This window comes from Leptidea sinapis, chromosome 3, assembly GCF_905404315.1.
Source record: "Leptidea sinapis chromosome 3, ilLepSina1.1, whole genome shotgun sequence".
In the NCBI taxonomy this organism is placed as follows: Eukaryota; Metazoa; Arthropoda; class Insecta; order Lepidoptera; family Pieridae; genus Leptidea; species Leptidea sinapis.
The window spans coordinates 15,842,232-15,913,413 of NC_066267.1; the positions used below are offsets into that span (position 1 = coordinate 15,842,232).

At 37.8% G+C, this 71,182-nt stretch overlaps 3 protein-coding genes across 10 annotated transcripts in view; 1 reads left to right on the plus strand and 2 right to left on the minus strand.

The window, feature by feature from the left end:
- The window catches only part of LOC126978871 (cell growth-regulating nucleolar protein), a 5,364-nt gene extending 1,313 nt beyond the window's left edge, over nt 1-4,051 (minus strand). Inside the window, exons 1-2 of the mRNA XM_050827990.1 lie at nt 3,907-4,051; nt 3,557-3,718 (exon numbers count right to left, since the gene is read on the minus strand). Coding sequence (XP_050683947.1) covers nt 3,557-3,684 — 128 coding nt within the window. The 5' untranslated portion in view covers nt 3,685-3,718; nt 3,907-4,051. The remainder of the gene's footprint in view (nt 1-3,556; nt 3,719-3,906) is intronic.
- Nucleotides 4,052-5,323: 1,272 nt separating this feature from the next.
- Nucleotides 5,324-41,574, plus strand: LOC126978564 (melanotransferrin). Of its 3 annotated transcripts, none has more exons than XM_050827524.1 (16): nt 5,324-5,483; nt 5,565-5,764; nt 7,335-7,457; nt 13,665-13,826; nt 14,859-14,992; nt 16,202-16,363; nt 16,589-16,738; nt 17,804-17,992; nt 19,823-19,928; nt 20,538-20,720; nt 28,653-28,823; nt 29,688-29,857; nt 32,096-32,239; nt 32,700-32,887; nt 37,850-38,009; nt 39,287-41,574. In XM_050827524.1, the coding sequence occupies exons 1-16, from the start codon at nt 5,444-5,446 to the stop codon at nt 39,558-39,560; spliced, it is 2,556 nt and encodes an 851-aa protein (XP_050683481.1). In that variant the 5' UTR covers nt 5,324-5,443; the 3' UTR covers nt 39,561-41,574. The 3 variants fall into 3 exon arrangements, with proteins under 3 accessions (XP_050683481.1, XP_050683474.1, XP_050683488.1); XM_050827517.1 differs by having other exon boundaries at nt 16,202-16,368; nt 16,594-16,738; nt 39,287-41,573; XM_050827531.1 differs by lacking the exons at nt 16,589-16,738; nt 19,823-19,928; nt 20,538-20,720; ... (4 more) ...; nt 37,850-38,009; nt 39,287-41,574 and having other exon boundaries at nt 16,202-16,368; nt 17,804-17,969.
- A 9-nt stretch (nt 41,575-41,583) lies between these two features.
- On the minus strand, nt 41,584-44,503 carry LOC126978615 (uncharacterized). 6 transcript variants are annotated; one of them, XM_050827623.1, is made up of 3 exons: nt 44,332-44,497; nt 43,619-43,764; nt 41,584-43,547 (listed from the first exon to the last, which is right to left on the minus strand). In XM_050827623.1, exon 3 carries the CDS (start codon nt 43,358-43,360, stop codon nt 41,648-41,650), a length of 1,713 nt encoding a protein of 570 aa, XP_050683580.1. In that variant the 5' UTR covers nt 43,361-43,547; nt 43,619-43,764; nt 44,332-44,497; the 3' UTR covers nt 41,584-41,647. The 6 variants fall into 6 exon arrangements, with proteins under 6 accessions (XP_050683580.1, XP_050683562.1, XP_050683588.1 ...); XM_050827605.1 differs by having other exon boundaries at nt 41,584-43,764; nt 44,407-44,503; XM_050827631.1 differs by lacking the exon at nt 43,619-43,764 and having other exon boundaries at nt 41,584-43,179.
- Between the last annotated feature and the right edge of the window lie 26,679 nt (nt 44,504-71,182).

The following is a 71,182-nucleotide window of genomic DNA, read 5'->3' on the forward strand; positions in this document are numbered from 1 at the left end:
ATTATGATAGGATTAGGAGATTAACCTAATGTGAAGAAGCAATCTGATGTTTTTTTTTATTTATATAAGAGGGGGCAAACAGGCAAGAGGCTCACAAGATGGAAAGTGGTGACACAACTGCACATGGAAATCTATAACACCAGTGGTCAAGAGATATGGACCTTTAAATAAATTTGGGAGTGTACACATATCTTGATGATTGGATAAGTAGTTTGTAGTATTGTTTTGCGAAAACAGTAGCCAGAGATTGATTCCAATAATGGCTATGCGAGGCAAGAAATTTTGAATGCCAGACAACAATATGATGCAGGTGGAATTGGACAACAATGGAGGCAGGTGCATTCAGACATAATGTGAGGTGTTGCAATTTAACTGCTGGTATCAACAGACAAGTCCCTATGATGAATGTGGTAGAAGATGTATAGACAACCCACCACTCTTTGCAACACCAGATTAAAGTTAATTGGAGATGACTTGATTGTTAATGATTTGAGCCACTCTTCATTGTATGTGGTCAAATAGAATAAGCCGGTATTGGTGAGCACCCACCCCAGAGATGAGAACAGTACTCCATGTGAGCCCAAATTGGCTCTGCACATAGTTGCAGGCTGTGGCATGTAGTTAACTACTGTCTCCCCTTACTGAGTATGCACACATGAGTTTTAAATTGAAGCATGCACATAACAACCTTGATGCTCCAATCCGATTTTTACCTGACACAATCCTAGGATGGTCACCATATGATAGCGTGTAGTGTGCAAACACCTTTAATATAAAAAATGATGCATGCTTAAAATATGTGCATATAACAGAAGTAATCCTACATTAAGGGAGGTTAGTAATACCAAATACAATTATTGTTTATGTTCTATAGAATGAAATAATAACATTTACAATATACTGAGTGGCTGAGAACTTGACATGCAAAGCTAAAATTTGAATTTGGCTCATTTTATTGGCCAATGTTCTGGGAAGTTTTTAAAAATAGTTAGAAGCCATAGGCTCCCCATTTTATTTATTTTTTTTGATACTTTTAACAATTTCCATGAATTTAGCTGGAGCAGTTATCTTGAACTTACTACTCAATTCTAAACTAGTTCTGCATTGTCTAAACTATTCATAGTTTCTTATGTGGTTATTGCAACTGTAGTTAATAATTATCAACAATAAAATTTAGTAAAAGTATTCAAAAAATTAGAAAAAAGTCCTAAACCACAATGAGGTTAAAAAAAAGGATAAAAGGGGAAAAAAATTATTATCTCCTAGACTACGCAAAATCATAGAACATACATAGGGATGATTCCGATACTTATCACCATAAGGCTTTCAAATTTTAGCTTTGGACATCAACTTCTCGGCCACCCTGTATATAATAATAATAATAATAATTATTTATTTCGGACACCATACATCCATAAGTATTAGTTATTAAGTTAGTAACAATTATTCTTAGACTAAGTTAGTAATGTTAGTGGTAGTGTTAGTAATTGTATGTTAGTTACAATTTTTCTTAAAAATTATGTTAGTAAGGTTAGTTATTTTCACAATAAGTTGCACCTAGCTAGAGGCGCATGCAAGCAGTGGGGAGTCCCACCTGCATGCCAACGCTCTTAGGATAGTGTTGGGGCTAGCCTGGAGCCCGTTCATTAATGATGCGCATCTTTTTCTAATGATCGCGTAAAAATCATCAACGCGCGCCTCTGCAAACATGCCGGATGCACTACAAAACCTAGGCAGCCCCATCACTACCCTAAACGCGTCATTATATTGCAGATGATATCAAAGGCTGCACGTGTAAAATGATTGGCAATAAGCCTTAAACAGAGTTATTTTTACTTGTTCACTGCAACGCGCAAACCTTCGGGCCAGCATATTACAGCGGACAGCCAACGCCCTATGTTCCCTCTCTAAGTCTAGGATATCACTTAGGTTGTCGGAGACCCAGTGGCCAAGATATTTAAACTTCGTTACCATATTTAGTGGTGCGTTACACAGCGATAGAGGTTCTTTATGTTTGTAAATTTTATTACCCGACTTAAATATCATAAATTCGCTTTTACTTGTATTGTATCGAAGACCATGGGCCTCCGCATAACGTTCACATATTCTCAGCAGCTTTCTTAAACCCTTAATTGAGGGGCTCAGCAGAACCATGTCATCTGCGTAGCTGATGTTGTTGACACATACACCAGCCACGTGACACCCAAACCTGGTACGGCTGAGCTCCTCAATGAGGGAGTTTATGTACAAATTAAAAATACTAGGCGAGCTGATCCCCCCCTGTCTCACCCCGCACTCCAGACCAAAGGCATCCGAATAGGCATTAATCCACTTAAACACGTTTTCTTGATTACCATACCAGAATTTTAGGAGCGAAATAATGTCATCTGTTACACTAGTATCACGACGTAATTTTTCCCACAAGATATTATACAACACCATATCGAACGCCTTCGATAGGTCTAGATAGCAGGCGTAGACTGGTGTTTTTCATATATATGTGTGTGTGTGAGTTTAAATTGTGTAAAAATCACACTGTTCTCGGCTGAGATCTATAGAGCAAGTAAGTTTTTTTTATTGTTTCTGCAATCAGTCACCAAGATGATAAGAGGAATTGTTGGAGCAACTGTGATAGTAGAGTGGAGCGGCCAATGCCGCTTCTCTCCCGATAATATGTGGTCACATTTCAGTCGCTTAACCACTGGCATTTGTAGCATCTCTGTAATTAATACATTAGAGTGTTGTTCAAGACGGTCATTGAGTTTCGCCCTGTACCGCTCAATCTCTGATTTATCAGTCAGTACTTTAAGATATTTGTGTATTTCTGTTTATTTAAATTGAGTATTGACTATTGCCCACAGTATGCCTTTTAGCAAGTAAGTTGAAGTCAGTATTTATAAATATTGCTTTGAGTAAAGCTTGCTTACCTTGCACTTAGTCCACTATAACAACTTTTTTTTTTATGGAACAGGAGGACAAACGAGTGTACGGGTCACCTGGTGTTAAGTGATCACCGCCACCCACATTCTCTTGCAACACCAGAGGAATCACAAGAGTGTTGCCGGCCTTTACAACTACTTATGTTAGAAGCAGTAAGCAGTACTAAGCAACAGAAGTGGAAAGCAAGAGAGGGGCCTTTGTGTTACAGTTACATCCAGAGACTGAATCTTTTAAAACTCAAGTCAATCAATAAAAGGCTTTTAAACTTAAAATTGAGTATTCACATAATACCTATATTTATTTACACATAGAAGCTCATCCTCATATAATTATTTCTATTAAATTTAACCCTTATTTGTATTTTCTTTATGAGATATGAAAATAATATTTAACATATCTGACATTCTGTACCACAGAACTTGCCCAATTGGGCCTGAAACCACTTACACTTGACAAGGTGTACAATTTTCATATCATACTCTCACTTCTATTTATTAAATAAATGTTTATTGTAGGCAATTAATTTGGATGACACATAACTTTGAAGAGGTTATAGAATAGAAAAGGGACCTTTATTTTAGATGGCAGTGTGATTGCCTTTTATGTAGATACTTACAGAAAGTCTTTGAAACAATCCATGCAGGATAAATTCGGATTTTTGTTCCGGCATTTTGTTAGATAATGTTTTTCAACTTTAGGCTTCTGTACTGATTCTCCGCAATGGCCGCAAGTGAAAACAACCATATTATTCAGTAAATTATTCAGTTGCTGATATGGCCTGAAAGTGTGATAAGTAGTATAAATATATCATAAAAATATAGCACATATATTGTCGACAATAGCGTATAGTCTTAGGTAGCTATCACAGTTTATACTATATCTTCTCAATCACAATCAGACTCATAGAACACTAGTAATCAGAATTATTTAATTTTCAAGCTGATTACAGATACTAAATGAACCAACCGTATTTAAAAATCTTATAAAACACGTGGTGGGTTGACCGAAATTACACTTTGTAGTTTCTGTTTGTACCGTGTTCTATTTTGCCAAACATTTGTTTTTCTAGATTTTACAATTTACATTTTACAATTTTCTGTTGACTTTGAGCTTGACGTAAGAATGAAGTTGACAGTTTTGAAATGACACAATATAATTGTTTTCTGGTGTTGAGTTCAAACATAAATAGTAGAGCTCGTGAGAAGAACCTAACGGCCACTCTTTGTAACATCGGCAACTTATAAATTCTAAATTACTATCGTTGTATGAATCAACCTATGAGCTTGAAGTCATTGTTTGTGTAAGGATGCTTTGTGAACATGATGATCGTAGTTATTGTCTTTATTAGTAATCTCATCAAACAAATGCAATGATTTAATAATTATAACAGGTCGACTAGGCACCACAAAAAGGACTCGCAAAAGTCTACGCATGAACCAGCCATCGTTTCAATCGCACATATTTGAGTGACATCACGTCGTGGGACGGGTCGGTACCTTGCCTAAAATATAGTGGAGTGAAGCGATGACTGATACCTGCATCATGCTCGAGAACGGGGCTACTTGTGGTGACTGGATAAACCTGTCTAGGAGAAATCAATTTTGTTGTTAAATTTATGTCTTATTTGCAGCTTAAAATACTGACAGTGACTTTCTTGTTACTTCTTCTCAATAGAGCCTAACTTTTCCGAAGTCATGGTAAGTGGTTAGAATGTGTAGCTTTGACACTTTTGAGTTCCGGGCTCTGTAAACATTGAATGTCGCTTGTTTACTGCGCTATTTTAAGCGCGTATCAACGCGTATAATTTTACGTCTAGCTAAAGAATGCTTATCGTTACGATGATTTTAGTGAATTTATCTGAAAACTAGTGAAACCACTAAAAATAATAAGCGATCGAAAATACGGCTGTTTATGTGATTACGAAAGACCGCTTGCGACGAACGCGCTGAACTGATTACGAAATTAGGGTACACACATTAATCCCCATAAGTCTCCCAATAAGTAATTTAGTCTGTTTTTTTTTATTCCAAACCATAATAATAACCTTAATACAGTATTTCTAATATTACATTTTATTCAACAGATTTATATATTACATTTATCAACAGAAACATAGGTGAGCAGTTCCGGAATAGAAAATCGGTGTTTTTACTGAATGTGCAAGGTGTCTGTAATACCAATTTACTTTTTATGAATCTTGTGGCTAGATGGCCAGAGTCAACGCATGATGCCACAATATTAAACATCGTAAATATTTATGTAAAATAATTACGATTATAAACATTCAAGGTCTACAATGACACAACACTTCATTACGCTTCATACGAAAATAATTTAAATTTATAACCGGATTTTTATTTTAATGCTTGTTGGCAACCCTCATTACTAGGCGGTGCCGAGCGAATGTTCGATTAAAACATTGTTTGAAGTTATAAGTTATAGTTTATTTTTGAAACAAATCATGTATTAATTAAACATATAATAATCAAGAAACCAGTAAACAATGCCTTCTGTGATAATAAATATTTTAATAACTTTGTTTGGTAACTTACTTAATATTAATTGTTTACAATACTCGGTAAGTAATAAAAGTTTTGAAAAACAAATTTTCTGCTAAATTTCAGTGTCTGTGAGTGGCAGTTACTATGGAAGTCAAGGTGTTAGTAATGGTATAATTCAAGAACCAAAAATAGAAGGGCAGGACTTAGTAACATGGTGCACCACCTCAATACCTGAACAAGAGAAGTGTGAGAAACTTGCTAAGGCAGTTCTGCAGGACAAAGGGTTATTTGGAAAGAATTTTATCGAAATAAAGTGTAAAAGAGTAAGTGTTACAAGATCTTCTTTAATTTATTTACTTTAAATCTGAATGTAGTTAACCGGTAATAATAATTAAGAAACCATGTTACACTATGCAAGTGCCAATATACCATTACTTGTTTAATCCAAAAATACCATAACTTTAGCTATGTATGCTTTTCGTTTTTTTTATAATACAACTAGCTGCTGCCCATGACATTGCCCTCATGGACGCTATAAAGGACCGAAAATAGTTTACACAATAATAATATACTTTATATTTAAGGATATAAATTAAAATAATATTATATAAGTAAAAACATAAAGTAGTATTTGTAAATATACCAAATGTACAACAGTTTATTCAATCCATGACATTTTTCTTACTTAGAGAGTTTTTACATCCAACGTAACTTCTAAATGAAAAGTGTGATCTGAATAATTTCATATAAACCTTCCTCTTGAATCATTCTATCGATTGCTGAAAACTGCATTAAAATGTGTTAAATAAATTAAAAGAATTAAATGAACAGACAGTGAAAGGGACTTTATTTTATACTATCATAAAGATATCAACACACTTTAGCTTTTTACTGTAGGCAACAATATATTATGTATGTTTAAGTAAGTAAATAAGAAGTAATAAGAAAAAAACAATATTTAAAATTTTTGGGGAAATGAGAAATAGATGTCGACTTAAGATTATAACTTAAGATTTATCCATCTACATAAAAATAATCTATAAGATAGTTAACAACTATAATTAATCTACCAACTATAGTTAGCTAAAATTAAGTTTATTTCTTACCTCCTGAGAAGGTTAGAAAGATATAAAGATTCTAATTAGTTCTTCATTTTAAACAATTCTTTCAATTTGATTTCTGAACGACGGGGACACATTAAAGGAAAAATATTATTGTTGTTTTTATTTGATTCCGAGCATTTTCATATTTATTCGCCTTTTAAACCTTCTCTGGTCTTCCACAAATAATTCAAGACCATAATTAGCCAAAAAGGTGCAGCCGTTCTCGAGTTTTAGCGAGACTAACGAACAGCAATTCATTTATATATATATATAGATATAGCTGTCTTGTACCCATAGTACAGGCTATGCCTAGTTTGGGGCAAGATATTTGTGTAAAAGTGTGTTAATATTATTAAATGTACTCAATTAATTTATCAAGGTGTATGGTGAATACTATTTCTTAACAGAAACCAGTTTTTACATTACAGTTAAGATCATTTGACTTTCCTTTATGATTCAGATTCATGATTTGACTTTCTTTTTTAATCTCTGATCACTAAATTTGACCTTGTGTCCGCATATACAGACCAATTCTATTCCGCTGCTGCCAATAAAAAAAATATCTCTTTGATGAACTATTGAACAATGCCTGTCCTTATTTTTTGAAAATTAAAAACTTTTTCAATTTAGAATAATGTTATTATTACGTAATATTATGTTCTTCTCATGTGAGCCACTTCAACATACAGCAAACAAAAATGAGATGATGAAAAGTGATAAGGTCTCATTGTATTAGTTTGTAATAAAGAAACTAAAGACTTCATTGAAATTTTGTTTCCCTAATTTTCAGGCTTTTGATGTTGAAGAATGCATGTCATGGGTTGATCAAGGCGAGGCATCACTACTGGCTCTAGATGCCGGTGAAGTCTATGTTGGTGGCAGATATCATTCCCTTGTCCCGTTGCTACAAGAGGTATGACTTTATTTTATGACAATAAGGGATGAGACGAACAGGACATTCAGCTGATGGTAATTGATACACCCTGCCCATTACAATGCAGTGCAGCTCAGGATTCTTGAAGAATCCAAAAATTCTGAGTGGCACTTAAATTTCGCTTGTCACCTTGAGACATAAGATGTTAAATCTCATTTTCCCAGTAATTTCACTAGTTATGGTGCCCTTCAGACCGAAACACACGAATGTTGACACATTACTGCTTCGCAGCAGATAAAGGTGTCAGCCATTATTTTACACATAATCTAGCCTCAATGGAGCCTCCCACTGGATTCCACTTACCTCGTGTCCAGAAACATTTATAAAATCTAGTCAAGTATATAGTTGGCTTGAAGCATAAAAATGAAACAAAAATCTATTGTCTTAATGACAACGATGATTATGTTATTATAAATAGTCTGGCTATAAAATTGGTCTAACTAAGTATTTTTTTTTTAAATTCAAATTTGGAACATAAGGAAAATTATTTCGAAATATGAAGATTTCGCTAATATTAGTCTTTTGCGTATCAATAAAGTTGACTTGAGGTTTGGTGACCGTGTCTTAAAAGTACAGAAATATCCTTGACTGACGAAAAAAAATTCAAAATTGGAGAGCACTATAACAATCAGAATGACAAAGTTCGCTAGAATAAAGACACTCATTACTCCAAAGTAGCTTCATAAGTGGTCATAAAAGTGAAATAGGTCATCTCCTGTATCAGTCTTGGTTAGGTTGGAGGTGTTATATCATTGAGCCACAACACTTCTTTTTGGAGAAGAAGTGAAGACTTCGGGCATAGTGATAGCAATACATTTTTTTTAAATGTTCCTGGCACTTTCTAGGAAAGACTCCTCGTCACAAGGCACAAACTACCCATGCTTGGCTTGATGTCCTCGTTCCGGACTTATAGGAGCTGAATTACGAAATATTATCCCGTGTGTATCGTGCTCTAAACAGCACGCTGACAGAGAGTCGCTTAAGAAATCTCTAGATTGTTCTAAATTTCCCATGGTAACAGGTCGTAAATCTTTAAATTCGTGCCCAGAAGCAAGTGGAGTTTCGATAGTTTTGTCGCAGTGTACGAGCGTGACGGGCGCATACTGTAGTCGAAAATAATCAATGGTAGTCAGCACTTTACTATATTTGATACGAGTATGCAGTAAGATGCAGGACACCACTTAAAATAAAAAATAAATAGGAGATTAAAAGCTACGGTAAAAAGAACAATCCACATTAAACGTTGTCAAAAACCTTTGGAACTTTTCTACCAGTAAACGAAGGTCATCGCCCTGAATCCGGTCAAATTGCGGATAGCTACTATCAGCTGTGCGGTGAGTCAAACAAAAAGAGCGCGGCGAGAGCACAGCGCTGTTCTTTGACTAAAAACTGCAAACTTTAAACTCACTAAGTCACCCGTCAACTCGCTTACGGATCAAATGTGCAAATTTTGCCCTTGCGCCAATTTCGCGATTTTTGGTGTTGGTGTGATTGATCGTGGTAGTGTGTCAAGTACTCGAATGAAGAGCATTTCAACATTCTAATGTGTCTATCTATCTATTATCTCATTCTAATGTAAGTACACCGCAGCTCGCAGGGAATACGAAGAACGTTTTTCGAACGTACGTCGTACGAACGTACTTCACTCTGAAGATGTCGGTGTGTAAGGCTTTGAGTAGAAAGTTCTGGAATTGTTCGCCGATAATACGATGAATAGGACATATATCAACATAAAAAGTACGGCACTCTTCAGATCGGGTTAGGTCTTGAGTCCTGTCTTCTTAAGGCGCTCGACTTTTACCTTTGAGTACACACCAAAGTGGACACCGAGGAAATGAAAACCCGGATAGTTATAGTTTCCGATATTATTAAGTCTTACACCACGGTGCTGCAACGGTTCCGTGCCAATCTGTAAAACTTTGCACAAAATATATCAACGTGGCGGCGATATCGAACACAACCTGGAGGTCTATTCGCAAAATCGACAACGATATATTCGGAACGATACGATAATACTCCGAATATATCGCACCTACACTACTCTAACAAATGTTCGTATTTCATATTTCATACTTGCCGCCCGTCCCTCAACTCCTCCCCTCTCGGAGATGTCGCCTGCTGTCGTTACGTCAACACCTCAACGTGACTATGCGGCTGCCATCTGCCAACAACCCAGAAAGCGGTCAGTGCTGAGGACAGAAAGTGGAAGCGGGCACGCCCGCAACGAACCCGCTTGTAGAACTGTGTCAAACCGACAAGGATGGCTTCATTAAGGTGGAGCGGAAGAAGAGGAGGCCTCCTAGTCATAACCAATGTGGCACAGCACCGATATGACATAACCAGCTCCTACGTCCCGTAATCCCAGCGACGTATATCTACGTCTCTCGCTTTCACCACACCACCATGGCCTCCGACATTGTACAGTACTTGGTGGAGAAGACAAGGTTCCGGTTGGGGGTCGAAAATTTAGTGACGCGTCACGCAGTAGACTTTAACTCTTTTGTTGTTTGCCGAAGGGGGTCGTGTTCCGCAAGTATCGCGGACGTCGCCGACCGCCGGAAGCTACCGAACCCGCGCCTCACATCGCCGCGAAAATGTGACGTAGATTTAAGTTATATATAATATTTTATGGGCCTTATAGCCTGAAATAAAAATATTTATTATTATTATATTGTTTATCGTAACAACATCGTAACCATAGACTAATATTTTGATTTTTTTAAGATGTTAGAGTGAATGAATTATAAGCAAACCTTGAAAAGCTAAATATTATCTGTGCTATGTCGCTGTTAAGTGTAAAAAGTCAAAACATTTTTTAGACGCTAAGGACCTTCCAGACTCTGCACCAACAATTTGATATCATTTACACAAAATATAATATTAAAAATTATGTAATGAATATAATATGACCATTTAAAATTGAATAAATAATACAAAACTTGCGGATAATAAATTAATGTAAAAAAAAGTAACTCAACCCTTCTCGTCGACTTCCTATTTCTCAGGCGGCCATTTGTTTTATTTCTACGCATAACCGATCAACAAAATGACTTAAATTACTTGTTAGTAAAAAAATCCTGTTGAATAGTAGTTTTGATTTTTTGATTTATTTATTAAGTATGTATATTGTATGGCAAATATATCTATACAACTTGAAACGATAATAGCAGTGACAGCCTAGAAGGTGTCGTTGAGATTATCGTAAAAGTGACGTTTGATTATTTGTCAAATTCTAATATTCGTCTCTGACATTTTCAACTAAGAGTAGGGTTAGGACCGATAATATCGAAAAATGTTTCGTTCGTTCACCGTTTCGACATTGAATACGATGTAACTAAGAGTAGGATTCGACGCTCAACAAGTGAGAGAGCAAGTGGACATAAATTTTTGTAGTTTAACAAACGTGAAACAAATTTAGTTATTGAGTGCAAACTATGCGCGGTCGCCGCCCACCCGCAATCCGGGGAAAAATCAAAATGGCCGCAGGCAATGGTGTCCAAAACTTTTAAATTACTTTAGTTTGTTTGTCAAAATTATAATGTGTTTATTACCTGAAAATTAATATGTATATAAATATACCAATATACGCCTTAAGATAAAGTACGGGATTATTGCTTTCTCAGCGATGGTGGGACAAGTGCTTTAATTTCTGTTCTTCCTACTTCGGCTTCTGTGGAACTTGGAAGACACCACAAATTTGCCAATGTCACGTTAAAGTAGACTACCAAGTTTTGAGTATGTGTTTCCTAAGTTCATCAGTAACGATTGGTGCTAAGATTAAACAGTTAGTTACAATTAAATTATTTTCTGACCTGAGTATCGCTTTGACTGTGACAAAATGACCTGAAAATTGTAACGATGCTGTGGGTACTATAGCGTCTTCTTTTTCTGCCGTCCAGCAGTAAGCATTAATTTGTTTCGATTAGAATGGCGCCCTAGTTAGTGAAATTACTGGCCTAATGAGACTTAACATCTCAATTCTCAAAACAGTCGAGCGCAATTAAGATGCCGCCTAGAGTTTTGGATTCAGTCGGGAATCATGAGCGGTCCTGCATTGTAATGGGCAGGGCTTGTTTTTTTTTCTCATAAAAAAATTACAATTCATACAACTGATGTTTCTATGGCATTGGTTCAGTTACACAATGCAAGCGCATAACTCACTGTATTTTCGGTCGCCCTTTGGCCCAGATACCTGGATAGTTTCTAGATCTAGGTCAGTAACATCACTCGTTGCACAAAGTTGCGCGCGCACTAGTGACATCCCCAGCTGCAACTTTTGAATTCAGTTCAGTTAAAGTACGTGACCGCTACGCGCATTACTGAGTTGTGACGTTACAAATATTATGTGAGTTGCTTTAATCTTTATGATTTTAGATATTTGAATCTTAGATAATTTACACATCTAAAGACTGACAGCTAACGTCGAAAACAATTACGGCGAATTGTTAAACTCTTTTCTGCAACGCACGCACACTAAAATAAAGTGTGTGTGTCAGACGTTGCTATCATGCACACTAAAGTAATAAACCTGGGCTGTTGTCATGCGTTGCTTGAAAAGAAGAAGCTCTCTCTATACGTATAAATTATCTAATATTTGAATAATCATAGTAATAAAATTTTGGGTCAGGAATCCTCAGCGGCACTGCATTGTACTCACCATTAGGTGAACGTCATGCTGGTGTCGTCACTTTATCTCATTAAAAAAGTTTTATAAATATATTAGCTGACCCGGTAAGCTTTGTTTTGCCAAAAAAAATATTTCTAGTGAATATTTTGATATCGAAATGAAAAATAACTTACTTATTGTAAGGACGTGGTCTTTGATTGAAAGAGGAATGGAGCGCTGTGGACGTGACGGCCTATAAAAAACTATAGGGGTGTCTCTTATCACCTATGGGTATAAAATATAGCTAATGGAATATACACAAAAAAAATCATAAATCGGTCAAAGCCGTTTTGGAGAAGTTTGGTGACAAATACTATATTACTAGAATTTTGTGTATTAGATTTACTGGTTCTATGCATAGTAGCATTTTGCTTTTGAAAAATCAATATATCTGGGAGTAAGGTCACATTGCATTATAACGACGCACGCAGCTGACATTGAGCTAGTGACCCCCTGACCCAGATAGTCTGTCTGACAGATCTAAAATAGAGTTTCCCTCTTGTATTATGACATTCACTGTACAAGAAGCTTCATCCAAATTATAGAATTATTAACTTAAACAAAACTATGCTTATTAGATTAGACGAGAAAGTGTGCCAAGACTGATAACATAGAGACACATTCTGGCAGCCGAAATAGCTGTCAGCCCTTGGGTTTGCAGTTGTCCTATTGAGGCGCGTAGAGTAGTAGTACTTTGGCTATTCTCTGTGCCTCTGGGCCCCACGGGCCAAGTGTCTCGACACCAAACGAAGAGTTCTGATAAAACCGATGTTGAAAGTTATCGACCCATAGTAATTAACAGACTAATTCATTTACAAGTACAATAATAGGTTATAGATGCAGAATGTCGGTTAGTTCAAATTTATTAACATTAACAGAATTTATATCAAAACAATTAGATATGCGCTTACATGTAGATGTGCTTTACTTTGATTTCCGTAAGGCTTTCGACAGGGTAAATAACGACATCCTGCTTGTTAAACTTTGTGCTATAGGCTTCTGTCGAAAGTTTTTTTAATCTCTTGTCTGACTATCTCCGTGATCGGCAGCAGTTCATTAGGCTTAGAATTTATGAATCAAGCACTTACTATACCCACTCTTGGGTGAATCAAGGTTCAATCCTAGGACCTTTATTATTTTTATTAATGGGTAATGACTTACCTGAGATTCCTAAATATGAGTAGCGTCTCCTCTAGGCGGATGACATAAAATTGTATGCGAGCATCCAATTCGTATTAAGAACTGCGCGCGATCCACAGCCTCAATATAATAAAACTACAGTACCCTTGTGCGTAGTAAGCTTAAAGCTCGTGTATATTGAATCCCTACGAAGTAACACTTATGCTGGAGAAAGTGCAAGAAGCATTTTTGCGTTTCCTATATAAGCGAAAACTGGGTTACTACCCGTACTTGTTCCCGACGGCGTATCTTATCGGAAACCAGACGGTAGACAGCAATGTAATTGGTATTGTAACCGTTTTAATCAAAAAAATCACACAAATGATTAAATTTTTAAATAGGTATATGGAGGTGGCGAACCATACCAATATGCAGTGGCGGTGATCAAGAAGGGCGCACTTCCTCAGGTTCAACGCGGCACTGGCTTGTCTGCACTGCGGGGGGCGAAGGCCTGTTTCCCAGGAGTTGGAGCACTGGCGGGATGGGTCATGCCTATACATACTGTGAGTAGCTTGTGTATTTTTTCTTTTATTGAGCTTGACTCGAAGCCATTACGTAGGGGCCGCTCTTAAGGCTTTAAAAGAGGGGTGCTCTTACGGATCTCATGTCGCCATTATTCTTTTGAATTTTTTTTTGTGTTCACCTTTGACACCTCCGTATCTCTTTAATAATAGGAATATAAAAGATAATATCTAATGTTGTGATGAGATGATTTTTTTAGGTTCGAACCTCCTACATCAGGTGCTCTGCGATGTAGTGATTGTTTTTGGTCTCTTTAAGGTATTGTAAGTTGCAATAAAATGAGAACTTTTCCCTCCTATCTTCATAGCCGAGTCATTTAACGGAGCAAAGTTTAAATTTTTGTGATATTTAATTATTATCCACTTCATGAGACAAGAGTACGGTCTACCGTTTAGTAGGGATACTCGTCTCATTTGGATTCTTTTCGTCCAGTCGATACCACGACAAAATGAAATATCCAGCTGGAAGGACCAAAACAATGAGTGTGTGGGCGAGGAAACTGGGACGGAGGAAACTGACATGGTAAATGGAAGTGCTCCTCTTCCGCCGAGGGACACAATTGGCCTTTTTATAAATCCATCCTGCTTCGTTTTAGTTCGTGTTTGGTTAGGTGGCGCGGCCGCCTTTTAAATTACGAGACCCCGTGGAGCGCTGTGCATTCGTGTGGGGGCGTGATCTACCGACGTGAGACTGTCTAGAGCATAGGTTCTCAACGTGGGCGATAACGCCTCCTTGTGGGCGTTCGAGACTTTCGGGGGGCATTGAGATAGTGCAGATGGGGCGTGGGTAGATTAAAAAATATAACCTAAAAGGCAAAAAAATACACGAAAATACTCTAGAAAAAAATATATTCTCAAAGTGGGCGGTGAGCAAAATAAGGTTGAGAAACTATGGTCTAGAGCGAGGTAGGGGTAGAGGGAACGGGGTGCGAAAAGAGGGGATCCGATCCTTTATTAAGAACTTCAAATTGGTAATTAAGAGCTTCATTGAGTAAAACTCGTTTTTTTTCGCAGCTGATTCGAGAAGGTGGCTTGAAAATAAAAGACTGCAATAACCATGTGAAATCTGCTGTTGAATTCTTTGGTGAATCGTGTGCGCCCAATTCCCTGAGGGATATGTACAACCCGATTGGAGATAATTCTGATAAGTATGTTTTTGATTATATGACCTGGGTGATTAAGCTATGCCCGGTTTGAAAACCTAGAACGTATTATGGGAAATAAATAAAACCACTATTTAAAAAAAATAAAACGCCGTAAACACTGAAAATATAACCTTAATAACTATGTTCTTAAACATATATCAGTATACCTAAGTAATTTTGCACACAAACTAATTTTAATTACGTATAGCGTTTTTTTGTGGCGATTATCTACCTACTAATTACTACATACTATTTTTTTTTATTACTTTTAAAATACCTACCATAGTGGCACTGAGTACAGTAAAACACTTGAGAGTATTGCCTTATCTCATCAAGAGTCAATCAAGTTATTACACAAACTTCACGATGAGCTTTAGCAGAAATGCAAAGACTGAGAAAGTCTAGGTGAAACTCATTCGTCGTGAGGTTTTTATTTCTAATACATTATATTAAAATCTGTGAGTGAACAATAACTCACCCTAAGAGGTAGGATTATTTTTTTCAAATTCATATGGGACTAACTTCGAGATATTATAATACCCTATACAATAATAAAGTATTATACAAAACGAACTACTCTGTAGAAAGTAATATGTGATCATACATATGAAAACTACGTGTTGACTTGAGAAGCTCCGTTCTTTTACGTCTGGTAAAAACTAAAAGTGGGTCAATCAATCTCTCTGATTGTATAAAAAGAACTTTGTCGGCTACTAAATAATTTTACGCTGTCCCGACACGTACATATTGTTGAAAATTTGTAGCCATGTGTTTTTTTATAATTTTAATACAAAATTAAGTTTTATATTTACTACTAGCTGACCCAGCAAATGTTGTATTACCGATATTAAAATCGCGATACAAAAGTAACTGTTGATCGTAGATAGTTGAAAATTTGAAGTTCTATGTATTTTTTAATGCTGACTCATAATCAAACAAATTTAAAAAAAATTAAAAAAAAAATTGGCGTGGACCAACCCTAACATTTAGGGGGATGAAAAATAGATGTTGTCCGATTCTCAGACCTACCCAATATGCACCCAAAATTTCATGGGAATCTTAGATTTACGATAAACTATGTTTGCCAGTTAAAAAAAGGCCGCAAGCAGTTGTTGCCATTGTTTTCGATTAAACGATTCTTGCTCTCTAGGTAACGGTTTTTTTTTAAAGAAAAGGAGGAGTTTTGACTTTTCTACTTCATAAATATTGCAGACTATGCAAGCTATGCAGTGGCGGGGCGGGTGTTCGATGCACGTTAGCAGACCCTTACGCCGGCTACGAAGGTGCCATCAAATGTCTGGTCAACAACGGCACTGGTGACATCGCATTCGTTCGTGACACTACCATACAGCACACGATACTATCACACAAGATCTTAGGTATAATATTATTTTAGATTTTAATAAAATAAAACTTAAAAGGAAACCACTTAACTTAAAAAACCCCCTCAGACCGAAGCACAATAATGCTTACACATTACTGCTTCACGAGCAAACACAGGCGCCGTTGTGGTACCTAATAAATAATCTAGCCGGCATCCTGTGCAAAGAAGCCTCCTACTGGGACTAATAAATAATTTGATATTTTTTGCTATTTTACTGTAGGTGGCGTGACGGAAGCAGATTTCGAGTTGATATGTCGAGACGGGGGTCGAATGCCAGTGACCCAATGGGAGCGTTGCAACTGGGGCAGAGTACCAGCAGACGCGGTCGTTACCAGCAGTGTTGCAACGCCCAAGCAGAGAACAAAGTGAGTAAACAGATGCATCATTACATATTATACTGAGAGTAGACTGTAGAGTACGCCCACACACACACACACACACACACATTTTATTACTAGTAATTTATAAATTTAAAGTCATCTATTGTTATGATCTATTGTTGCTCTTCTAGCTACCAGTACGGATGTGCACTATTTTAATCATTGTGATCCTAATATCTGGGGGTGAGGTCCTGGTGATCTGTAATACAGGGTCAACCTACTTCAAACACCAGCTCCTCACAAAATACTATCTGTTAAAAAATATGTAACACTACTGTACTGTTTTAGCTTTAAGATCTTTGTGAGGAGAAAATAAATAAATATATTATTAAATATTATAATGCAGAGTCCTCCGCCGCGTCTGTCTGTGTGTCTGTTCGCGATATTCATATTGTTGTTTTTACCAATGGATAGCGTTACTAAGCCCGACTAAGGTTTAAGTATATAATTTGATGTGTTTGTATTCATATTTGTATACCTAAACGATATTTGTTTAAGGTATCGGAATTACAACCTGAGAGTTGAACAAAGCATACAAGATTTTATGAAGATACGTCACTCGAACGGTTAGCTCAGTTGGCAGACCACTCGTACGGAACGCGAGAGGTCGTGGGTTCGAGCCCCGCATCGTTCATAAAATTCTGTTTTCAAATTTTGTTTGTGTATCGGAAAAGAATAAGCTGTCTGTGAGCTTTTAACAAAAACACCGTCTAAACCTTTGAGATATGACAAAATAATGTATATTGGAATTGTCTTGTTCTACAGAAAAGTCCGCGATCCCTGTCATTTCTCTTAACTTTCGGGGATTATACTTACGCACGATTATACAAATGATATAAGTTTTCTATATTGTTCCGCCAATATTTCTGCCAGCGAGACAACACCTCCTGAGGATGCGTCGTGTAGAGGCGAAACACGTGTCGAGTTGTTTAAAAACAAATATTGGCGGAATTAACACTAAAGAAAACTTAAATCATTTGTATAATTATGGATTTCCGCAAAGTAACGCCTACTTCAATAAATTTTCTTACGCACGATTGTTTTTTTTAGATATCAAAACCTAATAATGACCATAGTCGAGTTGTACGGTGAGCCGAATACAATGAACAAGATGTCAAACCGCAGCGATGAGTATCAGAAGGACGCGTACGGGAACTGGCTCTCGTCCACCGAACCATCGAGATATTACGATCAGTTTAGAAGAACACAACAAAATGATCGCATAATCGATGATAAGAGGTATAAACTAGTTCATTAGTACTACTAACAGTTACTATGATTTAAGATGAAATTTTTTTCTATAATTTTAAGTAATCTTTGAAGTTTAAGTCTTTTGGCGCAATAGGGAAAAATTATCAGAGAAAATTTATACGACAGTTGTATTTAAAACCTTATTTTCTACAAAAGTAAAACAGCACAAGCACAATATTTTTTGTGCCGCCAAAGAAATATAACTTCTAGATCAGATTGAGCGCTGACGCTCGTCTATGTTTTAAAAAAAATGAAAATAAGGGATCAGACGAACATGACGTTCAGCTGATAGTAATTGAGTGACGCGCTACGTCTTACACTTGCGATTTGTATGACACTTTGTATTAGTGCATTGCTCAAAATAGAGAACTTTAAACTCAATTTTTTTCTACGTTTTCACAACACTCTTATAAATAATCTAAGGTTTAAACATTGAAAACATCTTCACTGCTAAAGTTATGGATTGTTTTATTAACTCCAAATTATCAAGTGTTTATTGCCAAGCGCGTCGTCATAATTATATAAATATCATTCGTTTTGTTTGATAAGAACTACTTTAAAGTATTCCACAATGTTCAGTGTGTTTTTATTTTATAGTTATATTATATAAAAGTCGATATTAGTCCCAATCCACAAGTCTGGACATAGAAACTCTGTCAATAACTATCGACCAATATCGTTGCTACCATCAATTCAAGATTCTAGAAAAAATCATCAATAATAGTTTAAAATCATACTTAGAAACAAACAAACTGCTATCAAATAACATATCAAGATGCACATATACTTAGCGTTAGACAACTGTTTATCCTTAAAGCAATTTTAGATAAATTTTAAAAAATATAAGGAAATAGAGATCAAACTAAGACGATACCGGCGATATGGCATTAAATTTAATTAATAAAACATATTATTCTTGCAAGAAATAATTAATAACATGGCTTCTTAAACACGATTATGATGACACAGAAAATCTTTTAGCCCCAATGTTACTATAATACAAATAAATAGAGATACATATAGGCTCATATAATATTTATCATCTTTACTCACACTGAACACACAGACAAACTGAAAAGAGAATGACACTCTCTTGGAAGCATTCATAATCATGCACAAATGTATATGTTACGGGCAATTTGATATGTCCGGGCACTATTAATAATGGCCGGTCTGTATTCATAATGCCCGACTCAATTGGAGAATGTGATTAAAACAGCATGATTAATCACTTTTCCCGGCCATCATGAATAATGCCCACCCTATCTTGGGCAAAGTAATAAAACTATGTAATAATATGGTGAATTGTAGTGTTTTTTAAATGTTTATTAAATGAAATTAAAATTACAAAATTATCATGTAAAGTTAACAGAAGCGGTCTTGATACACCATGATGAACTTAAAATCATTGTCATTGCCTGGTCCAAGTGATAAATTCAAGCTATTTCAAACACTGACTTATAACATGGACCACAGGCATCGGACTCTTGGGCATTATTAATAATGGCCGGTTCTAATTAATAATGCCCAGTTAATCACGTTTCCCGTAACATATACACACACAAACATATTTTATATTTAGTCTCAATAATACAGACAATAAAAAGCAATGATATTATTAGTTAGGGGGGGGGGGGGGGGCAGGAGACTCATAGCACAGGTTCTACCTAGTTTGAGCTCCTGTCTCCCAACTGTAGTTTTAACATTTTAAGAATAAGTTTTGCTGTACTATTGTAACTATACTACATATTGGGAGATATATACGCATTTGATTTCATTTGAGAAAAAAAAATATATGTGTAATTTATATTATTATAGTTCTACAATGTCTCCCTTCAAACCGAGGACAGATGGTTATGGACAGCCAATCGAACTGCCGTTCAAATTGTTCCGGTCTGATGGCACCACAGACCTATTGTTACAGGTAAACATTTATACACTAATAGTAACCGAGTGGATGCCCGAGGTTTATTTAATTAACGCGAAGCAAAGTTATTCAAACTTTAAAACCATTTGTCTTTATCTAACCTACAGAATTACATGACAGCAGTTTTTTTTATGATAATAAGGGACGAGACAAGCAGGACGTTTAGCCGATGGTAATTGAAACGCCCTGCCCATTTCAAAGCATTGCTGCTCAGGGTACTTCATTCATTCATCACATTTACGGTCGATGCGTCACTTGGACGATTGACTCAGTTTATAAGAGATTTCGGACGGAATCCAAGGAGCGCGGGTTCAATTCTCGCATTGTCCATAAATTTTGGTACAAATAAAATTTGTATAATTTATAATAACATATTCATCCAAACGTGAAAACTATAGAATGTGGCGGATAAATATAAATTTAAGAACCGAATTGAAAAAGGATATTTAATTGTATTAAAGGATAGCTGCAGTTAGAAGAAGTGATTTATTCTTCCTTTTTTTTAGAAATAAGTTCTCCGCGAAAAGTTAGAATTTAGCCGTTTTATGTAGTCGGCGCTGCTGAATAAATGCAACATAAGCTTATAAAACGGTGTATTTTTGACAGGATGCGACGATAAGTTTCCGCGTGCTGAAGGAAGAGGAACAAGCAGCGCACCACATACTAAACAATAAATACGTCGGCGACCAAGCAGAGCGAGCCGTGATGGGCATCAGAGACTGTCCGGTGAAACGAGCCACGCTGTGCGTCACCAGCGACCCGGAGATGGACAAGTGTGTCAAAATGAGGGTAGGTCCAATTATCATACGATGCATACTGTCAAACCTGCAGTCAACATCTCGTGCGTCGTGACTTTCTTACTCGATCATTACAACCTATCGAGACTCTGTAAGAAAAAAGAGATTCACTCGATTCTATGAAACGTGCAGTCATTGATAGGTTGACGGATGAAAACGGTGCTTTCAAGCTGGCCAATCCTAAAGACGAATCCCTACCTCTTGAATATACGCTTCCACATCGGCTGATAGGTTAGCGAGAGCGTTATCGTCCATAAAAATCAAATTTTCTGCGGGTTACTGCGGGTTTTACGTAAAAGCAATTAAGATTAGATGTTCCGGTGTGCATTCAATGTTCTATGAAGACTAACTCCGTATGGTCCAATACATTAATCGCCTCCCAAAACATAACTGATGGCTCAGTAAAGGGTTATTTCTTCAAAGCGAACTTCTGCGAAACGTTTCCCTTGCCTTCGCAGTACTCGCGGACGTCGGTCCTCTATAGTGATATTCTGGCCTCGTCCGAAATTAATACTCTACCCCAGTCCTCTTTAGTCCACGTCGCACAATTTCGAGCGAAGCTAAGTCTAACAACTCTGTGCTCGCGAGGTAATTTAAGGCCACTGGCTGGACGGCGACTTCATATAATGGCAGCGAGAAGCCTCCCCCTGACTGTACATACGCTGGTATGCACACCTCTCTCTTCCTCTAGGGTCTTTTTGAGGTCGACATAAGAAGATTTGCGATTTCTCAACGCCTGGTTCACCAGGCAGCCGTCATCTCGAGCTTCTGTGCATGGTTTTCTTCGAGACCCAGACCAGACGAAACCAGTCTCTCGATATCATCCTTGTCTGGACAATCATAACTTAAAATATCAAGAAAAAAGGACAATCCGACAATAATTATTTAAAAATGATTTAGAGTTAATACGAACTATCAAGGATTCCCGACACGATACGCAATTAACTGCAATTTTTGTTTAAGTCCGACTATGTCTTAAATTTGAATTTGGAATAGACTTCTTATGCATCACATCACTTCATAAATGTGCCAGTAATATTCTCAAATGATTAAAACCTCATTTGGTATTGCATCTTCTGAAGGGACGGAAAACCGCCCGTTTCTTTTTTTTGCAAATGAGTTTATATCTATTTTATATTTCGTACCTAAAGCGCTGTAACACACGCCTGATCGAGATCCTAAACTGACATTTAGACAACTTAAACAAGTTGAAACAAAACAACACCGGCCATGGAAAAGTTCGGCCAAATCAGTGCGTAAAGGCAAAAATTTTACAACTTACTGTGGCAAAAGCTTTAGTATTTGACATTTAAGAGCTAGGTTAAGAATAGTATTGTTTGATCACCTTGTAAGCACTAACACATTTCACGCGTTTTCGCTCGGAAGCATATATTATTTATATGTTGCAACCTTAGATAATTTATATGTCGAGATAGAGATCTATACGTATTAATTCTTTCTGCTAGACAACCGATGAAAACGGTTTGTGACTTTAGTGTGCGCGACATGCTTCGTCTTACACTTTCGGTCTGAAGGGCTACGGCGAGCTAGTGAAAGTACTGGGCAAATGAGACTAATCATCTTATGTCTGAAGGTGAGGAGCGCAATTGTATTGCCGCTCAAAATTTTTGTGTTTTTCAAGAATCACGGCAAACGCGGAGCAAAGAATCTGAGCGGCACTGCATTGTAATGGGCAGGGCGTATCAATTACCATCAACTGATCGTCCTGCTCGTGTCGTCCCTTATATAAAAAAACACTCGCGATTTGTATTTCACTTTTTGTTAGTCTGTGTGCATTGCTCAAAATAAGGGTTAACTGTCAACCTCAACTTTTTTCGACGTTTCCACAGCTGTTACAGTCTATCTAGATAATCTAAGGTTTCAACAGTACAGAGCGCTTCGCAATAATTTTTGTGTATTTCGCATTTCCATTTAGTAATTAAGTAAATATTAGACAGGAAAATCAAAGAGTTTGTTTAACTTAATCTATACATATAATAAAATGGTATGCTTAGCGTGTCTGTACACTTAAGATTTTTGTTAAAAACACATTTTATTGTATTCACATTGTTCTGTAGGGGAGACAAAAAATAATTGTTTCGGAATTTGTCTGTTTGTTCGTACGCACTAATATTAACCAAACGGATAAACTGATGATAAATTTATTTATTTATATGATTCGTACTTAGTTCTTATAATTGTTTTTTTTAGCACAATTCGCCAATACATTGGCATACAAATACTTGATTGTCAATTTTAATTTTAATATATTTTGCGCCATTAACACAGATTATAAAACGAATAGTTCAATTATATCATAAAAAATCATTAGTTTGTAAGAACCACTCTCAACTAATTACTTTAAAAGATTAGCATTTATGGCTATAGAATTCTTTTAAATTGTGTAAGCATTTATTTTAAGCCATTATTTTAATTATTCATTATTTAAAGTTTTGGGCAAATCTCAATATAATGTAATAATAATAACATAATACTGACACACTTTTACTCAAATTATATTGCCCCAAAATAAGCATAGCCTGCTATTGGTATAAAACAACGATAATTTAATACAATATACTTACTTAAACACACATAAATACATATATCCTTGCTCGAAAACAAACATTCATATTCATCATATAAATGTTTGCACCTACCGCGACTCTAAGGCGGGATCTCTAACAAAAAAAAATGAGTTTCAGTTCTAAGTATGGGAAACCCCCAAAATTTATATCCTATTTTTGTGTAAAAATCTTAATGCAGTTTGGAGAATACATCTAGTTACCAAGTTTTATTTTTTATGGAATAATGATCACCGCCGCCCACAATCACTTACCGCCCACTTACCAAGTTTCAACAGTATAGTTAGTATATAGTATAGTATAGCATACTGACGGACAGTCAGACACACAGACATGACGAGTCTATAAGGGTTCCGTTTTTTGACACTTGGCTATGGAATCCTAAAAAACCCGATTCTCTGGATTGTGTGAAACGTGCAGTCATTGAAATATTGATAGATGACGGATATAATCTTTTAAAAAACGGAGAATCCGCTTCGGACATAGTCGGATTATACTTCGTCGCCAATCGCCATATTATAATTACTACTATTTCAAACTTATGTCGAATCACTGCATGTTTCATACTAAACTAAATTTAAATTTTTACAAATGCAGTTCCGCCTCTTATTACGTAGTATTTACATCCTCTTTGGTACACTATACCAAAATTACTTATAACATTACAATAGTTTTAAATATAAATCAAATACCAGAAAGTCTCAAACGCCCACAAGGGGGGGGGGGGGGGGGGGGGGGTTATCGCCCACGTTAAGAACCTATGATCTAGACGGATAAATTATTTAAGGCTGCAATATAGACGATTCACCGTGGATATTTCGAGAAAGGAGCTCACATAGGAGAATTTTAATACTATTTTGTTACTAAACAACATTTATAACATAGACAATTATCAAGGTGTCTCCAATACAGAGGTGAAATATACTTGTCAATACTTCACTTCTATATTGTAGGGATTTCGGTAATTGTTGCAACGGCTGCTAGAAGATGGACTGGTGATGCAAGTTTTATAGAAGTAATCTTGACTAAATTAAATAGAAATATACCTACACAGCATGTATCTATCATAATTTAATATACATTATTGCAAAGGCCGGGAGATAGGCAATTGCAGGTCGAGTATAAGTTTGAAGACCGTGCCGTAGGCGAGGACTTCACTAAATACGAGACAGGCATATACACAGGTATATGCATTCCATATATGCCAATAGGCATAGCCTACCCACCATATTTAGATTCTAAATAATATACCTACACTAAATTCCAAGTTAATTCAGATAAATTTAGTTCTTTTATTCTATAATCAAACTTCTATTGAACACCCAACCAGTAAGTTTTTCGCTACACGATATAATAAATACGTTCCGATAAGATAGTAGGCAGTTCCGATAATGCCTACTCAAGCCTAGTAGAATACGTTCAATTTCTCTATTAAAATTTATTTGTCAAGGTTATAAGACCACAGCAAAAGTAACAATAATCGTAACTAGAATTTAATTAATTAATTAGATTGTGTAAAAATACGCAATTATTTTTTAGTGCGTATTATATATATATTGTTTTGGAATATTGTTTTTTTGTAATTTTTTTATTGTAAAAGTTTGTTTAATAATAATTGAAGCTAGATAGCTCAGAATAATCTCAGCTGTTAAATTATTGTAAATACCAAATCAGCTGAGTTTTACGTAAGTAAATTCCAAGTACGATCTATAGATCTTAGTCTAAGACTTACCCCCTTATTCATAATGGTCCGCTAACTTTCAACAGCCGCTTAGGAGTGTTTTTTCTCATTATGACTTAGGTCAAAAGAAGAAGACAGAGTGAGAATTAGCAATGCTTTACGTTAGCAGACTATTATGAATAAGGGGGTAAGATGAAAAATAAAATCAAGATGATTTATAAAACTGTGTTATCTGTACAACTCCAATAAAGATGGGAAATACTTATTTTTTTATGACAATAAGGGGCGAGCAGGAACTTCAACTGATGGAGATTGATACGCCCTGCACATTACAATGCAGCACCGCTCAAGATTCTTGAAAAACCCGAAAATTCTGAGCGGCACTACAATTGCTCGTCACCTTGAGACATAAGATATTAAGTCTCATTTGGCCAGTAATTTCACTAGCTATGGTGCCCTTTAGACCGAAACATAATAATGCTTACACGTTACTGCTTCACGGTAGAAATATGCGCCGTTGTGGTACCCATAATCTAGCCGGAATCCTGTGCAAAGGACCCTCCCCCTTCACATCTGTATTGGAGAAGTTTCGGTGACAAAATGGAGGATTATATCTATCATCTGTCTATGAAATAATAATAATATAATAAATAAAGCTGTAACTATTTAGCGAATTAATATTTTAGGCTCAACTTTTCCGTAGTGGTAAATTATGTAACATTGACTATAACAATCGCTATTATCGAACAGTTACATATAACATATTATAAACAACTACTGTTATATCGGCCACCAAACCTAATTTTGTTATGTATTGACAGTGTCATTTTCTATATTTGGCATAAGCCTTTGAGTATATTATGTTGTCCTGGTATAGGCGTAATACGCGATTTTATTTGACTTTATGAAAAAAATTACTTTTACTATAAATTTAGAATAAGAAAAGTATAGAGTGTTAACCTGATTCCTGCCATCGAATTCCAACTTCGCACGACATGCCACAAATTAGGATATTATCCCCACCATCTGGATGTATGGCATTCCTCCACAGTGCGATTTTCAAGGAAATTTCTCCCACGTACAACGAAGCTGTGGGATGAGCTTCCTTGTGCAGTGTTTCCGGGACGATACGGCATGGGTACCTTCAAAAAAAGCGCGGACACCTTCCTCAAAGGCCGGCAAAGCTCCTGTGATTCATCTGATGTTTCAAGAGAATGTGGGCTCGGTGATCACTTAACATCATGTGACCCTTACGCTCCTTTGTTCTCCTCTTCTATTCAAAAATATGTTATAGTACGCTCTCTAACCTTGTACGCTATTAAAAAAAAGTTTTGCCACATTTTTTTCCATTTTCAATGAAACTCTGGTGCATCACGACACTCTCGGTTCCCTTATCACCCACTGTTCATAATGTTCTATGTACTTTTTAGCTTAGAAAAGCTTAAAATTTGGTATGTTGAAAATAAAAATTGTATCATTATTTGTATTAATTGACATTCCCATAAAAAATAATGCTATAAAAGTCGTGTTTTTTTTTTGTGTTATATTATATACCTACGTGTAAAACATAAAGGAATTAAAAAAGTAACCTTTACTTTTGTAAAAAATGTTTCATTAAAAGGCATAAAAGGCATTTATTTTCTCAAAATTGATTCCTTTAGAATTCTTTTTGATGTCATTTCTTATACTACTAGATACTACTACCGCTTCGGAAACAAATGGCGCTCTGAGAGAGAAGAAGCGGCGCAAGAAACTCTCCCAGCATTCTTTTTTTTTTTGCGCTCTTTTCAATAAAAATATACAATATTGTACAGTTGCTATAAAATAATCACAATCTAGTCCCAGGCTGTCCGATCATTTAGATATTCAGCAGTGGAGTAATAGGATTTACGACAAAGCCATTTTTTTATAAAACATTTAAATTTATTTATAGACAATGCCTGAACAGTGGCTGGGACTTTATTGTAGAAGTGTATACATTTACCCTTAAAGCTATTATGTATCTTATGAAGCCTACTAGAATTAGTTACAAGCAATCCCTTATTTCTAGTGTTATAATAATGAAAATCACTATTAAGAGCAAAAAGGTGACGATTTTTGTGAACATATATTAAATTTTCATAAATGTACTGACAATAAACAGTCATAATATTTATTTCTTTAAATTTTTCTTTGAGAGACTGTCTATAATAAAATATTGCACGAACAGCTCTCTTTTGCAGAGCAAACACTATATCAATGTCAGCAGCATGACCCCATAGTAATATACCGTACGTCATGATGCTGTGAAAATAACTAAAGTACACTAATCTAGCGGTCGCAACATTCGTGTACTCTCTAATCTTTCTAACTGCATATGCCGCAGAGCTGAGTCTATCTGCTAGATGGGTAATATGTGGACCCCACTGAAGCTTTTTATCTAACGTGATACCCAGGAAGACCGTAGTGTCCACAAGTTCCAATCTCTGGTCATTTATAAGTACGTTGGTTTGTACCTCCGCTGTGTTTAGTGTAATGAACCGTAAACACTTTGTTTTTTTACTGTTTAAGTGCAGATTATTCGTCTCAAACCAACGCACTATCTTTGAGAGTGCATTGCTTACCTCGTCATCAATATCCGCACGTCGCTTCACTTTAAAAATAAGTGAAGTATCATCAGCAAACAATACAATCTCATGGCTATCATCTACCACAAACGGTAGATCGTTAATATATATAAGAAACAAGAAAGGACCGAGAATAGAACCCTGTGGAACACCTATTCGCACAGGTTTACCCGAAGACCGTTTGCCATTTACATCGACTATCTGAACTCTTTCGCTTAAATATGATTTTAACAGATTTAGGGCTTACTTTATTTTATTTATTACAAGTTGAACTTGTAATTTTTTATTTTAAACATAGCTATTTTACTTAATATACTTGGCTGTACAATGCGACATTAAATAAACACGCGGGTAACACATAAAAACATCTTTAAATTGTAGTAAATATGTAATTGCAATTTTCAAACAAATTATAATATATTTATCAAAATTTTAATCACCTTATGTGGACGCTACTCACCTACGAGTTCTGAACGGCTACGGCGCGGCGTGGAAGTAGGTGTCAGTGTCAGTGCTAGCGCGCGGCTACTACGTTACTTACAGGTTCTTAGGAAATTATCTTATACGAAATTGATGTGTTTAGGTGAATTGTGTGTTTTCTTAACAATTACGGTTTAGCTCCGATTTCACCAATGACACTTCAAACTGAGTTTAATAAAACTCAGTTTTACGTACACGAGTTAAACAAAAAGGGATTTTACCAATACCTTTTGAGCGTGTTGATGTAAACTGAGTTTACAGGTCATAAACAGTAAAATTTATCAAATACCTGTCAATACTGTCGTTTATAAGTATGAACAAAATCATCATTTTGTTGTTTTATGTCAATGTTTCTGTTATCTACCATAACGAAAGTTTCTGTTCTTGAACGCGATCAAATATGTTGAACGTCCAAAATTCGGCGGTCAGCATTTAAACGCGTTTAGTGTGTGTTAGTGAAATCCGAATTGAATCTATAAACTCGGTTTACAGGCGTAAGCTTATTTCAAAGTTTTCTAATCACGTTCTACTTCAATCTTGAAAGTTCATTATTAATTTGTTTTTGTTTGTAGGTAGCGCTCAAGGCAGCTTTTTTGTCGCCGACGCTGGTTTGTTGGCGGGGGCACAGCGCTCGACATTGCGAGCGGGCGATCGCGGAGGGAACTGCTGACTTTGCCCTCTTCGATGCTGCTGACATGTTGCACGCGGCATATAAATACCGACTTGTTCCGTTCATGCAAGAGGTGAGGATATTAAATACTAATTATATTAGATATTGCTACGAAACTATACTTGTTAAAAGAAACGTCACTAGCCTTAAGTCCGTTCAAGTGTGAATGTTTTAATTTTTTAATTGAAGCTCGGTTGATATTTTTTTTATTGAATGGTATTCTAACATTTCATAAAATTTACCAGTGGAAGGTTCTTCTTCTTTGCACCGAAACATCCGGTCTCGATACTTCTTACGACTACACGTTTAAATACCTAGTCAGTCTTAGAAAATATTTTTGGCAGCTTTTTTCAATCGAAATGCATAAGTACTTTTAGTATTTAAAATCAATACAGTCATAAAAGTAAAAAAAATGTTATTTCCTTAGGGCCGACTAGTAAAAAAAAGAAGTTTTTTCACTCCATAGATCATTGATAACAATAAAAAGCTATTTTTGACATACGAGGTATTCATATACGGCTATAATATTAAATCCTGTTAATAACACGAAATCTAAATGAACAACTATGGCGATTCAACGCGGTGTAACTAACTAATAACAAGCATGCTGTCGGTATCAGTGCCTACGATTGATTACTTGATTACTGAGGGCGTTCCGAAATGATCATAATATGGAAAATTCATGTATGTAGGTGACTTGTGCATTTTTATTTTTGAAGTTCTAAGGACGTTACTCTCGCTTGACTTGGGGAGTAAACTGTGCGAGTGTGTGAGTGACGAGAGCGTTACAAACGAACGGTAGCGTTACGCGAACGGTGATATCTTGATTATTTCGTAATTTAATTTGGTTCTTGAACAGTTTTTTTTTAATTAATATTTTTGTTTTGGTTTGAGTCGTGGGGTCTAAAGCACACTCGTTTTTTTATGATAACGGCAGGTATACTCTAGCGGTGAAAACTTCTACTATGCGGTAGCTGTGGGCAAAGAACAAGACCCGGACACAGATCTGACATACTTGCGAGGCAAGAACACCTGTCACACCGGCATCGGAATGGCTGCTGGTTGGATCTATCCGCTGGCTTACCTGCTCTCTAATGGTTGGATGAGGTCAGATTTTGGTTTATGTAAATTAATTGTAACATTTTATTTTATACGAGATATCGTCTGCATGCAATCCGGTTAATGAAGATTCGATCTATAGTAAGGCTAATGAGAAGAGATAAAGAATGTAAACAAAGTTTCAGGGGTTCAAAACATTTTTATCGATATCTCTGAATATTTGAAATCAACAACTACTTACAATAACAGCAAAAATCCACATGAAAACTAATAGTAACGGATTAATAATAACAAAAACACTAAGATAATACGGAAACGAAAAAATATGTATCACTGCGAATGCAATCCAAATACTTAGGTTTTAACTTGTTCAAAAAATGGCGCACCAAATGTTGACAAATGCAGTACTGAGTGCTTTCTTGTATCACGATCACGCAAAACAGCTATCGTTGATTGACTTCGTTACTGCGTACGAGTAGGATAGTAGGTTAAAGAGATTAAAAATACAGTTATTTTTCTTCGCAATTGTACACGCGCAATCAAGTTTGCTGTCTATTGAGCACTAAACACACCATGGTTAGCAAGTACGGATACGCGCTACGCTCGATCGACGTCAGCACTGACCGTCGGTTTGTTTCCGTTATTCTATAACCACGAATTATATAAACTAAAATAGGTATTAGGCTGACTAAATGGTCCCGAAATTATATACAAAACACGATAAACTTTAATACTTAGACCTGAAAACCTAGCGGTGTCGTATTAAAGCGCAACTGCGACTAGTTAGATCTACAGTGCGAGTGCCTACCTTGCTAGAAAACCAATGCATGCCCCTGCTTTGGTGGTAAGGAATGTGAAACAGAGGCGGACAGCTGACCTCTACTTGTTGAAAAGAATATGCCTACCAAATTTCAAGTCTTTAGCTCTAGTGGTTCCAAAGATATCGTGATGAGTGACTATATACGTGGAAATCTCTTATTATAGAACTATTGAACATGGGAAATGGATTGTCTGGATTAAGACCACAAACTTTCAAGGATTGGCATTAAGATTTGAATGGTCAGGGCGAATGCGAGACGGATCGGAAATTTAAGATTTGCGGGCTAACTCGACATGCAAAATGTTCATTAAATAGTTGCTGCAGATCTGAAGAATTGCTATTATCATTGCTGCATTGATCTCTTGACATCGATCAAGTTATTTGTCCATGTTGCCCATGAAGTATAATTGTAAAAATTTAAGCTGTGCATCTTCGAGAGGTTGCAGTGATCCAATACGATGGTGAATCCGTTCCATATCTACAATATCAAAAGCAAAATCCGTATTACTGATTTATAAACACTTTTTTTAGAATTAGCATATACAATACATAGGAATAAGTAGGTATGTTATTCTTCTACTGTATTGTGTGTAAGTATATAAATAAATAAATACCTTGAATGTCGGATTAAATCCTCGTTCTTAGATGTCTGCCCCAAATGAGGTAATTTGGAAACAAACATTGTATTTTTGAGAGTTTTCTAGAAAATGGCAGCACAATTCTTGCGTTTCTCCGCAGAATACTCGCAAATAACATCCATCGGCCCAATGCGAAAGCTAGTATGCAAGCAGTACTACAGTACAGTATAAGTACTGCAATCGTATCGAAACGCTGCTCGATTCAAATCAGTACTTCATAAATTTCTTCTTGTGCGTCGAAAATTATCTATCTCTGAGGTTTTACTGGACGATTTCGTATTGCCAGCCGATGCGTTTTACGGGCTGCTACGCTTTGCTTTTGTGATTCATAGCACGAAGTTGATCCATACTGACGCGGTTCTTTTCTTCAGTTCTTTCATTTGCAATGTTCGAATCCTAGTTGCATTATGTCTTTGTCAGGAATAATTTGATCGTCTTAGTCGTGACATTGGTAATGATAATATCGGCACAATAAGTTAATAGTCATTCGCACACTCGAAACAAACACATCAACCAGTCAACTTGAATAACATAACGTGTACTGTCAGTTGTATTTTATTACTCATGTAGCGTGAAACTAACAAAAAACTTCATTGAATTCTTTCTATTCTCGAGGTGTCATGAAAATGTTAATTCATACAAAATGTATCAGAAAATAATTCTTTCTTATAATAATATTTTTTTCGATATTTTATTACTTATTATCCTATTACTCCAAAAAAACAAACAACAGAAAAATTGGTTCAGCCGTTCTTGAGTTATAAATGGTGTAACTAACACGACTTTGTTTTATATATATATAGATTTGGCAAAGTGTTGTTTGTGCAGACCGTACGGGAGCGACGGTGCGCACGCCGCGTCGCAGTACTTCTCCAAGTCGTGTGCGCCCGGCGCGCTCAGCTCCGAGTACGTGGACTCTGGCACCGTGCCTCACGACAACCTGTGCCATCTGTGTCATGGAGCTTCGTTCCGGTAACCATATTGTGAATGAATTAGAAAAACACACCACCATAAATACTACTTTATAGAGAGGCTTCACAATTAATTACATTACTTATTAGTTCAATATATAAATCACAACTCAGTAGTAAGTAGGTCCGCGTGTTTTGTGCCAGTGTCATGGCGAATCGAATTATAATGACAAGCCCTTCTCGGCTCATTTTTTGTTTGTAATTAGACCCGTATTGGACCCTTACAAGCCATGGATGGGCTTGATTTTATTACTTTTATTAAACAAAGACAATTACATTACATTACTTAATAGCTATATAAATCACAACTTAATGGTAAGTAGGTATGTGTGCTTTGTGCCAGTGTTGTAGCGAATCGAATTGTTATGCCATATCTATCCCAGGTAATTCTTTGTTTGTAATTGGAACAGTAATGAAGCCATCTTATAAGCCACGGTTGGGTTATTTTTTTTGTTAAACAGCCGCTGCCGTAGAGACGCGAGCGAGGACTACTACGGGCACGTGGGGGCTCTGCGCTGCATGGTGGAGGGCGGCGGAGACGTGGCCTTCGTGAGGCACACGGCGCCGGCTGAGGTGTCGGGCGGCCGGCGGCGGGAGTGGTGGGCCAGGGACCTGCTGCCGGCAGACCTGCAGCTGCTGTGTGTCTCTGGTGAGTCAGGCGGGACATGGCGGGACAGCAAGGGCTGACACGAGCAAGACGTTCAGCTGATGGGGCTCTGCGCTGCATGGTGGAGGGCGGCGGAGACGTGGCCTTCGTGAGGCACACGGCGCCGGCTGAGGTGTCGGGCGGCCGGCGGCGGGAGTGGTGGGCCAGGGACCTGCTGCCGGCAGACCTGCAGCTGCTGTGAGTCTCTGGTGAGTCAGGCGGGACATGGCGGGACAGCAAGGGCTGACACGAGCAAGACGTTCAGCTGATGGGGCTCTGCGCTGCATGGTGGAGGGCGGCGGAGACGTGGCCTTCGTGAGGCACACGGCGCCGGCTGAGGTGTCGGGCGGCCGGCGGCCGGAGTGGTGGGCCAGGGACCTGCTGCCGGCAGACCTGCAGCTGCTGTGTGTCTCTGGTGAGTCAGGCGGGACAGCAAGGGCTGACACGAGCAAGACGTTCAGCTGATGGGGCTCTGCGCTGCATGGTGGAGGGCGGCGGAGACGTGGCCTTCGTGAGGCACACGGCGCCGGCTGAGGTGTCGGGCGGCCGGCGGCGGGAGTGGTGGGCCAGGGACCTGCTGCCGGCAGACCTGCAGCTGCTGTGTGTCTCTGGTGAGTCAGGCGGGACATGGCGGGACAGCAAGGGCTGACACGAGCAAGACGTTCAGCTGATGGGGCTCTGCGCTGCATGGTGGAGGGCGGCGGAGACGTGGCCTTCGTGAGGCACACGGCGCCGGCTGAGGTGTCGGGCGGCCGGCGGCGGGAGTGGTGGGCCAGGGACCTGCTGCCGGCAGACCTGCAGCTGCTGTGTGTCTCTGGTGAGTCAGGCGGGACATGGCGGGACAGCAAGGGCTGACACGAGCAAGACGTTCAGCTGATGGGGCTCTGCGCTGCATGGTGGAGGGCGGCGGAGACGTGGCCTTCGTGAGGCACACGGCGCCGGCTGAGGTGTCGGGCGGCCGGCGGCGGGAGTGGTGGGCCAGGGACCTGCTGCCGGCAGATCTGCAGCTGCTGTGTGTCTCTGGTGAGTCAGGCGGGACAGCAAGGGCTGACACGAGCAAGACGTTCAGCTGATGGGGCTCTGCGCTGCATGGTGGAGGGCGGCGGAGACGTGGCCTTCGTGAGGCACACGGCGCCGGCTGAGGTGTCGGGCGGCCGGCGGCGGGAGTGGTGGGCCAGGGACCTGCTGCCGGCAGACCTGCAGCTGCTGTGTGTCTCTGGTGAGTCAGGCGGGACATGGCGGGACAGCAAGGGCTGACACGAGCAAGACGTTCAGCTGATGGGGCTCTGCGCTGCATGGTGGAGGGCGGCGGAGACGTGGCCTTCGTGAGGCACACGGCGCCGGCTGAGGTGTCGGGCGGCCGGCGGCGGGAGTGGTGGGCCAGGGACCTGCTGCCGGCAGACCTGCAGCTGCTGTGTGTCTCTGGTGAGTCAGGCGGGACATGGCGGGACAGCAAGGGCTGACACGAGCAAGACGTTCAGCTGATGGGGCTCTGCGCTGCATGGTGGAGGGCGGCGGAGACGTGGCCTTCGTGAGGCACACGGCGCCGGCTGAGGTGTCGGGCGGCCGGCGGCGGGAGTGGTGGGCCAGGGACCTGCTGCCGGCAGACCTGCAGCTGCCGTGTGTCTCTGGTGAGTCAGGCGGGACATGGCGGGACAGCAAGGGCTGACACGAGCAAGACGTTCAGCTGATGGGGCTCTGCGCTGCATGGTGGAGGGCGGCGGAGACGTGGCCTTCGTGAGGCACACGGTGCCGGCTGAGGTGTCGGGCGGCCGGCGGCGGGAGTGGTGGGCCAGGGACCTGCTGCCGGCAGACCTGCAGCTGCTGTGTGTCTCTGGTGAGTCAGGCGGGACATGGCGGGACAGCAAGGGCTGACACGAGCAAGACGTTCAGCTGATGGGGCTCTGCGCTGCATGGTGGAGGGCGGCGGAGACGTGGCCTTCGTGAGGCACACGGCGCCGGCTGAGGTGTCGGGCGGGAGTGGTGGGCCAGGGACCTGCTGCCGGCAGACCTGCAGCTGCTGTGTGTCTCTGGTGAGTCAGGCGGGACATGGCGGGACAGCAAGGGCTAACACGAGCAAGACGTTCAGCTGATGGGGCTCTGCGCTGCATGGTGGAGGGCGGCGGAGACGTGGCCTTCGTGAGGCACACGGCGCCGGCTGAGGTGTCGGGCGGCCGGCGGCGGGAGTGGTGGGCCAGGGACCTGCTGCCGGCAGACCTGCAGCTGCTGTGTGTCTCTGGTGAGTCAGGCGGGACATGGCGGGACAGCAAGGGCTGACACGAGCAAGACGTTCAGCTGATGGGGCTCTGCGCTGCATGGTGGAGGGCGGCGGAGACGTGGCCTTCGTGAGGCACACGGCGCCGGCTGAGGTGTCGGGCGGCCGGCGGCGGGAGTAGTGGGCCAGGGACCTGCTGCCGGCAGACCTGCAGCTGCTGTGTGTCTCTGGTGAGTCAGGCGGGACATGGCGGGACAGCAAGGGCTGACACGAGCAAGACGTTCAGCTGATGGGGCTCTGCGCTGCATGGTGGAGGGCGGTGGAGACGTGGCCTTCGTGAGGCACACGGCGCCGGCTGAGGTGTCGGGCGGCCGGCGGCGGGTGTGGTGGGCCAGGGACCTGCTGCTGGCAGACCTGCAGCTGCTGTGTGTCTCTGGTGAGTCAGGCGGGACATGGCGGGACAGCAAGGGCTGACACGAGCAAGACGTTCAGCTGATGGGGCTCTGCGCTGCATGGTGGAGGGCGGCGGAGACGTGGCCTTCGTGAGGCACACGGCGCCGGCTGAGGTGTCGGGCGGCCGGCGGCGGGAGTGGTGGGCCAGGGACCTGCTGCCGGCAGACTTGCAACTGCTGTGTGTCTCTGGTGAGTCAGGCGGGACATGGTGGGACAGCAAGGGCTGACACGAGCAAGACGTTCAGCTGATGGGGCTCTGCGCTGCATGGTGGAGGGCGGCGGAGACGTGGCCTTCGTGAGGCACATGGCGCCGGCTGAGGTGTCGGGCGGCCGGCAGCGGGAGTGGTGGGCCAGGGACCTGCTGCCGGCAGACTTGCAACTGCTGTGTGTCTCTGGTGAGTCAGGCGGGACATGGTGGGACAGCAAGGGCTGACACGAGCAAGACGTTCAGCTGATGGGGCTCTGCGCTGCATGGTGGAGGGCGGCGGAGACGTGGCCTTCGTGAGGCACATGGCGCCGGCTGAGGTGTCGGGCGGCCGGCAGCGGGAGTGGTGGGCCAGGGACCTGCTGCCGGCAGACCTGCAGCTGCTGTGTGTCTCTGGTGAGTCAGGCGGGACAGCAAGGGCTGACACGAGCAACACGTTCAGTTGATGGGGCGCTGCGTCGGTGCATAGACCCCAAGGATAAACAAGCGAGTGAGTCCGACTTTTAACCTAATCCAGAGGAGACTTGGCCTAACACATTCATGCTCTATCACACATTCTACTATTCGAGCGGAAAGAATCACACCAACTCCCTGACAGCCTCGACTGGTTTGGGGGACTCCGGACCAGTATGCCGTGTAGGGACCATGAACCGTGGTATCACATCCTTTCCTCTTCGTTTCATTCACGCACAGAATATCTATGGATCGTTCATCCATCATCTGACATACTTCATCTACCTTATCATCCACTCCTCCTCTTACATTCAACGTAGCAAAGCGGCTCTCCATGGGCCGCTTTTCGCCCCCGCGAGAAACGAGACGTGATGGGTGGCGAACCATATCGCCGCCATTTTGGTGAAATAACCTATTTTTATTAGTCTCCATTGCGCTCCCACGAATAGGAAGGGAAAGGTTTGTCCACCCCAGCCGAGCCCCGCATGCCAGGGTAAGGCTAGCCTGATTCTGGGTCGCCCGGTCCCAGGGCAGTGTGGCACGCTAACGACTAGGCTTGCCCCTAGCCATGCATCCATCCGCGCGGCAGACGTTGGATTGGCGGAGAGGGTAGGAATAGGGAAAGGGAAAGATAGGTGGTGTGAAAGGAAGATTGGTAAGTTAAAGTGGGAAATAGGAAATGTAGGATATTACCGCCCAGGAGGGCAAGGATAAGGATACTATACCACAACTTCCGGACAGGTAAGTTGGGATGAGTATCCCATGACTTTTACATCATCAAAAATAATCCTTAAGAATTCATTTTGATACATAATGATATGACTTATTTAACGTGACAATTTCTTTAGCCGCATTGGGTACTTTTTGGTAGAGTAAAATCTGGTGGGCTCGCGTCAACGACATGCTCATGACTGACACAAGCGATTAACAAATAATTAAATATATAAATGTAAATATATTGTACAGTTACACACTTTTTGGATGGGTGAAATATCGTTAGTTCGCATCATCGAAATGCTTGCAGTAATTTCTGTAGCTATACAGTTGACGAAGTAAAATTAAATAAATTTAGTGAAAAGTTTAATGAACATTGTTTAAATAGTGTTTTTGTTTGATTTATATATTATTGAAAAAAAGTTTGAAAAATAAATTGAAATTAATAATTTAATTGCTTTTAAACATTGTTTAATTTAATTTTAATACTAAAAGTTTACACTTCCATTGGCAGTCTCTACTACTGCCAATTTATTTTTTTATAAAAAAGGAGGACAAACGAGAGGACGGGTCACCTAGTGTTAAGTGATCACCGCCGCCCATATTCTCTTGTAATACCAGAAGAATCACAGGAGCGTTGCTGGCCTTTAAGGAAGGTGTATGCGCTTTCTTTGATGGTACCTATGTCGTATCGTCCCGGAAACACCGCACAAGGAAGCTCATTCCACAGCGTTGTTGTACGTGGATAAAAGCTCCTTGATAAGCGCACTGCGGAGGACCGCAACCCATCCAGATGGTGGGGATGATATCCTAATTTGTGGCGTGTCGAAGGTGGAGATGGAATCAGGTGAAACAGCTCTTCGGAACACTCCCCTTGATAAATGCGGTACAAGACACACAATGAATTACAATTGGTTTTTGACAGGCACCCGAGCTCCCATCCACGAGTACAAGAAGTGCAACCTCGGTAAGGTTCCTGGCTCCGTGCTAATGGGGCGCGCAAACCACACCGAGCTCGACACCTTCTCCAACCTGATGCTGTACGCGCAGCAACTCTACGGAGCCACAGTCGATGATGATTTCAGGTAAATATTCGTTTGGCTTATAATATAATAAGATACGTTCAATACAGCTGTATTACGGAATTCAAAAGAATTATTAAAAAAACGTTTATGTGGTAAAGGTTACTATAACATAAATTACTTTCTTAGTGATCATTTGGCTATAACGGAGTCGATCTCGTAGGGAAACTCCGAGCATAGCCCACTCCATTGCCCTCTGAGCGCTCATGAGCTTCCTCATAAGGCGTATAGTGCCAGTAAGTCATCACTGGCATGTGTGATGCTATTTGGTTGAAAACCTTCATATTCAGACTGGTATTCCCCTTCCCATGGACTTACCAACCTTTCGGTTATCAAGATCTACATCCCATTTGCGCCAAGCCACTACGAGTCCGACACCAATGGAGGGGCACTGATACCCAGTGAGCTCCCCTCCCCCATAGCCCCCGTGTCGGTAAAGCTACCTCCACCACGTTTGACGGGTAACCGCCGAGGAACCTTACGGAACCTTCAGGTCAATTGAAGGCCACCGCGCCCGTTGCTCGGATAACCGAGATGAGGTGGCTACTTGGCCAACTTTTTTGGGTGAGCACCCTGAAGTACAGCTGAACACCCTATACCGACTGTCCACATTCAGACTGGTATGTGGGAGGAGAATATTTTATGGAGCTTCCCGAACGGCAATCCAAGTTGGATTAGACGAGTGAACTCTATCGCGAAATTGGACCGGCCCAGCTGGATAATTTGTCCAAGGTAGACGTGCTCGTTAACAATTTCGAGAGTACAGTTCTCACCTGTTACGGGAGAAGGTGCGACATGGACATTTGACATGATCTTCGTCTTGTTCATGTTTAATTTTAATTCTGTTGTTTAATTTTCTGTATTTTTTTTTATAAAAATAAGGGACGAGAGGAGCAGGACGTTTAGCTGATGGTAATTGATACGCCCTATCCATAACACTGTAGCCACTAAGGATTTCTTGAAAAACCCAAAAATTCCGAGCGGCACTACAATTGTGCTCGTCATAAGATGTTAAGTCTCATTTGCCCAGTAAATTCACTAGTTACGGCGTATTTCAGACCGAAACACAGTAATGTTGACACGTTACTGCTTCACGGCAGAAATAGGCGCCGTTGTGGTACCTATAATCTAGCCGACATCCTGTGCAAAGGAGCCTCCCCCTTCACATATGTATTGGAGAAGTTTTGGTGTCAAAATGGAGGATTATATCTGTCATCCGTTCTCGAAGAACGAGCCTCCCGCTGGTAAAGTGTAGTGTAATCCTAACGGGGCACGTTCAGTTTCAGCATGTTCTACTCGCAGCCGCCGTTCGCCGACCTGATATTCAGCGACGCGGCCGTCCGCCTCAAGCCGCTCGCTCACAGCCGGCGCTCCGCACAGCTGGTCGCGGGCAAGTCGCTCCCACGAGCGGCCCGGCTCGTGTCGTCGGACGCGCCGACTTCGTCCGCCTACATCGCGTCCGACCCCGACTTTTTGTCGCACGCCTCGCAGAACGCGCTGGGGAATTATCTCGCTGTTGTGATATTCTTCATACAGTTGTTTGTCATTCAGTGAATTAGATCGATCTGTGCCGTTTATGTAATGCAATACAAACAAATACGAATAGTTTATTTTGTCTAAAAACTGTGTGTGTACTTATGTATGCACGCAAGAAGTTATAATTCTTTGGCCTAAAAAATCATCGAAAATCCTTAAAATTATTCATTCCTCATGCTATTCTACGTTTGTAGAAAGAACAGTATTGTAAAAACCTTGCAACGATAGCTTTGACAATTGAAAAAATAACGAATACGGATGTACAGGCTTGAACCCTTTGCCTATCCTATAATGGACGAAAAAGACGGTATTCTACAACAAAACCATGTATAACATACGAGTAATACCAACTAGAAAACATATTTCAACAATCATAGTACAAATATTAAAAGAAACCTTACATACTTAAATTTGTTAAGTGCATCTAGAGAAGTTGGTAATGCTTCCTAGACTTCTTTCATAAACTCGTCACATACAGACAGTAGGATTAGGCCTTATTCCAAAAAATAGCTGTTCTGTGAATAGTAGCTATGTAGTCTACATTATGACAACAGGTACATGGCTGAGCTCTAACTCCCTAAGTATTCCTGTGTTTACGATATTAGTATCTCCCCCTGCATCAGTGAGTTATCACATAGTTCTAAGAATGTGTAGCAAAAATAGATTTTAGTAGAATAGGTTAGTATCACACATAAGCAATATTAGCTTTTACTTTTGAATATTTGTTTATATATTAAATTAAAACCAGGCAGGTTAAACACAATAAGTTCATTTGAATATTTTTGTGGAACTATTTTATGTGATCTGTTAATCCAAATTATGAATATTGGATTGTTTTTCAAAATTGGTTAAAATAAAGTATAGGTCACAATTCACTGAACAATATATCTTATTGTAATTTTTTATACTTTACGACTTTTACCATTTCAAGTAATAATTTGTGGTCCGTATCGTCACTTTTATTGTCGATAACCTGCATGTTTGAAAAACTGATCACTTATATTAACCAACTTTTTAAACTATCTAGAAAATTCAAAATAAGAAACTAATATTTTTCCAATTTGAGGTGTAAATTCAAATGAAGCATTTGATCATAAATATGAATTTCGTCCGCTACAAAATAATATCATAAACATTTGTTTGTTTTGCATTGCATGTATGCTAATTTAATCATATCAGCTGTTTTATTCGTAAAATAATGAGTAATCAATATTATATATAAATGTTGTTTAATATAACTATTTTGTGAATTCTCGTTTGCTAACATATTTATTGGGTTACCTGAAACATTCATATTGTAATGATATGAATGTTTCAGGTACTCAATGAATTGACTCAGTGTGTCTGTCTGCGACTTTTATCGCATGGTACATTCAAGATGATTCGTCTACTAATGCTTAAACCTTACTTAAGCCACCATGACACGTAATAGCCTTTTTACGCGTAATTCAGATTATTTTGATAAAATTATGACTCTTGTCAATCTATAGTTAAATGATGTATGTACAAACCATTGTATGATGTTCTGTTTTTAAATAAGCCAATATTTCGTGTATATTTTGCTAATTAATCAATATTTAGGTTAAATTTGTGGTGTTTTATATTTTAAATATAGTGAGTAGCACAAATAACATTAACTTATATTTTTGCATAATGCTCTGATAATAATCAGACATAGAGATTACGGAGATAATGTTATGTTAAAGTATAATACATACTTGAAATCAAGGTTTATAAATTTAATTTGATATATTTTTATGAGCAGCTGTTATTTAAATTTAAAATATTTTTCTACTTATATTGTGCACTATTTTAGTTTGTAAGTGAAAATGACATTAGTTTAGACTTTACTAAATTTATCTGACATATTTTGTGGAGTATAAATTTTGACTAATCCATCCATAAGTGCCTGATTTTTTTATATTTAAACTTTTATTTATAAGAATATATATATAAAATATTTGTATTTGTATTAAAAGCTAATTATTGTACTCCGTCCAAATGAATCTTGATTAAAATGTTTCACAAATAAAAGTTATAATAAAAAACATAGTTTTATTTGATAAAGTTCTTATGTAAAGTATTCAATGTAGTAATTGAAGTTATTAGTATATATTATTATAGCACAGAAACCCAGCAGGCAGTTCTTCAAATTCTTTCATGATTTTTCTAAGATCTGTTCGTCTACAAATAATTCGATTTGCCTCTATTTTTGTTTCACCTAATCTGCTAGCATGTTCCCTCCACTTTCCAAATAGACAATTTGTTTTTGCCAACTCTGTATTGATATATGGTAAAATAACACTGCACTTTGATGTTCTCTTTGCACACAATTGTAAGGCCTTAAATGAGACATAACAAATATGATTTATGCAAAATACCAATGAATAGTCTTCAGGCGTGTTTTGTAGCAATACATTTATAATGGAATTACATAGTTTTAGAGTCACTCTCTTATACAGAGGGATATATTTGAACATTTCACTTTCCGGGCAAATTACTGACAAAATTGAACAAAACTTATTTGCAGAAATACAAAAGGTAATAAATATATGTCTCCATATTATTTCTTCGTCTTTGTGATATAGGTTAAAAATATGTCGGTTAATTGGTATGGCAGATTGACCAACTCTATTTTCTAAAAATTTTACAAGATTCACAATGGCAGGGGAAAAAGTAATTTTAAAGCACATCTGTCCAGTAAATATCTTATTAGCTCTACTAACAATGAGTTTCTCAGTATCATAATTATAGCCAACAAAAGTTATGTTCTTGCTATGTTTAAAATCTTTATGTTGAAAGTTTATAACAGTTTTCTGTTTATTAACATTGGGATAGTTTGATAACTTATCCAAAAATGTGATTGCATCTTCTACACTGTCAGTTATATACAAATAGTCATCTACAACTCGAGCAAACAATTTCAGCCCAATCTCATTATGCTCTATATGCTGTTTAAAATACAAATCATCCATATAAGAGTAATAAAGCTCAGCTAACGCTGGTGAATATTGATATCCTTGGACTAATCCAGTCTTCCACTCATAGACTGAAGACCCTATTCGAACAAGAAGCGGGCTATGCAACTCTGAAACCAACTCTTTCAGATGTGTTGCAATTTTTTTATTCAAATGCTGTGAATATTCAGTCTTTTTATAATTAAAATGCTTCTCAGCAATAACCTTGAAAAGCTTAGATCTATTAATACATCCAAATGCATTGCTTAAATCGGTTTTAACGAAATAAAGGGTTGGCTTGCCTTGTACTGACCACTTTGAATACAATGACTGAAACTGGGTTTCAACTCTAGGGTTCTCCTTTCCATTTAATTTTCTCAGGAGAATAAGCCTTTCTTTTACTTTATACTTTTCAGATGAGTTTATCATATTGTTCTTGTATCTTACAATTGGTCGAAAATCATTATTTGATTTTAATACCAAATGAAGTCTAGGTATTTCTTGGTTCATCTGTTTAATCTTCAAACGTTCCTGCATGCTATACTTCCTTCTTGCTAATTTTCCCAGTGAGTGTGCAGCTTTTACAATCGTCCCTCGTAACATCATCAAATGGATTTCTTTATCAAAACAGTGATGCCAATTTGATTTCCAAAAGTAATACAGCTTGTTCTCATCCAAATCTTTTCGCGTAGTAACATAAAAATTTAAGCAAATGATAGCTGATAATATATATTTAAATAACCACAAAAGAATACATTTCAAAAATAATTGTGAATTCTTTAATTCGTGTTTATTCCATGGTTCCACACTGTAGTCCCAACTTTGTAATAGATTTTCAAATATATAACATTGTTTTCGCATTGTAAAAATGATAATTTTAATGCATTTTCGAAATATTTTATAGTTGTGATTACATCCAAATAAAGTTTTTGGAATAATTTTATTCAAACCTTTCTCACAGCCTTGAAAAACATCATTCTTATTAACTTCAACTAACTTGCGGTCCTTTGTACTATTATGTTCAGAAAAAAAGTTCTTAAAATCTTGACTGCAATTTGTTTTAATATTAGTTATCAAATGATTTAAAATATCTAGAAGTTCCAGCGACAACACACTTACCAAGCATTCCTCTTCAAATATGTGTTTTTTTATTTCTTTGCTATTCGTCTTCAATAAATTCATATTAAAAATATTACTAAAAGACCTCACATTTTGTTTATTCACAAAATAATTAGAAAAGCAAACCGCAATAGACATTACACAAACTATAAATTTAAAATAACAAAGCAAATTATAAACATTAAAGATGTACACAAATAACATAATATGACTCAAACATAATATTATTTTGTAATTTTGCGGCGACTTGTCGGAACATGCACAAACAGAAAAACACCAAAATTTCGCGGGCTTTTTTCTTTGTGAGGGAAGGGGATGCGGGGTGACAAGGGACATCAAGGAAAATGAAAAAAACTGTGAAATTCAAGCGTCAAAACTCAAAACCTTGTTAGAGCTTACATTAGAGAGAGATCATTATATTTTTTTTTAATCTTTATTATTATTGATAATATTCTATCTAGTTTTTTCTTATTAAATTTTAACTAAATAATGAATATTATTATATAAACAAACGTGCAATAAATACGCGCGAATGCATAAATGAATTTCTGCTAAATGTAAAAGGAGTGAAAGCTACATTAATTTTATGTGGTAATTAATTAAGTTTTAAGGTTTTTTTCAACTCATATTAATTTGTAAAACTAAACATAATCTATAAATGCAGAAATATATAATTTATTTGGAATTACATTAACCAATAATTTTCTTATTACCATACGCTGTAGCATTGCCAGCTTTGCACAAACTTGCCCATTTCGTTTTAATTACGATATGTCGCATTTGCTTACTTTTTCTCGTTTTCTACTATTCGGTAGTAACTAATTTTATGTTATTATTTAATTTTATTGTTATTAGTGTATTTTTATAAATGTAACTCCATTGGTAGGTACTCCGTCAGTTATGCGAGCGTAGTGGTTAAATTATCTTTGTTGTGCGACACAAAGAGGACGTAAATACTACGTAATAAGAGACAGGACTGCCTAAATTGAAATGTAGTTTAGTATGAAACAAAGAGTAATTAATATAAGTATGAAATGTGCATTGCTTAAACCGTAGTGGATTTCGGCTAACTCCTTTTTTATATTATGATTATAGCCGTCATGTGTCAATCTGTCCATGACTGCACGTTTCATACAATCGAGTGAATCGCTTTATTCTTATTTCTTACCCATCGGTTACACCAAGAAACAAGTCAAGAACTTGTTTTATACAAAACTTGTAGAATACTTGTCAAAACATAATTATTAATTTCAACATGTATTGCAATTGTTTGAAACATTCTTGAGTTCACACTGTGTTGCCAACAAGTTTTTGTACAAGTATAAAACACATTTCGTTCACATATAGATCTGAGACATGTTTGATACATTGACAGCGTTCACACCAACTAAAAATATACTTACATGTTTTAACAAGTATTGTTCATTTTAATGAAGTTTATGTATAATATTTAATATTTAAAACAAGTTTTATACTCTATCCATGCTTGGTGGATAAAGTTTTAAACATATACCGGACAGACCGCTTTTTTAGTGACAAAGAAGAAGATAAATGGAGTGGTCAAACACATAAGCTTTATTAGCAATATTTATCTTGGCTTTATTAAGATATTATTTCGATACTTTTATAATCGTCTCGCAAGCATGAGTAATGCATTAACTACATTTTGCCTTTGATATCCGATGCAAATACAAAGAAGAATATGAGTCATCAGTAGCTAGAAATCTCAAATAAACAGCTAAAAAAAAAAGCGCGTACAGCTTCCTTCAAGGCCGGCAACGCTCCTGTGATTCCTCTGGTGTTGCAAGAGAATGTGTGCGGCGGTGAACACGTATTACCAGGTGACCCGTTCATACGCTCGTTTAAAAAAAACATTGCTCTGCTGGAGTGATGGCATCTCGATACTGTGAATTCTGCTAAGAAAAGTATGGTGCAACTTTTTGAAGCAAATTCTACAAATTTACTGGTCTCATTCTACAAAATATCTGAATCTACTTCTGTCTTCTATTAAATCATTCAATAAGGAACGATAGGCCTCTTCTTGCTGTCGGCTCCTCAAAAATGATCGCGACCAGTTTAACCAGACCTGCGTAGTTTTCTTGAATTTCCTTCATTCTATAAGATGTACAAGTATACTACACTCATGACGCAAAGTTCCGCAGTACCTTCACTTTCTATTGTCTGTACTAGTAGCCAATTGTGTTGTCAAATTCATTAACTTCTGCACTGACATGTCTTAAACAAGTTTATAACTACAAGCCTACAATAACTATAAAACATGAGATCATATACATATAGACAACTAAAAGGTGACAAACAATTCATTAGACAAGTTTCTTATTAATATTGTCTATTCGTGAAGGAATTACTTCCCAAGCTAACTTTGCCTGAGTCTAGGGTTGTCACAAGTCGAATTTCATCAATAATATATTTTACTAAGATTTAAATACGTCGGTATTTTCTCACTGATGTGCAAAGGCTTCTGCAACGATCAAACTGAATACAAATTCATTAGTAGTTTTGAGATTGACTTTGTTGACTTTTGATAAAGTGTTTTAAGGTACATAAGCTAGATCAAAATATGGTAAGTGGCAACTTAATACCACGACCACTCTGAATTCTGATACATACTGATATTGAACAATTTTTTAACGCAGCACACGTTTCCATAAATGCGAAACCTAGTGCATTATTTTCTGTTAGTTGCGAATGACTGTTGATGTATTGTTGTTATGCTTCACTAGATGGCGCTTTTCAGAACAGTAGTATAATTGAAGATAGTTTATTAATTTACAAGTTAAATTATTAGTCCTACTATCCTAATAATAATATAGATGCGAAAGTTTGTAAAAATATCTGGATGTCTGGATGTATGTTTGTTACTCTTAAACGCAAAAACTACCTCATGGATTTTGATGAAACTTTACATTATTTTAGCTTACACATCAGAATATCACAAAGGCTTTAATTTATAAAATAATAGTGTGAATTATCCCTAATATAAAAAAACTGAAATGTCAAGTAAGTAGGAAAAATATCTGCAATCTGCAATCTATTTCATGCGTTCTCCGCGAAAACCACAGATATACATAATAATGTTTAATGGAAATGTTTACCTTAAATAGTCCTACAAAAAAACCCCGCGACAGTATCTACATTTTATGTGTTATGTGTGTGTAAGCCATTATCACCAAAATACTGAACTATTAATACAATAAATATTATTAATTTATTTCCAAGACACTTTTGATAGTAACAAATTGATACTTATCAACATAGAATCTTATCAAAATAAATGCTTTTATCGAATCTGGTATTTAAAGCACTTATAATAATAATTATAAACGCGAAAGTTTATAAAAATGTATGGATGTATGTTTGTTACTCTTTCACGCCAAAACTATAGAAAATCATTGAAAAATTGATAAACCGATTTTAATAATTTTGTTACCGACAAAAAGCAATTTTTTTTGTGAGTGTCATATATATATTATGCTATAATAAACCCGAAAAAAGAAAAGACTGTTTTGTAGTCTTCGTATTTGTACGTCGGAGAAAAAACAGTTGAACACTTTAAAAATAATATATATTGCAAAACTACGTTTGCCGGGTCAGCTAGTTTAGTTTTATTTTTAATGTTTGTTAACTTAAAACAGAACCATAACATTGATATGATTATCATATGATTGCCGTTGAGATCTTTCAAATTCAAATTCAAATATTTTTATTCAAAATAGGATTCAAAATCACTTATTGAACGTCAAAAACTACCACCCATTCAAAAAAAGACTGCTTCACACTGGGCGCAAGACACTCAGCGGGCTTTTTTTTATACAAAAATATTTACAGATTACAATTTGATATCGTACAATAAACTTTTATAATTAAAGAGCCTGAGGGTGTTCGCCCAACAAAATACTAACTCGACCCTACCGAGTAGTAGACATAACAAGTTTATGTTTGTTCCTCGTGTTAACATTATGTCACAGTTTCTAGAAAATTGCTCAATGTGCTTATGAACACACATATACATATAGAACATTATCAAAAACAATTAATATAGTACTTTCAATTAAATTATATTTTCTGCATTTATAGATTATGTTTAGTTTCACAATAAGTGAGAAAATATGAATTGAAAAAACTTAAAAATTTATTTTATTATCACATAATTACCTTGTAGTTTTCACTCTTTTAAATTCAGCAGAAATAAAATATGAGTTTGAAACATAAAAACACGTCATCATAAACGCGTCTATTTTTTTTTCGAGAGGAGTTAAATACATTTACGTATTGAAGACCCCGAAACGGGGCCCATATGCAGTGAAGCCGGGCAGGGGCCTTAGAGGCCGAAAATGTAGCTCACAGGCGCGGGGCGTCTCGGAAGCAGACTCGAACCTCGGACCGCCGTACCTATGAACCATACCAGTCATTATGTTTATGCTGACTTTGACGTCACACTGCGCTTCAACCAATAGCGTTTCGATGTTTTATATTTCGCGAGTATTATTGCACTTTCGTTTATTTAATACTTATTATTCAGCAAAAAATTTAAGAAGCAAAAACATCACCTTTGACGCATGGTCTATGAGGCATGAACTTAATAATCTAAGGGCCACGGACGAGTAAAAATAGAAGGACTCAGCGCCGTGATATTAGCAAGTGAAGCACCGTTATTCTAGTGTGTGTGCGGTTACGTGGGATACTAGTTACACAATTTTTTCTCCCTTAAATTATAATATATGGCCACAAATACTTATATAGTATTGTTATTACACTTTTTCACAACGCACGACGGCATTTCTAAAATATTTTATTGAGACGCAAACTGATCTGTCACAGACGATGACAATTCTCATAATGGCCGCCAATCGGCCTGTAGCAGTGTAAATGGGTGCGTGGGGCTATGTATTTACACGTTAATCGGCTTGTTTTAGTGCTACACTGTTATGTAAGGTGACACGGAGTCCTTATTTTTTTACTAGTCCGTGCTAAGGGCATGAAGTTAGATAAAAACTTACTGTTCTGTGATAGAATATACATTAAATTCACTTATTTGGCAACAACACCTTACTAATTTGATTTTTTAATGTCATCAAAACCAGCGAGATATAAACAGTAGGTTTAGTATCCAGAGATTTTATTCAGTTTTTACGTCATATTTTAAGTGAAAATACTTTGTTTAAAAAAATCGACTTCAAAAACGAAAAGATATAAAATAATATTAATAAAAATTAAATATAATACACAGAGATCTTAAACCTTTAATATTAATAAAATACTAATAGTATTGACACGAGAGTGGGTCAGAGATTGGAAATAATACTCCGCTTATAGGAACGAGTCTTTATTTGCGTTCACTTTTTCTGAACTTGCACTTCGCCGGTCTGCCGCTGTTCCTCTTGTGGGCGGCGGTACCTTCAACGCGTCACACCGCACCGAACACTAAGTCTCTTCTATCTTCTTCCTCTTGGAACACTTCCACTTTTCACTACTTCTTCTTTACACTTTCGAGTCAGAACTGAAGAAAAAACTGAGAACTGCCGTAGGCCACGCTTAGTACGGCTTATATACCCCCGGATCCGTTCTATTTTCAAAATGATTCTCCCATTCCATCTTTAAATTTAAATTGTACTAGAAAATTCTTTAAACTATTTTTATCCTGCTTACACATTTTCCATCCATTTTTTTCTGTTCGATTTGATCCTGAACTAACTAGAAATTTCCTTTAACTTCACAAAACCCAAAAAAGCCATACACTGGTAGGTGTATCGAACCCGGGTCTACAGCGTCTAAAGTAAACACTTTTCCGCTGAGCTACGAGTAATGCTGACGGAGCTGTTGAAATTAACAATGTCTTAAAGTTTCGAAGGGTTGCTACGCAACAGTATTTTATTAAACAAAACAACCCAAGTGGGCAGACGTCGTTGATAATTACTTATAGTAAGTAGGTAGGTAGGTACCTAAGTAAGTTGTATATAATATTATATTTAATTTTTTTAGAGCTTGGCACCAACTTCAAACCTAACAATAGGTGGCACATACAAATAATAGTATTTAATTAATATTAAAGTCGGTAGGTAGTAAATTGTCGGCTTTTTTAAACGTAGTTTTATTTTATTTTATACTTTTATTGTCTGTAATAGGTTGTTCTGTAAGCTGCAGTAGATTTTTTCTCGATTACAGGTAACCTATAATATGTCGTTTCTTTATTTTGTCATATTAAATAGTCATTTTTTTAGGTGGCTATAGCTGGGCCTGCGCGGCATAAAACAATATAGATCCCAATAAACGGGAACGAAAAAATGAATCGATTCCCAAAGAATGCTGTTCGAAACTCTTTTTCACGTTCGTGTCAGATAATGAAATATCGTGAAGAACTTTGCTATGAATGACAAGTAGCCTAAGACCCACTTATCTGGACACGAGCTTATAATAATACATAATCAAACTAAATGAAAACTCCAAAAAAAGCTGTCACAACATAAGATTACATCTTCCATGTAAATAATAACATCATCCACGTAAACAATTCATAATCAATGTACCCACATAAAAAGAAAACTACTGGGCCGAACTTTATGAAATTTTTATAGGACCAAAAAGCAACTATTCCGTATTAAACTAAAGAAGATTCACGTTCATAAATCTCAGCGTAATCGGTGTACATAAATAAAAATATTATATTCAATTGAATTGAGAACCTCCTCCTTTTTTAAGTCGGTAAAAAAGACTTATTCCCCGACCTTTAATAATTAACTGGACATCATTTAGATATTCTAAATGTTATGATAACGTTTTGCCTTTGTTTGGACCCTTTTAATGCATTTGCTCGTTAGAATAGCCGCGCTTGGTGGATTTAAATATTTATTAGCTTACACGACCTTATTATTTTTTTAAATACTTTTTTTTGTACTACGTTGTTGTGGTCCAAGGGGTTAATGTTAGCGATTTCGGCGAGGGAGATATTCACATACTAACAATACAAATTCAAATATTTTTATTCTAGAATGGGCTTTTTTAATTATTACCACCTACTTACTTCAAGTTATTAACCACAATCTATTTGAAAATTGATGCTGAGAAGAATGGGCAAACACGCTGCGTGCTCTTTATAAAACCTCAGGAGCCTCTTATGTTTCCTAAAGACTTCCGGGAGTGTGTTTGGGGTGCCAAGATATTGTACCCAGTAAGTTGCAACACCTGGACAATGCAGAAGTGCAGCCGTTTCTTCTGTCACCATGCAGGCCCTGCACAGCAAAGAGGATGTAAATACTACGTAATAAGAAGCGAGACTGCCTAAAAAATGTTGAGCCATAATCTATCTATCTATATACATAAAAATGAATTGCTGTTCGTTAGTCTCGCTAAAACTCGAGAACGGTTAGACCGATTAAGCTAATTTTGGTCTTGAATTATTTGTGAATGTCCAGAGAAGGTTTAAAAGGTGAATAAATAATATGCTCGGAATAAATTAAAAACAATGATTCTAATTTTTTTCTTTGATGTGTCCCCCGTCGTTCAGAAATCACAATAGTTTAAAAATAATAACTAATTAGAATTTTTATATCTTTCTAACTTTCTCAGGAGTTAAAAAATAAACTTAATTTTAGGTAACTATAGTAGGTAGATTAACTTCAGTTGTTAAATATCTATCAGATTATTTTTATGTAGATTGATAAATCTTAAGTTATGTCACAAATTAAATTGCTTCGTTGTGTCCTGGTATAATTTTTTTATGGAAGAGAAGGATAAAAGAACGTAGGTCAACTACCGCCCACATTCTTCGGCAGCAACAGAGGAACCTATCTCTTCTGAAGTTTCTAACGTGAATATGTCCTTAAATTTCACTATTGGGGGCGATTCGGGAGAGATTTAATAAAATCCGAGATACAGTTTGGTGTTGTAGCTGTACCCTTATAATATAACTTACGACTACATCCAAGGATATTTTTTTTATGAAAATAAGGGACGAGACCAGCAGGACGTTCAGCTGATGGTAATTGATACGGAGTGCCGATTACAATGCAGTGCCGCTCAGGATTCTTGAAAAACCAAAAAGTTTCGAGCGGCACTACAATTGCGCTCGACACCTTTAGACATAATTCTCCTTGCCCAGTAATTTCACTAGCTTTTTAAAGTTTTGAAGCCGTCTGCAAAAACTTCATCTCAATCCCGAGAGCGATAACTTTCCGTTCTATTTTATTCAACCAACAGCTCGTTAATATGTAATAATTATAGTTATTTGTTATAATAATTATTATTATTCTGTTAATAGTAATAATTATTATTTAAAAAAAAACCGTTGAGTTTCTTGCGCCCATTCTTCTCAGGTCTGTCTTTTGAATGGGTGGTAGTTTTTGACGTTCAATAAGTGATTTTAAATCCTATTTTGAATAAAAATATTTTAATTTCAGTAATGCGACATCTAGTGCTTTATTTTCCGTTTGCTAATACTAACTGTTGATGTATTGTTCTTTTGCTATTGCTTCACTAGATGGCGTTTTTCAGTAATTTAGATAAATTATTTTAACAAGCTTAATCATTAGTAACATAATATATTACTCTCTATTAAAATTAAACAAAACACTTATATATTATTTCTTTAACTCCACGTATAATATAGTTACGTAGAAGAAGACTATTTAGCGCCTTTGCAAATTATATTAGCGACTACATAGCGACTACATCTTGTGTTGTCAGTCATTTGATAAAAATTAATCTATGTCAGGCTGATAAACTATTTGGTAAACGAAGATAAATATCTTTAGTTGGCGTGGCGCTTGAATATATTTTTATCGTTTTTGTTTTATCTACTATGCTCAAGGAAGGCTGCTTTCGAAGGAAATCCTCAGCAGTTAGCAGCACAAGATAATTCTTAATGAAATCATAAAATACAATATATAAGTAGTCAAGTATAAGACATAGTTATCGGAAAACTTTGAGAGCATACAATAATTTCCAACATAAAGTCTTCACAACGACTTCTATGCAACACTCAGACAACATGGTATGTATTACGCTCTGTGCATTACAATACAGTGCTGCTCAGGATTGAACATTTAGAGACAGAGCGTTTGGCGATTAAATAAAACAACTGCTTGACTGTGAGGAATATGTGGAAGATATATAGAAGATATGATTTATTAAAAAGTTTCACGATATATATACAAAATCCTTAAAACTAGTTACCCAATCACAATTGTTACTTAAAAAATATTTACAAGTTCAGAAAATACACACCAATACTAAAGCTTACAGTTTAACCAAGTAAAACGTTTCATTCAATAAGAATTGAGAATAATATTATGTGTTCTATCTCGCTCTAAAACTAATGCTATCGCAGTTTGTGTAAGCTCGCGTCGAACCTCGATCATACGATGTCAATGAGCATTCCGCACCTACGTTGTCGCTCATTGATTTAAATTGCATGAATAGCGATCGAGTCCCGACGCTTCACTCGTCAGTCGAGTCCGCTCGGCCTTGCTGTGCGGTTGTGTAACGCGGAGCATATGACTGATCACGTGAGTATGTCTGCGATCGTCGAGAGAAAGTACGATGCTTGAAACTTCACTGAGATGACTACTGGTGATCTGTATGATTCTATGAGTTGATGTACAGCATTATGAAATGGTTCTTATCAGAGCTAATATTACGTTATATAAAATAAAATGTTCTTGTCAGAACGAATCTTTCGGCATACGCTTATTATAGTTATTATGCACGATTACTATTTCTACGATCTATAATGCTACGTTACAAGTTAGGTATTAGACATTTGTATTAATTGATATTATTGGTTGTAGGCACAGCTACAAACATAAAATTCTAAGTGGAATTGTTAATTCGCCCGTCATATAAAGATTTTTCACAAACTACGGCCCCCTTTAAGTCGAAACACATTTTATTTGCATTATAAATATAAAAAAAAAAATTTACCTCTCCAAGAAAGACGACAGCAGACATTATTTACATCCTAAATGTAGAAAACGTGTACAGAACTGCTTGAGTAGATTGGCTTACGAACCACTGTCAGCTCGGCACAGGCGAGGCAATATATTTGAAATACAATCAGCAATATGTAATTATAGACAGAAAAGTTTTCTCATTAGAGCATGCAAACTTTATAATGAAGTTAATAGTGAATACGACCTTGACCTACTCAAGACAACATCACTTCAATTTAGACGTCAGATAATTAAAAACTTTTAACTTATATAAAGTAAAAGTAGGTTATATATTGGTTATATAATATTATATTAAAATAGCGGACCCGACAGATGTTGTCCTGTACACACGTGTTCAATTTGAAAAATCGGTCCAGACGTTAGGAGATCACTAACATACGTAGGAGAATTATATATGGACTGTATTAAGAATCTAAAAAATCATCAAAATCGGCCCAGCCATTTAGGGGGTAGTACAATTATTGTGAATCTAAACCATCCTCGAATACACTTGAACAAACACAGAAAATTTCATTCAAATCAGTCCAGACGTTTAGGAGAAGTTCACTGTCAACAAACGCGCCCTGTGCTTCCCCGGGGCGTAAAATGAATAGGGTAGTCCCAGGCCTTAGGGTGTCGTATTAGGCGACTAAGGGCTTTTTAGAAGTGGGAGAGTCACGCTGCCGTCTTATGGCGTCAGCACAATCGGGCTCGACTCGTCCGGGTTAATTACCACACTCGCACAGAATACCGGCGTGAAGTAGCGGCCTAGTGCCGCTATGTTTAGCATAAGTTAGTGTCGAGGACCGGTGGCCATTCCCCCCCCCCCTCCCCTTCCCCCCAACAAAATATGAGAGCGGTATTAAAAGAGAAATAACCCCAGGAGGGTTTCAGCTCCTATAGAGCCGGAGAATCCTTCCCCGAGCATTCGCGCTCGGGCTGCCCCTCGTATTCTGGGGAGGACCAAGGACAAACGAGGCAGTAACACCACGGCACCCCACTTCACGCTTAATGTGGACTTCTGTAACATCAGGGGAATTCACTCCAAATTAAACGCCGTCCACCACCACCTTGAGACGGCGCAGCCGGCCTTGTGTTTCCTTACGGAGACGCAGATATCTCGACCTAGCGATACGTCATATTAATCGTACCAATCGTACAAAATTGAGCACAATTTTATGCCTCATGCCGGGATATGTGTGTACGTTAGGGAGGATATCTGCTGTCGCCGTCTCGGCAATTTTGAGGGTACCTGTCTACTCTCTGGCTCTGCGTAGATTTATCTGGACCGCGTCCGCATCTATGCGTGCGTCAATAGGTCCCATAGTGGTAACGCAGAAACCGATCACCTCATGGGCTGCGTTCAAACGGCAATTGACGACGTGCTTGCACAGATCCCCTCCGCAGAAATTTTAGTCTTGGGTGATTTCAACGGGCACAATGCCGAATGGCTTGGATCACGTACCACAGACTACGCAGGGTGATCTGTGCATAATTTTGCATTGGCGTATGGTCTGTCCCAATTGATTGAGTCGCCAACGCGGCTCCCGGATGTGGATAGCCACATGCCGTACTTATAGGATCTTCTGCTGACTACACATCCCGATAGTTACCAGGTCTCCGTCGACGCCCCTCTCGGAACGTCCGACCATTGCCTGGTCAGGAGTGTAGTGCAAATCCAACGCGGCGCAGCATACAAGTTGTTATCAACGGTTTTTGCTCGAATCCCAAGCCCGTGAACGCTAGAGTGCCCCAAGGGTGTGTGCTATCTCCCACGCTGTTTCTTCTGCATATCAGTGATATGTTGGACACCTCCAACATACATAGCTATGCAGATGACAGCACTGGTGATGCCGTATACACGGGCCATGCAGGTCTCTCTCGGGAAAACGTCGACCAGTGCCGGGAGAAACTTGTGTCTTCTATCGAGTCCTCTCTCGAGAAGGTCGCGGAATGTGGTAAATTGAACGTTGTCCAATTTAACCCCCAGAAGACTCAAGTTTGCGCGTTTACCACTACAAAAACCCCATTTTTCGTATCACCGCTCTTTGATAACACTTCCCTTAAAGCCTCGGCTAGTATCGGAATACTTGGTCTCGAAATCTCGAGCTATTGCCAATTCCGTGGCCATCTGGAGGGCGAAGCCAAATTGGCTTCAAAGAAACTGGGCGTCATTAATAGAGCACGGAAAGATGTTATGCTATTAGGATATTTAAGTCATCTACCGTAACGTAGTTATGGTCAAGTAATAGTCGTAGTCGAATATGATGATTGATGATTTCAATGGAACTACTTAATGACGATCTATGGCAAAATTTCTGTCTGTGATCAAATTGCAAAGCGCTTACGTTCGTTGTAGCATTGAAAAATTTAGTATATCTACACATATTTAGAAAAATTGTTAGTTAGTGTACTTCAAATTAGGAATTTTGTAAAAATCTTGGAATGATGAATACGGCTGTATGCGCTCGAACTCTTTTCCTGTCCTAATAATGGACGAAGAAACCAAAACAAAAAACCAATGACGCAAACGTCAGAAAATTTTAGGAACCAACTTCAACCTGTTACTTTTGTACACAAATAAAATTTGAAAAACAAAATTTTATGAACGATGCGGGATTCGAACCCACGACCTCCGGCGTTCCGTGCTGGTGCTCTAAGCAACTGAGCTATCCGTTCGAGTACCGCCTCGTAATAATGTTGCGCGCGAATCTAAAAATTTCACTCTCATATGTTTTTCATAACGCGTCTAAAGAAGTATAACTTCAAAAATCAAGGCAAAACTCTAGTTCTTGTAATGAGTATTCGCTCTAAACAATTTCCTGTATTAGCTGTTGCAAATTAGTGAGTTGGATACGAAACTTTCTTGCATTAGAAATGCATCACGGTTATTATGATACTGTGTATGTATTTACACGAATACGATAAAGAGAATGGATTTATATTTTCGTATGTATGCATTTTTGATTGTAAGGAATAACCTCAAAAACTGCTGCGGTTTGAAACACTCTTTCACGAGAAGATTGGTGTATTATTACAAATAAACATGGGTTTGTAATTGATTTAAAATCATTAGGTAACAAAGGTGTGATATTTTTACTTCTTATTTTTTCTTATATTGCAGACTGAATAATATCGGTGTCAACGTCTAGTAATTAATAAATAAATGGCTGGTGTCTGCGACATTCTCCACTTTAGTTATATTACTGAACACGTTTGAATGAATGAATGAAAAGTCATTCATACAATTATGTTCTATAAATATAGACAAATGACGTCGTATTATAAAAATAGTTTAAAAACTAAAAATCACGCTTTGGTTGCAAAGATAATGGTTGAAATTTAAAATTAACATCAAGTTATGCCTTAGCGATAGATGAAAATTAGATAAATTAACAAATAAAATTATTTTGAAAATTGGAAAATGTAATAATTTTATCCAGATCTCGATAAATCTACGAAGTTTGAACGAAATCTGGCCGTTTAAAGTGGGTCAAAATCGCGCCCAAATGAGTCGGTTACAAACAAACATACATACAGGTGAAGCTAATAAAAAGCGTGTAAAAACAAAGCCGAAATATGGTAAATGCCACAAATTGCATCATAATAAGTTTCGATTGCCGCATTTATTCCAGTTCTTTAAAATATTCTAAGTCAATAAGCAGCAATGTAAAACGTTACTTATGTTGAATTTAGAACCCGATTCGGACATTGACAATTGACACACTACTAACGAGAAAAGTGTGCTTATATTGTATACTACTTACATATATACTATTAGATAGACGAACAAAAGAGGAAAAATAAAAAAGGAAGCGTCGCCTTTGATTTATTACGAAAAAAATTGATATTAAATAATTCACAAAGCGTATTGACGCAACCAACGAGGAAAAATTATAAATACTAATAAGCTATCGAATAAAATAAGTTTTGTGTAGATAGCTATCATAGTTTTATGATAATATAAAACAATTCAAATGAAAAAGCCTATTTTTCAAAAAATTAAATCTGTAGAGATTTTTTTTCGTAATCGTGTTTTCGAAACTGTCATAATTTAGGTTAAGAAATGAAGATAAACATGTCAAAAAAATTGGAACCGTAGTATTTGTAGAAGTATTTTATGTAGATTTTCAAAAATGTTAGATTTTAGGACTACAGCGCCTTAAGATCTTCAAATATTTATTTAGTTATGAACTACCAACAGAATTACATGTGATACATTAACGTTAAACAAGTCTTAGGTGCTAGGGATACACATAATTATATTTATAGGCAGTTACAGCATGTACACAAATACAAGTCGTACAAAAAGTTAAAATTTATATAATAAGTAAAGGCTAAATAAAGTTATGTTAATGTTAAATTTATACAATGAAAGGTATATAAAAAATTAAAATACAATAATAAAGAAAAAAATATTCACAATTTTAATATCTACGATTCTGCTACAATCGAGTGTCTTAATTAATTTATCTTTAAATTTTGTTATACTATCGCTGAACAGATCAATGGACTTGTCTCTACTAATAAATTTATTATATAGTCTACTTAATCGGGGTATTAGGGATTGATGGCCGAGTTTGGTCCTGTGGGTTGGGTACGTAAAAAGTGAAATAGGATGCCGTGGAGTTCATATCTTTATCGAATATAAAGAATATATTAATTTAAAAGTTATAGTATATATTTTCACTAATTGACTTGTTCCAAGAAATAGTTATGTTATTGAGTGAGCCGTCTGAGCTTGTGTTGTATCTCAATAGTTAAAGCATTCCACAGTCAGGTAGCCTTATTCCTCAATCACAAATTAATGTATTATTATCTTATTAGTAGGCAGTTTGACGAGAGTTTAACAAAACTCTCATCAATAACCCTTGAATTACATTCTTTCCAATAAAAAATAATCATAGAAATTGGTTCACCAAGTCGATAGTTCGAGGTGATATATATAAAAAAATACAGTCGAATTGAGAACCTCCTCCTTTCCTCCACGTTAGCTCCGAGCTCAACATCATCAGCTTTACCTGGCCTTGATGAAGCCTACCAATAAATAATTCCCTTTGATTTTAATGAAAACATAAGAGTAAATTAATGTTTCAAAACTACGAGAAATTAAGTTACTGTCACATACAACACATATGGCACCACAGATAGCAAGTCCGAATAACAAAACCAAACAGTTTGAATGGAACAATTTCCTTTATCATAATATTCAAAAACTTTTCGATTGTTTTATCTCTACGCTCCCAAAGGGCGTTTGCAACCGGCGCGCGACGCAGAAGTTGAAACACAATTTTCTTTGTATGTAAACAAGCAATATAGGCAAAAGTTTTTTACCGTCGATTTTATTGGGGCCTATTTATAATATGTTCAAATTAATGAAATCAATAAATATGTCGCAGGTATATTGCGATATTACAATTTCACTAGTGATATTATAATTATTAAAAGGCAGATTGTCAATCGACTTCATTTCTTACAATTTAACGGCCTGGTTTTAGTGACATTGTAATGTCACGGTTACACTATAGTAAAATTATAATAAATCTAGGTATATCACGAATGATATACCTAGATTCTGATTGGTCAATTTTTTTCATACGCAATTCGCAAAACATTGGAGCCTATATGCAATTTTCGAAAACTATTGTTGAAATAGTAGTGAACAAGGGTCGTTGCCGCGGTACGCTACGCTTGGCTCGTGCGTTGTGATTTACATAACATGTTAATTTGTTTTTGGGACCTACAAGTGAACAAGGGCCGATTTGCTTGGATAATAATTAGTTGATTACACTAATGTATAACTAAAAAATAATTACTATCCAAGAAACAGACCAGATCAGAGACGGCCTCATAAAATCACGATCAGTAAAATTGTCAAAATATCATTGCCTTACAATATCACTATAGTGTACCCGTGTCAACACAATGTCACTAAAACCAAGCCGTTAAATTGCAAGAAATGAACTCGATTGACAATCTACCGTTAAATTATAATATCACCACAGACGAGTAAAAAAAGAAGGACTCCGCGCCGTGATATTAGCAAGTGAAGCACCGTTATGCTAGTGTGTGTGCGGTTACAGGGGATACTAGTTACACAATTTTTTCTCCCTTAAATAATCATATATGGTCACAAATACTTATATAGTATCGTTTTTACACTTTGTCACAACCCTCGACAGCATTTTTAAGATATTTTATTGAGACGCAAACTGATCTGTCACAGACGATGACAATTCTCATAATTGCCGCCTATCGGCCTCTAGTAGTATAAGTGTGTGCGTGGGGCTATGTATTTACACGTAAGTCGGCTTGTTTTGGTGCTACACTGTTATGTAAGGTGACACGGAGTCCTTATTTTTTTACTAGTCCGTAAATATATATATAGTGAAATTGTAATACCACGACTTTGACAATATAACTAACTAATAACTCAATGATTTTTGCGATAGTTCTGATATGGTTATTTACCAGGTCACTTATATTTTTACGTGAAAATTTGTATAATTCTTCAACTTCAAAGTTCTGATATCAACAGCTATAACAGAAAAAAATACACTAGTACACGAGAAACAAGGGAATTATTGCTGGTTACTAATGTTAATTTAAATTACACAATTTTGGAGGGGCTCCACTCAATGTACACTTTTAAAATAGCGTCCCGGTCTATGTTAATACATGACTTTTAAATAAATTTAATAATTTGATTGTCTTACACAATGAATATAAAAAAAAGCTTTTTATTTAAGAAGAGTATCATCAAAACATTATCGAGGTTTATATATTATCAGGCTGTCAGATCGTCAATTCACTATTATATTCTAAGTTTATGGATTTATTATTATTTTATTTACACCATGTTACGTCACCCGACAACGAAGCTAAGAAGCTAACTAAGTTAGCCGTTTTGACTTCTAAAGTCAAAAAGTCTTATAAACTTTATTCAATTAAGCTTAGACTAAACGCTTTTGACTCGTCGAATATTATAATCGTAAAAAGTTGAGCTCGTGAGAAGAACATACAAGAAACTTAACGGCCACTCTTTTCAATCGAAATGGGTATTTTACAATGGCTCTAAATATAGGTACATAACAAATTAGTTTGTAAGGTGGTGCATCCAATATATGAATCGTGTTTACATAATATAAATTATTCCATAAAAAGAAATAAAGTATTAACTGTATAAATATAAATTATCGTATATTGGAAGCATCAACCTTTAGAGCTTGAAATCATTTTTTTTGTTAATGCTTCGTGATCATGATGGTCGTGATTACCGTCACAATTAGTTACATTACATCCAACAAATACAATGACCATAACTATAACAGGTCGACCTGACACCATCTACTTAACCATTATATTATATAAAAATAATCCTATATTTGGGCATTCTACACCATCACCTGTCTCTTATTACAGTGTCCACCCATTCACTAAATAAGAACATTCACTTTCAACGTAACACTGTTACAATTCCAAACTTTTGCTTTTGAAATGCACTTGACTCTTAAATCACTGCAATAAGTCTCAAATTCGATTGATTTTACACATAAAAGCTTAAGTAACAGAGATTGGACTGATGCATGTTGATACAGTGATGGTTCCGGTTCAAATTATACGTATTTCATTTTGTTTGTGGTAAAATAGACTTTATTAATGTAACTGAGACATTAATAGGTTTTTACATATTTATGCATTACTAGCTGACCGGACAGACGTTGTTCTGTAGATAGTAAAAAAACAACTGTTTTATATTTCAAAACATCAAAAATTATTTCGTAAAAAATGCTGCCTATTGTTATAATGAAATTGTTTCACAGCGGAACTGTCAAACCGTGCGTCACTAAATTCTCTCATAGAAAATATGTCCATTCAAGACAAATATTGAAAATATAAATAATTATGGGTCCCCAATCGAAATAAAAATTATCCTATCACTCAAGTTGGACCGAACTGCACTCCATGAAGTAATCCCCATTAAAATCCGTTCATTAGTTTAGAAGTCCATCGCGGACAAACAACGTGTCACGTAATTTATATATATTACTAGCTGACCCAGTAAACGTTGTATTGCCGATATTAAAATCGCGATACAAAAGTAACTGTTGATCGTAGATGGGTGAAAATTTGAAGTTGTATGTATTTTTTAATGCTGACTCATAATCAAACAAATTTAAAAAATAATGTCAAAAAAATTTAAAAATAAAATTCTTATGGACCACCCTTAACATTTAGGGGTATGAAAAATAGATGTTGGCCGATTCTCAGACCTACTCAATATGCTCACAAAATTTCATGAGAATCGGTCAAGCCGTTTCGTAGGAGTACGGGAACGAACATTGTGACAATAGAATTCTATATATTAGATTGAGTCAAAAATAGTACGCATACGACTCAAGAATTTTTAACTTTTCTATTAAATTCTTGATTATTTGGCAATATATTGCTTGTAGTGCCAGGTCGACCTGTTATAGTAAACCATTGTATTTGTTGAATAGTATTACAGATTATGATAGTAATCACGACCATCATGTTCACGAAGCATCCTTACACAAACAATGAATACAACCTCTAAAGGTTGATGCATCCAATATACGATAATTTATATTTATATAGTTAATTCTTTATTACTTTTTATGAAATAATTAATATTATTTAAACACGACTCATATATATGGATATATATGGATGCAGCACATTTCAAACAAATTTTTTATGTATATTACAGCCATTGTTAAATACTTTATTTGATTGAAATGAGTGGCCGTTGAGTTTCTTATATGCTCTTCTCACGAGGTCTGAGAATCGGACAACATCTATTTTTCATCCCCCTAAATGTTAAGGGTGGTCAACACGATTTTTTTTTTAAATTTTTTTGATATTCTTTTTAAATTTGTTTGATTATGAGTCAGCATTAAAAAATACATACAACTTCAAATTTTCACCCATCTACGATCAACAGTTACTTTTGTATCACGATTTTAATATCGGCAATACAACGTTTGCTGGGTCAGCTAGTTAATTTATAAAATCTTATACTGTTAAAGAGCAAAACATAAGACTTGCATAACAAAATAGCCAGGGCTCATCTCTGTGGAATTAAATGTTGGCGAGTTTTCACACGTAATAATATATTATGCATTTTAAATTGTATATTATAATACATTAAAAGCACTTTCTAGAATGCAAAGCGCCGTTGCATTTCAAATACAGAATATACGAATGACTGCTCATATGTGAAAAATATAAAGCAGAATAACTATTATATAAGAAGGCTCGCTTTTAGGTATAAGTGTGTGGAAACGTTTAAGAAGATTGATGGCTACTGTGTATTGTGAAATCTTACTCAATGATTTTTGCGGTTGTTCTGATATGTTTATTTACCAGGGAACTATTATTACGTGAATATTTGTATATATTTTTTTATGGAATATGAAGACAAACGAGCGTACGGGTCACCTGGTGTTAAGTGATCACCGCCGCCCACAATCTCTTGCAAAACCAGAGGAATCACAGGAGCGGCCGGCGTGCGCGCTTTTTTTGAAGGTACCCATGTCGTATCGTCCCGGAAACACCGCACAAGGAAGTTCATTCCACAGCTTTGTAGTACGTGGAAGATAGCTCCTTGAAAACCGCACTGTGGAGGACAGCGACACATCCAGATGGTGAGGATGATATCCTAACTTGTGGCGTGTCGTGCGAAGGTGGAATTCGGCGGCAGGAATCAGGTTAAACAGCTTTTCGGAACACTCCCCGTGATAAATGCGGTAGAAGACACACAATGAAGCGCCATCTCTACGCAACGCCAAGTGATCCAGCTGTTCACAGAGCAGTGGGTGAATGTTTGTATATTTGCTGTACTCAAAGAAAGATTGTTTCAAATTAAAATACAAATATTTTTATTGAAAATAGGATATAATATCACTTGAAAGTCAAAAACTACCACCCATTCCAAAAGGTATGCCTCAGACCTGAGAAGAAAGGGCGCAACAAACTCAGCGGGCTTCTTTTTTTTTAATAAAAATATGGTTATAATGTAAAATCGTATACTAAACTTTATTATTTATTAGCCTGTGGGCGGTTACCCCATTTCTAATCTGTGGTATCATTAAGAAGGTCATGTATGTTATAGTAACCTTTACCACACAAACGTTTTTTGAATTTCGTAATACATTTGTTTTGAAAATTTTCTGGGATCTTGTTGTAAAAGCATATAAGTATTACAACGCCCCACAAAAGACTTATTAACTCTACTTCGCCGAGTAGTAGGCATTATAAGTTTAAGTCTGTTTCTTGTGTTAATATTATGGTTATGACAGTTTCTAGCAAATTCGTTTATGTGCCTATATACATATATAACATTATCAAGCATATATTGAGAGACAACAGTCAAGATGTTTATTTCTTTAAATTTTGCTCTCAATTATTCTTTTGAATTATATTTAGATAAGTCCCGATTTGTGCAATAAAAGGGGACAAGTGCTTGTCTGATTTGGGGGTTTCGCAATGATAAAATGATATAAACAAAGTTAAAATTCAAATATATATATTAAATCTAAGCCCATTTCGCTATGCCGAAGAACGGACGTAAGAAATTCAGCGTTCGTTTTGTTCCAAAGATATAACTGTCACAAAAGATATTTATATTTGCACAAAGTATTTATTTCTAGAAATAGCCCGGAGAAAACCCCGATTCAAGTATCCTAATTAAAGTAATTGATAAGTATTTTCCGTCCATGCTCCGTTCATTATATCCCTCAGTCGCCTAGGACACCCATGGTAGGAGCTGGTGTGGTGCTATTCTGGTGCGACACCGCACGCATCACATGCGTAAAATTGCTGGTAGGTGTTTGAAAGAATCCAAGCTATATATCTAGATAATTTATACATAGTTTTGAAAAGTCCAATTAAACGTCAGTATCGAAAAGTTCACAGAATTATATGACGCTTCCGACGTGTTGCGTTAACCTATGAAGTATATGAAATGAAATGAAATATATCTTCATTGCACATCACTAAATAATTAAACATAACAAAAATCGAGACTACAAAAAGCAATAGGCAGCCTTATCGCTTAAGAGCGATTTCTACCAGGCAACCTGTAATGAAGTAGTTTTAGTTGAAAAGATAAAATAAATCGTAGTGAAAAGTGTTTCTTTTGCATCAAGCTCATACAGTAGTTAGGGATACATTAAATACAAGTTCATTTCCTTGCGGAAACACTGCAATGATAGCATTACGTCATGTTAGAAACCGAAGCCACACAAACGTTGATTATCTTTTTTGCAATGAGAGCTAGTGATATTCTGACAACGGGAAAACTGTTAACAACTTGTTTTATTTTCAAATAAGCACTGACCTGTATAAATACCACTGGACAGGCTGTTCCATATGTTTGACAGCAAATTTGTTTATTTTTTTGTGCCTATTTGAAGCGCAACTCGCGAGCACCCAGAGAACTAATTTTGACGTATAATACGAATGGCTGCGGCAGAAGAATACAGTACTCTGAAGTATTATTGCATTTTGAGTTAGTTTCGTTCGTTTTCCGTATTATTTTTATATCAGGAATCAACGTAATCAAGTACACAATTTTTTTTGTTAATAGTTTCCTACCTATGTGTTATTTTGTTTAGCTGTGGACGTCATCACTAGTTTAAGTACCGCAGACTCTCGCTTTAGCCAACAGCGCCAAAATGGCGAATATGATGTTTCATATTTTAATTATTTGCTGTCAAAGTGCTCTTGTGCCTGTTTGAGCAAGAGCAAGAGCACTTTGACAGCCGCCAGTCCAGTGATAGACAGAGGTTAGTGGTCATTACCATAGATATATTATCCCATTTACTTTCAGTATAACATATCTGTGGTCATTAGGATATTTTTATTTAAAAACATAACATTAACATTTCTAAGATGGCGAAAGTTTATTACATATATAAACGACGACATGAAATGAACAGACGAGTATCTAACTATAATCGTAAATAATAACCTTAATTTTTTAGAAAATAATTGTTATTTCGAAATTTTCAAACAAACAAAATATTATATATTTAGGAAACAAAATTTTAATCACCCTCACGTGGTCGCATAAGACGATACGAAGTAGGTGTCAGTGCAATGCTAGCGCGCGGCTACTAGATTTCTTACAGGTTGTTCCAATATAATATTATGCAAATTTTAATTATTTAGGTGAGTTATGTATTTTATTTAATTCGCCACTGTAGCGCAGCACTGTATATTCTAAATCAGTGGGTATGCATATGGCCGAACTTTACCACCAAACTGTGTTTGCCTATATATAGAACCTTAGATTACATAAGTAACCGACTTCAAGAAAGGAGGAGGTTCTCAATTTGTCGTTATGTTTTTTTTATGTTTGCTACCACAGAACTTTGGACTTTTTATTATACAATCTAATTAATGAATCTAATTCTAGTTACGATTATTGTTATTTTTGGAGTCGGTGTGAGCCAAGGTAGGTTTGTAACTATGTAGTTACAAACCGACCTGGGCTCACACCATGTTATATACATAGTAATATATGTGATTCGAAAAATAACATTAACCGTGACTAGAATTAGATTAGTTATTGTATAAAAATACGCAATTATTTTTATACTTTTTAGTGCACATTATATCTATTGTTTTGGAATAGTGTTTTTGGAGTCGGTTGTTTTTATTGTTATATTTTTTTTTATACATTTAGATGGACTGTGACAGATGTGAACATGTCGAAAAAATAGCGGTGAATTGTTAACCTCTATTTTCAACGCACGCAAACAAAGTGTGTTATGCATACTAAATTAATAAACCCGGGCTGTTGTTATGCGTTGACTAACAACAAGGTGCTCTATCGGGACGTATACATTACCTATGTATAGAATATCAGTACTCCCTCCGATTTTTGTTAGTAATGTTATAATTCAATATGTAAAAGAATAAAAAAAAAATCATCAATATAACTACTAGTTGGAGACTTCATTGCTTGGGAGTATGATAATTCTGTTGTGGTTGTCCATGGGCGGAATTCCTGACTACTTCCTTATCCGTGAGTCTCTTACTCGTTTGCTTTTTCTTATCATGGAAGAGTAATAAAACAAGGACTCCGGGCCGTGATTTTAGCAAGTGAAGCACCTTTATGCTAGTGTGTGTGCGGTTATATGAGATTATAATTATTATTATTTGAAGAGGGGGCTATTTCCTAGTCCTGGAGATTACTAGTAACACCGCGTCCAAAATTGAACTATTGTGTTCGCCACTCATACTATAGCTCGTCGTCAAGCCCTGCTGCCTTTACGAACCGCAGTAGTTCCTTGACGCGAGTGTTGCAAACACCATCTGGTGGCACGAAGTAGATGCCAAAGATTGTGTTACGCTTATGCATTAGTGGGCCGCAGTCGCAGATGAATAGGTGTTTCATCATCCTCAAGGCAGAACCTGCAAGTTTTGTCATTTTTGATGCCGACCACACTGAGGTGCTTGTTTAGGCGACAGTGCCCGGTTAGCATCCTAGTGAGTATGCATAGAATTTTCCTGTCCAAAGATAGGGCTTCATTCGCATAACTACTGTTGAATGCCCTTATCAGTGCTTTAGAGTGGTTTAAACCTGAAGAGTGTGTTTATGGGAGATACCATTAACACAATTTTTCTCCCATAATTAGTCAAATATGGCTACAACTACTTTTAACTCCAATTTTGATATATTATTTTATACTTTTTCACAACGTACTATTTGCATTTTCATAATATTTTATTTCGGCGCACACTGATCTGTCACAGACGATGGCAGCCGATCGGCTTGTATTAGTGAAAGTATGTGCGTGGGGATATGAATTTACACGTTAACCCGCTTGTTTTGCTGCTTCACTATTTTGTAAGGTGACACGGAGTTCTTCTCTTTTTACATGTCCGTGTATCTTATGAAAAAAAATGATAGCTAGCCGATTAGTTTTTATACGATAACCAATTTAGATCGATCGAATTTTTGCACACATTGGCTAAGAAAAAATATTTAAAAACAATTTGTGATGTTTTTTAAGTAATAACCCGACTTCTGCGATTATTACAGCCACAGCCTGACAGTTGAACAAAGCATATAAAATTTATCGACGATACGTCACTCGAACGGTTGGCTCAGTTGGAAGAGCACTCGTACGGAACGCCGCGAGGTCGCGGGTTCGAGTCCTGCATCGGTCATAAATTTTGTTTTCAAATTTTATTTGTGAAATTACATCAACTTTGCAATCATTATGTTCTTTTCGTTAATAATATAAAATCAATTGTACCAGATGTAGACAAAAAAGATCCCCACTAAGTGAAAGTATAATTCGCATTGACGCTTGATTATAAGTTATATTGAAACTAAAAACAATTTAAATTGCCAATCTAATATCAAGATAAAAAGCTTTGTCTGCAAATTGCCTAAAATCAAAGTAATGAATATAAATAAAACGGTCTAACAAGGCTCCTGGTAATTCTCGGTCAAATAATTTGAATTTCGCCACATTTGAATACATTAACATATTCCTCTTTCACTATTTACATATTACCCTTGCCATTGTTATAAAATCCATTGGCGCAGAGTTTGCAACATTATGGCGATAGCATAATATCGTCATATATATGCCATATTTGATGCATTTGTGGAATAGTTTAAATATTCATTTGTGATTTAACACATACTACGATTTGACTGAATTTTTGAATAACCAAGGAATAACCGTTTAGATTAAAATTATTAAATTAATTAAATTTGCCCTGTCCGGGTTACTTAACACACTCGCACAGAATACCAGCGTGAAGTAGCGGCCTAGTGCCGCTTCCCACTCCCCCCCCCCCCAACAAAATATGAGAGCGGTATTTCAAGAGAAATTACCCCAGGAGGGTACCGGCTCTTGTAGAGCCGGAGAATCCCTCCCCGAGCATTCGCGCTCGGGCTGCCCCTCGTATTCTGGGGAGGGCACAGTACTGCGTATGTCACAGGACAAACAGGGCAGCAACACCACGGCACCCCGCTCCACGCTTAATGTGGACTTTTGTAACATTCGGGGAATATACTCCAACTTAAACGCCGTCCACCACCACCTTGAGACGGCGCGGCCGGCCTTGTGTTTCCTTACGGAGACGCAGATATCTCGACCTAGCGATACGTCATATTTAACGTACCCCGGGTACAAAATTGAGCATAATTTCATGCCTCGTGCCGGGGTATGTGTGTACGATAGGGAGGATATCTGCTGTCGCCGTCTCGGCAATTTTGAGGGTAGGGGCCTGTCCACTCTCTGGCTCCGCGTAGATTTAGAGGACCGCGTCCGCATCTATGCGTGTGTCTACAGGTCCCATAGTGGTAACGCAGAAACGGATCACCTCATGGGCTGCGTTCAAGCGGCATTTGATGACGTGCTTGCACAGATCCCCTCCGCTGAAATCGTAGTCTTGGGTGATTTCAACGGGCACAATGCCGAATGGCTTGGAGCACGTACCACAGACTACGCAGGGCGATCTGTGCATAATTTTGAATTGGCGTATGGTCTGTCCCAATTGGTTGAGTCGCCGACGCGGCTCCCGGATGTGGATAGCCACATGCCGTCCTTATTAGATCTTCTGCTGACTACACATCCCGATGGTTACCAGGTCTCTGTCGACGCCCCTCTCGGAACGTGCGACCATTGCCTGGTCAGGAGTGTAGTGCCTATCCGACGACAACGTCGCAGACCACCAGCGACCCGCCGCGTTTGGCACTAAAAGTTAGCAGATTGGGATAGGATGCGTTCCTTTTTTGCATCCTACCCTTGGGGCAGGGTTTGTTTCCCTTCGGATGATCCTAGTGCCTGCGCCGTTGAAGTAGCCGATGTGATACTGCAGGGCATGGAAATTTTTATACCGAGCTCTGTAGTACCGATCGGTGGCAGATCACAGCCCTGGTTCGATGCGTCAGTTAAAGCAGCATCTGACTGCAAAAAACAGGCGTATCGAACTTGGATTGCGTTGCTGGGCTCAAAAGATCCGAACTGCAAAGTTCTGAAGAGGAAATATAACCGTGCCTCCAGATTTTTTAAGCGGCAAATCGCTCGTGCGAAATCCAAGCACGTCGTCAAAATCGGCGAGCTGCTTTCCAGTTACCCGACCGGAACACGCAAGTTCTGGTCGTTGTCGAAAGCTGCTCTTGGTAACTTCAACCAGCCGTCCATGCCGCCGTTGCACATGAGGAATGACACCATGGCCCATACGGCAAAAGAGAAAGCCGATCTCCTGTGCACTCTTTTTGACTCCAACTCGACTCTTGACGACAACGGAAAAACACCGCCGACCATCCCGCGGTGTTAGAGCTCCATGCCTGAAGTACAGTTCCGACAGAAAACTGTAAGGCGAGCTCTGTTTTCGTTGGACGTCAGGAAGTTGAGCGGGCCGGATGGTATTTCTCCAATCGTGCTTAGAATGTGTGCCCCTGAGTTGACGCCGGTGCTAACGCGTTTATTCCGGCACTCTTATTCAAAAGGCGTAGTCCCTGATTCATGGAAGTCAGCCCTTGTCCATCCGATCCCAAAAAAAGGAGACAGTTCGGATCCGGCAAACTACAGGCCTATTGCTATTACCTCCCTACTCTCCAAAATCATGGAGAGCATAATTAACCGCCAGCTCTTGGTATATCTTGAGGGTTACCAGTTGATCAACGACCGGCAGTACGGCTTTCGCCATGGTCGGTCGACTGGCGATCTTCTGGTATACCTAAACCATAGATGGGCGGCGGCTATTGAAAGCAAGGGGGAAGGCCTGGTAGTTGGTCTGGATATAGCGAAGGCCTTTGATCGTGTATGGCAGAAGGCGCTCCTCGCAATACTTCCATCATTTGGGCTTCCCGAGAGCTTATGCAAGTGGACCTCCAGCTTCCTCACTGGGCGCAGCATGCAGGTCGTTATCGACGGTTATTGCTCGAATCCCAAGCCCGTGAACGCTGGAGTGCCCCAAGGCTGTGTGCTATCTCCCAAGCTGTTTCTTCTGCATATCAATGATATGTTGGACACCGCCAACATGCATTGCTATGCAGACGACAGCACTGGTGATGCCGTATACACGGGCCATGCAGGTCTCTCTCGGGAAAACGTCGACCAGTGCCGGGAGAAACTTGTGTCTTCATCGAGTCCTCTCTTGAGAAAAAATTTATAAATTAATTAATTAAATTAAGTAAATTGAACTTTGTCCAATTTAACCCCCAGAAGACTTAAGTTTGCGCGTTTACCACTAAAAAAACCCCATTTGCCGTATCACCGCTCTTCGAGAACACTTCCCTTAAAGCCTCTTCTAGTATCGGAATACTGGGTTTCGAAATCTCGAGCAATTGCCAATTTCGTGGCCATCTGGAGGGCAAAGCCAAATTGGCTTCAAAGAAGAAAGAAGAAAAAAGAAGAAAGAAGAGAAGAAGAAGAAGAGCTGTTCAACCTGATTCCTGCCGCCGAATTTCACCTTCGCACGACACGCCACAAGTTACGATATCATCCCTACCATCTGGATGTGTGGCGGTCCTCCACAGTGCGGTTTTCAAGGAGCTTTCTTCCTCGTACCACGAAGCTGTGGAATGAGCTTCCTTGTGCGGTGTTTCCGGGACGATACG

Coding starts and splice junctions, on each gene's coding strand:
- LOC126978564 (XM_050827524.1), top strand. CDS start 5,444: ATGCCTTCTGTGATAATAAATATTTTAATAACTTTGTTTG. Junction 5,765..7,334: donor TCGAAATAAAGTGTAAAAGA/GTAAGTGTTACA, acceptor CCTAATTTTCAG/GCTTTTGATGTTGAAGAATG. Junction 14,993..16,201: donor ATTGGAGATAATTCTGATAA/GTATGTTTTTGA, acceptor TAAATATTGCAG/ACTATGCAAGCTATGCAGTG.
- LOC126978615 (XM_050827590.1), bottom strand. CDS start 43,954: ATGTCCCTTGTCACCCCGCATCCCCTTCCCTCACAAAGAAAAAAGCCC.